This window comes from Oncorhynchus kisutch, linkage group LG14 (assembly GCF_002021735.2).
Source record: "Oncorhynchus kisutch isolate 150728-3 linkage group LG14, Okis_V2, whole genome shotgun sequence".
Lineage (NCBI taxonomy): Eukaryota > Metazoa > Chordata > Actinopteri > Salmoniformes > Salmonidae > Oncorhynchus > Oncorhynchus kisutch.
In genome coordinates, this window is record NC_034187.2 from 18,773,787 (window position 1) to 18,845,875 (window position 72,089).

The window sequence follows — 72,089 nt, forward strand, 5'->3', positions numbered from 1 at the left end:
TGGGTGGCCAGTAATAAACTGGTCCTGAACATCACTAAAACTAAGAGCAATGTATTTGGTACAAATCATTCCCTAAGTTCTAGACCTTAGATAAATCTGGTAATGAATGGTGTGGCTGTTGAACAAGTTGAGGAGACTAAATTACTTGGTGTTAACTTAGATTTAAGCTGTTGTGGTCGAAATAAATTGACCATGACAGTTTAGATTCAATGGTTGTAAAGATGGGGAGAGATCTGTTCGTAATAAAGAGATGCTCTGCACCACACTGCACAAAGCAAGTCCCGCAGGCTCTAGTTTTATCTTATCTGGATTATTTTCCAGTTATATGGTCAAATGCTGCAAAGAAAGACCTAGTTCAGCTGCAGCTGGTCCAGAACAAAGCGACACGTCTTACTCTTCATTGTAATCAGAGGACTAGTAATAATACTATGCTTGCCAGTCTCTCTTGGCTAATAGTTGAGGGAAAACTGACTGCGTCACCTCTTGTTTTTATAAGAAACATTAATGTTTTGGAAATTCCAAGTTGTTTGCATAGTCAACTTACACACAGCACTGGCACACACTTACCCCTCGAGACATGCCAAAAGGGGTCTTTTCACTGTTCCCAGGTACAGATCAAATTCAAGGAAACGTACAGTATTATACAGAGCCATGAGTGCATGGAACTCCCTTCCATCTCATATAGCGCAAGTGAACTGCAAACCTGGTTTCAAAAACAAATAAAACAACACCTCTACCCCATGTGGCCTACTTGTTGTGTGCATGTACTGACATGTATGAGTAACTGATAGATCCATACACACACAAGATGTTAATGTTTTTAAATGTGTGTAAATTGTCAAGTCTTTTGTCTGTAATGTCTTTTTCGTTATATGTCGGACCCCAGTAAGACTAGCTGTCACCATAGACATTTACATTCCTGCTTAGCATTGAACCAGAGGTTTCAGTAATCAGCAGAAATATACTAATATATATCCTATTTACTATTATATAGACAGAGGTGATATTTACAGTTCTTACAGGACAGTTATGATTCACACATACAGTATATCTCTAGATGATATTTGGAATTCTTGAAATCACCATTGGTGAATGCTTAGCAGTGGAGGCAGATAAGAGGAGTATGGCTCACAATAATGGCTGGAATGGAGCCAATGGAATGGTATCAAATACATCAAAGATGTGGTTTCCATGTGGTTGATACCACTCCACTGACTCCATTCCAGCCATCATTTTTTTGGAAAATGGCACTGGAGAGGAGGGCTGCCGTTTTATCGGCTTTTAACCAACCATGCTATTTATTAACATTTTTTTAGTTTAGTTGTTTAGTTTAGTTGTTAACTTGTTTTGTACATAATGTTGCTTCTACCGTCTCTTATGACCGAAAAGAGCTTCTGGACATCAGAACTTGGATTACTCACCTCAAATTGGACGAAGAGTTCTTCTTCATTGATTCAGATGGGAGAGATATACTACTACAGACACCCAACCGGGCCCAGATCCCCGTGATATGCTGGAAAAGGAAACAAAGGTTCCGCGGAAAGAGATCAAGGTGCCTTGGAAGGATCAACAATTGTTTACAGACAGATTATTTCACTTATAATTCACTGTTTCACAATTCCAGTGGGTCAGAAGTTTACATACACTTGACTGTGACTTTAAACAGCTTGGAAAATTCCATAAAATGATGTCATGGCTTTACAAGCTTCGGATAGGCTAATTGACATCATTTGAGCCAATTGGAGGTGTACCTGTGGATGTATTTCAAGGCCTACTGTCAAACCCTGTGCCTCTTTGCTTGACATCATGGGGAAATCAAAAGAAATCAGCCAAGACCTCAGAAAATAAATTCTAGACCTCCACAAGTCTGGTTCATCTTTGCGAGGAATTTCCAAATGCCTGAAGGTACCACATTCATCTGTACAAGCAATAGTATGCAAGTATAAACACTATGGGACCACACATCCCTCATACCGCTCAGGAAGAAGACGCGTTCTGTCGCCTAGAGATGAACGTACTTTGGTGCGTAAAGTGAAAATCAATTCCAGAACAACAACAAATGACCTTGTGAAGATGCTGGAGGAAACAGGTGCAAACGTATCTATATCCACAGTGAAACGAGTCCTATCTCGACATAACCTGAAAGGCCGCTCAGTAAGGAAGAAGCCACTGCTCCAAAACCGCCATAAAAAAGACAGACTACGGTTTGGAACTGCACATGGGGACAAAGATCATACTTTTTGGAGAAATTTCCTCTGGTCTGATGAAACAAAAATAGAACTCTTTGACCATAATGACCATCATTATGTTTGGAGGAAAAAGGGGGGGGGGGGCTTGCAAGCCGAAGAACACCATTCCAACTGTGAAGCAATTGGGTGGCAGCATCACGTTGTGGGGGTGCTTTGCTGCAGGAGGGACTGGTGCACTTCACAAAATAGATGGCACCATGAGGGAGGAAAATGATGTGGATATATTGAAGCAACATCTCAAGACATCAGTCAGGAAGTTGAAGCTTGGTCGCAAATGGGTCTTCCAAACGGACAATGACCGCAAGCATACTTCTAAAGTTGTGGCAAAATGGCTTAAGGACAACAAAGTCAGGGTATTGGAGTGGCAATCACAAAGCCCTGACTTCAATCCTATAGAAAATGTGTGGGCAGAACTGAAAAGTGTGTGCGAGCAAGGAGGCCTACAAACCTGACTCAGTTACACCGGCTCTGTCAGGAGGAATGGGCCAAAATTCACCCAACTTATTGTGGGAAGCTTGTGGAAGGCTACCCGAAATGTTTGACCCAAATTAAACAATGTAAAGGCAATGCTACCAAACACTAATTGAGTGTATGTAAACTTCTGACCCACTGGGATTGTGATGAAAGAATTAAAAGCTTAAATAAATAATTCTCTCTACTATTATTCTGACATTTCACGTTCATCAAATAAAGTGGTGATCCTAACTGACCCAAGACAGGGAATTTTTACTAGGATTAAATGTCAGGAGTTTTGAAAAACTGAGTTTAAATGTATTTGGCTAAGGTGTATGTAAACTTCTGACTTCAACTGTATATCCTACGAATAGGACTTTAAAAACTGTAATATCTTATGTATCACCGAGTCGTGGCTGAAAGACGATGTTAAGAACATACAACTGGTGGGTGATACACTCTATTGGCAGGACAGAACATTAGCCTCTGGTAAGACACAGGGTGAGGGGCCTTTGCATATTTTTAAACCATAGCTGGTGCACGATAGCTAAGGAATTCTCAAGGGTTTGCTTGCCGGAGGTAGAGTATCTCATGATAAGCTTTAGACCACCATATCTACATAGGGAGTTTTCATCTGTATTTTTCATACCTGTCTACATACCACAACAGACCGGGCCTGGCACTAAATCCCAACTAATTGAGCTGTATTCTGCCATAAGCAAACAGGAAAACGCTAATCCAGAGGCGGCGCTCCTAGTGCCCGGGAACTTTAATGCAGGGAAACCTAAGCCTTTTACGGCTGCTGTCCCTGTACAGGGACCAAATCAGCGGAAATTTCAGAGCGCCAACTAATAGTACTCGATACAACTCAAACTTTCATTAAAACCCACATGCAGGGTACTCAATTAAAGCTACACTCGTTGTGAATCTAGCCAAGATGTCAGATTTGTAAAATGCTTTTCGGCGAAAGCATGAGAAGCTATTATCTGATAGCATGCAACCCCCGAAATACCCAAAGTGGACGTAAACAGAAATAATTAGCGTAGCCGGCGCTACACAAAACGCAGAAATAAAATATAAAACATTCATTACCTTTGACGAGCTTCTTTGTTGGCACTCCTATATGTCCCATAAACATCACAATTGGGTATTTTTTTTGATTAAATCCGTCCATGTATACCCAAAATGTCCATTTATGAAGCCCGTCTGATCCAGGAAAAAGCACCTTTCCAAAACGCAACAGCGTTTTTTTAAATTAAAAAAGTTGCCTATAAACTTTGACAAAACACTTCAAACTACCTTTGTAAACCAACTTTAGGTATTAATAAACGTTAATAATCGATCAAATTGATCACGGGGTGATCTGTATTCGATAGCAGCAAGTCTTGAAATCATCGTCCATATTCTCCCTTTCATAACTTCCTTCGGTGGACCCCAAGACAGGAAGTGCCTATTCCTCATCCCACCAAGGATAAACTACAACTGAATTGCCAGTACTGGCGACATCGTGTGGAAGCTGTAGGCATTGTAAACGGGGCTCTATCTATTTTCCCTTGCCATAGACAATACAGAGACTGGCGGATGGATATTTTTTGTGTGTTTTTGGTGAACAGTTTTCCTTGCGATTTTGCCTCCTAAACAGGTTCTGTTATAGCCACAGACATGATTTAACCAGTTTTAGAGACTTCAGAGTGTTTTCTATCCACACATACTAATCATATGCATTTACTATATTCCTGGCATGAGTAGCAGGACGTTGAAATTTGGCGCGATTTTTTACAAAAAGCTGCGAAAATTCGCAGCCTCCCTAACAGCCTGCCTACAGGACTGTTTTGCTAGCACAGACTGGAACATGTTCCGGGATTCTTCTGATGGCATTGAGGAGTACACCACATCAGTCACTGGCTTTATCAATGAGTGCGTCGAGGACGTCATCCCCACAGTGACTGTATGTACATACCCAAACCAGAAGCCATGGATTACAGACAACATTCACACTGAGCTAAAGGGTAGAACTGCCGCTTTCAAGAAGCGGGACTAAGATTGAATCATACTACACCGGCTCCGACACTCGTTGGAAGTGGCAGGGCTTGCAAACTATTATAGACTACAAAGGGGAGCACATCCGAGAGCTGACACGAGCCTACCAGATGAGCTAAATAACTTCTAAGTTCACTTCAAGGCAAGTAAAACTGAAACGTGCATGAGAGCATCAGCTGTTCCGGATGCCCAACTCCAACACCATCATTATGTTTGCTGCTTGACACAACAGTAGGAGGCCTGATCACCCACGATGATGAGACAGCCTATAGGGAGGAGGTCAGAGACTTGACTGTGTGGTGCAAGGACAACAACCTCTCGCTCAACGTGATCAAGACAAAGGAGATGATTGTGGACTACAGGAAAAGGAGGACCGAGCACTCCCCCATTCTCATCGACGGGGCTGAAGTGGAGCAGGTTGATAGCTTCAAGTTCCTTGGCATCCACATCAACAACAAACTAACATGGTCCAAGCACACCAAGACAGTCGACAAAACCTATTCCCCCTCAGGAGACTGAAAGGATTTGGCATGGGTCCTCAGATCCTCAAAAGGTTTTTGCCTGGTATGGCAACTGCTCGACCTCCGACCGCAAGGCACTACAGAGGGTAGTGCGTACGGCCCAGTACATCACTGGGCCAAGCTTCCTGCCATCCAGGACCTCTATACCAGGCGGTGTCAGAGGAAGGCCTTATAAAAATGTCAAAGACTCTAGCATGCTGCTACTCTCTGTTATTGTCTATGCATTGTCACTTTAATAACTCTATCTACATGTACATAGTACCTCAATTACCTCGACACCGGTGCCCCCGCACATTGACTCTGTACCGGTACCCCCTGTATATATTGCCCCGCTATTGTTATTTACTGCTGCTCTTTAATTTTTTGTTATTCTTCTCTTACTTTATTTTTAGGTATTTTAGGTATTAAGCATTTCACTGTAAGGTTTACACCTGTTGTATTTAGAGCTGTAATGCGATGCTACTGGCGGCAGAGAAGTCAGGCACAGGAGAGCGGAAACTGATTTACAACGATTGTGTTTAATAACCATAAACCACCGTCAACAGAATAATATAATAAATATATAATATAAATATATAAATATAATAAATGGGTCAAACAAAACCAAAAAAAGTCAATACCAGCATACCGTGCACAAGCACCACAACAAACAATTACGGACAAGGACATGGGGGGGAACAGAGGGTTAAATACACAACATGTAATTGATGGAATTGGAACCAGGTGTGATGGAAGAAAAGACAAAACCAATGGAAAATGAAAAGTGGATCGGCGATGGCTAGAATGTTGGTGACGTCGACCGCCGAACTCCTCCCGAACAAGGAGAGGGACCAACTTCGGCGGGAGTCGCGACAGGAGCATGTGACAAATAAGATAAGATTTGATTTATTATGAGCCCTCCTCCCCTCAGCAGCCTCCACTGATTCTTAGTCTACTCTACAGTATGTATAGTGCTATGCTGTTAAGGTAAAACATGTTTCTCCCATAGCCTTCCAGGTGTCTCTGTATGCTGTGTGTGGGCAGCATGTCTTTTGAGCCACGATATACAATGACTGATATTTGTCAATGTGGGTTTCGGTACAGCACCAATGCCGAAACCACATAGAACAATCTTATGGCACATACTATGTGGAACAAAACCCATTGTCCACACGCCATAGTGAACAAAGCTGAGATGAGATTCACGCTGGGCTGGGACTGGCTCTACTTAGTGCTTTGAGAAACACCTCTGCAACTTCTTGTGAAGAAGACTGTGAGGGAGACGATGGGGACAAACACACATTGTAATGGGGACATGTTGAACCAAATGTGCTAATTGGCCTAATGAAGTTATGGTAGGAATAAATATGTGAAAGTTGGCTCGTTCAGAAATCTCTCCCTTGCCAGAGCAGAACAGCATCCATCCACTCCTCCTGAGAGAGACATTTACAAACAACAACATTACCCTTCAATACAAATAGCAAGCCACGCTTTGTCCCTATTGCCAATTGTGTTTCAACAATGAATAAAATCCTCAAATTACCTTGGCATCTATACAGTAAATTTCACAATACAGTATGTATATGTTATTGTGGCAGTGTATATGTTAACATTTTCACCTCTAAGAAGGGTCATAAAGACTTGTTTGTTTAGTATGCAGCCGCACATACCTATTAGGGCAACCTCTATCACTTTGCTCATCTACATAGCCCTTTATCCATTGATTGACAAAGCTGCTCATCACCATTATTGGAGCTATAATTATGGGAGTTATAAGAGAGAGAAATTGAGTCAAGGGTTTCGTCCCAAATGACACACTATTCCCTATATAGTGCACTGCTTTTCACCAGAGCCATGTAGGTACTGGTCAAAAGTAGTAGATAATAGGCATTCACAGTGCCAATCTACTGCTACATTACCTAGCTACTGCCTGCCAGATCCCCCTGCATTCATTTGCAAATCAAGTCAACAGAAAGAGGAGAAAGAGCAAAACATGATTTAAAATTTTACCTGGAGGCCGAACCCATTTGACTGATGTGGGTGTTGGGGGAGGGGAGAGGAGGAAAGGAGAGAAGGAGGGGAGGAGAGGAGAGGAGGAAAAGAGAGGAGAAGGGGAGGGGAGGAGAGGAGGAAATGAGAGGAGAAGGGGAGGGGTGGAGGAAAGGAGAAGGGGAGGATTGGAGGAAAGGAGAGGAGAAAGGGAGAGGAGGAGTGGAGGAAAGGGGAGTGGGGAGGAAAGGAGGAGGGGAGGAGAGGCGGAAAGGAGAAGGGGGGAAGGAGAAGGGGAGGAGAGGAGGAAAGGTAAAGGGCAGGGGAGGTGAGGAGGAAAGGAGAGGAGAAGGGGAGGGCGAAAGCAGCATCTGATGCATATAGATGATGAATAAGCAAATGCATAAATGGATTAAATTATCCTCTCATTCCCTTTATGAAGTCTGTCGTAAAGCCATCATTTAGGATTTGTGTCGGCATAAACAACCTGTCTCTGCTTTTTTACTGCGGGCCAGGGTAACTGAGATGGAGAGTTAGAGCAAGAGCGAGTGAGAGAGAGAGAAAGAAAAAGAGAGAGCAGAAGCAGCGTTATGCAGAGGGTCCTCAGCCTGTCGTATCCCTCTCAGTGATCCTACACAACAGGACCAGGACTTACATCCAAACACAGACACTGTGGGGATAAGTGCACTGACTGAGAGAGGGAGAGAACCGTATTGCAGAGAGAGACGGAGGCGGTTTTGTGGGTGACCTTTAGTTTAGTGGCAGCCAATTTATCCCGAGGAGGAGAAAAAAAGTTAGTGCAAATGTACACTGACATGGCCAGTTCTCAGAGCAGCTCAGAATGTGTTTAGGTCATTTAGTTGAAGTAGCTGTTTCAGGCTATTACTGATAGACTGACCCCTTTCCACCTCCCCACGTAAAACTGCTGCTCTTCAGTACCGCATCACGACTCGACATCAGGTTGGCCAGGCTAAAACACTGAGGGTAGCTTGCAGCCAGACTGGAGGAGAAAAGACAGAAGGAAAATAATAGAACAACCCTGCAATGTTAAAGTATTCTCCTCCAGTCTGTCTGTAAAGTAAAATATGTTTTTTAGCTGACGGATGGAGGCGCCAGAAAATATTGGTTTTACAAGACCTGATTTCAACAGCTCCAGAAGCCGCACATCTCATAGGATACCTCCCAAATGGCACTATATTCTCTATACAGTGCAGTACTTTTTATGGGCCCTGGTAAAGAGTAATGAACTAAATAGGGAATAGGGTGCTATTTGGGACACAGTCATAGTTGTTGTGTGAGAGCACTGGACTGGTGGTGCATTAACTATATAGTTTATAAAAGTTAAACCAGGAAGGCTGGTCTGATGCTCGTTTAACTTAATCCAGTAAGCATACCATAATTCACTTTTGTTTCCTATTGTACGGGCAGAGTGGGAATGTATCCTCATCAGCAGTGTCTAGTTTATTCTCCTCTTTCCATGTGCGGAATGTCACCTATTACCTTATAGCCTATAACCACTGCACAATAATGCACATTCCCCAGTCTTGCTGTTTAACCTATGGGCTCACTTTTCCAACTGACAACCATCCACCTCCCCGCCACCACCAGCTATAACAACCTTAAAGTGGCAAGGGAGCGGTAGAAACCATAACAAAGCATTTCCCTGGCTCTGTTTCAGTAAAAGGCTGAGATAGGGCTTTAGAAATATAACCACTCTCAAATTCATAGACAGAGCTATGGATGCAAGGACTGACCATCCATGATAACAAAATTATAATCTGAACCATGTTTTGAGGCTATATAGCGTTTGTTTACATTTGCTTTGTTTACAAACAATTAGAGTAAAATAAGCTTATATTTTGAGTTCTGATGGGGTGCGACAGTTGAACTAAGCTCATGAGGCATTTAGAAGTTATATTTTTCCGGAATCAATGGGTACATATCATTCATTTATAAGTTTAAAAAAATGGATGCTGCAACTGCTGATTTCCCCTTTAAGACCCGTCATTGGAACTCCTTTCCCCAGCAGGAGTTGATGCCAGCAGCCCCACATAGGGCTACCTGCCATCACATCATCTGGCTCTGAGGATCTTCCCTCTGAGACAAGGCCATTCCACAAACTATTTAATAATATTTCATATTGTATTCTGTCTTTGTTTTTTATTCAGTTAAGCCTGTCCTCGATTGAAGTATGATTGGCTGCTTGTCCTGATAAAGCCTCCCTTCTCCATGGCTGACATTATGACTAGACAGACGGTTATAGAACCCGAGGTGGGTCACGGGGAGGATCTGGAGTTATGAAGGGCATAAAACAGGTCTTGTCAGAAGCAGGCGGAGCCAGACAGACCAAATGAACACTGGGTCCTTGAGGCTGAGAAATGACCAAGCAGAGTTGAAGAAATGTCAGGCCAGACTTATGACATGATCAAAGGGGGCTTTGCTTGTCTAACCAAGGTGTCTTTAGAACTTTAAGACTCAGCATCGTTGTTGTTTACTGATGGCTTAGATTAGAATGTCCTGTACACCTATGGATTGAAGACACCTTAGACCAGTGGTATTCAAACTTTTTCAGCAGAACACTCTAACCGCTAGGCTACCTGCCGCCCTTACACAGTAACTATCTGTAGTATGCGACTGTAATATAGCAATGATATCCGGTGATACCTCTCACGTAATTTCCGGTCACAACTTGTAGACTTGTTTACATGCTGCTGTGTGTTTTGTTGCTAAATTTATTTTGCTACCTGACAACTTTACATTTTTTACTTTTTAATTACATTTATATTTTTTGTTTTCCCTCGCTCAACTTTTTTTCATTCAACTTTTTCACTCCGGATGCTTTATCTGGACGTGGTTTGTCAGGACCTCGACCAGCCAAAGCTAAGTAGTAACATTAACATGATGCCTTCTAATTGCAGTTGCTGTACTCATAATATACAGGAGAATGATCGCCTTACAGACGCAATCGTTAGGCATGTGTAATTTGAGTGTAGGAAAGGATGAAACAGCGTCTGTGCCACAAGTAAGTACACATAGTGATATAAATCCCCTCGCACAGTCCCCACAGCCGGACAACTTTCTCATGGCTTCTGGAGGGAAACTCTGTAGGAATGCTGTTAGCCAGCCTGCCAGCTTAGTGGAGTCTGCCACTAGCACAGTTAGTGTAGTCAGCTCAGCTATCCCCATTGAGACCGTGTCTGTGCCTCGACCTAGGTTGGGCAAAACTAAACATAGCAGTGTTTGCCTTTGCAATCTCACTGGAATAAAGACCTCCTCCATTCCTGCCATTATTGAAAGAGATCAGTTATAGTCAATGAACTAATCACTGATCATAATCTTGATGTGATTGCCCTGACTGAAACATGGCTTAAGCCTGATTAATTTACTGTGTTAAACTAGTTCTCACCTCCTGGTTACACAAGTGACCATATCCCCCGCGCATCCCGCAAAGGCGGAGGTGTTGCTAACATTTATGAATGCAAATTTCAATTTACAAAAAAAAAACAGACGTTTTCGTCTTTTGAGTTTCTCATCTTGAAATCTATGCAGCCTACTAAATCACTTTTGGCCTCCTGGGCCACATACAGCATTTCTCACTGAGTTCCCTGAATTCCTATCGGACCTTGTAGTCATGGTGACTTTCACATTTTTGGTGACTTTAATATTCACATGGAAAAGTCCACAGATCCACTCCAAAAGGATTTCGGAGCCATGAACTTCTTTGAGGAAAATATCATGATCATTAGAAAGCAAATTACGGACTCCTCTTTAAATCTGCGTATTCCTCCAAAGCTCAGTTGTCCTGAGTCTGCACAACTCTGCCAGGACCTAGGATCAAGAGAGACACTCAAGTGTTTTAGTACTATGTCTCTTGACACAATGATGAAAATAATCATGGCCTCTAAACCTTCAAGCTGCATACTGGACCCTATTCCAACTAAACTACTGAAAGAGCTGCTTCCTGGGCTTGGCCCTCCTATGTTGAACATAATAAACAGCTCTTTATCCACCGGATGTGTACCAAACTCACTAAAAGTTGCAGTAATAAAGCCTCTCTTGAAAAAGCCAAACCTTGAACAAGAAAATATAAAAAAACTATCGGCCTATATCAAATCTTCCATTCCTCTCAAACATTTTAGAAAAAGCTGTTGCGCAGCAACTCACTGCCTTCCTGAAGACAAACAATGTATACGAAAGGCTTCAGTCTGGTTTTAGACCCCATTATAGCACTGAGACTGCACTTGTTAAATAAGGTGGTAAATTACCTTTTAATGGCGTCAGACCGAGGCTCTGTATCTGTCCTCGTGCTCCTAGACCTTAGTGCTGCTTTTGATACCATCGATCACCACATTCTTTTGGAGAGATTAGAAACACAAATTGGTCTACACGGACAAGTTCTGGCCTGGTTTAGATCTTATCTGTCAGGAAGATATCAGTTTGCCTCTGTGGATGGTTTGTCCTCTGACAAATCAACTGTAAATTTCGGTGTTCCTCAAGATTCTGTTTTAGGAACACTGTTGTTTTCACTATATATTTTACCTCTTGCTGAAGTCATTCTGAAAAATAATGTTAACTTTCACTGCTATGTGGATGACACACAGCAGTACATTTCGATGAAACATGGTGAAGCCCCAAGGCCTCCCGGGTTGAGCTTTGGTCTAAGACACTGCATCGTAGTGCTAGCTGTACCACCAGAGACTCTGGGTTTGAGCCCAGGCTCTGTCGCAGCTGGCCGCGACCGGGAGGTCCATGGGGTGACGCACATTTGGCCTTGGGTCGTCGTTCCGGTTTAGGGAGGGTTTGGCCGGTGTTGATATCCTTGTCTCATTGTGCACTAGTGACTCCTGTGGCGGGCCGGGTGCAGTGCACGCTGACCAGGTCGCTAGGTGTACGGCTGGCTTCTGGGTTGGATGCGCGCTGTGTTAACCTGTTTGGGGTAAGGGGCAGCATTTTCACTTTTGGATAAATAGCGTGCCCAAACTGAACTGCCTTCTACTCTGTCCCAGATCCTAATATATGCATATTATTAGTAGTATTCGATAGAAAACACTCTGAAGTTTCTAAAACTGTTTGAATCATGTCTGTGAGTATAACAGAACTTATTTAGCAGGCAAAACCCAGAGGACAAACCATTCAGATTTTTTCAGGTCACTGTCTTTTCAATATGTTTTCATGGGGGAATCCAGAATTCTAATCAACTTTCCAGGCAGTTCCTACTGCTTCCACTGGATGTCACCAGTTTGTAGACATTGGTTGAGGTTTTTCCTTTGTGTAATGAAGAAGTACCATAGCTCAGAACGAATGTCACTTCATGTGTACCTTTTGATAGAGGCGCGTAACCAGAGTCAGTTTGTTTTGCTCCTGTATTGAACACAGATCATCCCGTCTTCAATTTGTTCGATTATATACGTTTAGAAATACCTAAAGTTTTATTACAAAAGTAGTTTGAAATGTTTTGGCAAAGTTTACAGGTAACTTTTGAGATATTTTGTAGCGACGTTGCGTAAGTTGGAAGCGGTGTTTTTCTGGATCAAACGCGCCAAATAAATTGACATTTTGGATATATATTGACAGAATTAATTGAACAAAAGGACCATTTGTGATGTTTATGGGACATATAGGAGTGCCAACAAAAGAAGCTTGTCAAAGGTAAGGCATGATTTATATTTTATTTCTGCGTTTTGTGTTGCGCCTGCAGAGTTGAAATATGCTTTTCTCATTGTTTACTGTTGTGCTATCATAAGATAATAGCATCTTATGCTTTCGCCGAAAAGCCTTTTTGAAATCTGACATGTTGGCTGGATTCACAACGAGTGTTGCTATCTGGCATGTGTAATTTAATGAAAGTTAGATTTTTATAGAAATGTATTTGAATTTGGCGCTCTGCATTTTCCCTGGCTATTGGCCATGTGGGACGCAAGCGTCCCGCCTACCCCAGAGAGGTTAAGAAGCAGTGCGGCAGGGTTGGGTTGTGTTTCAGAGGAGGCATGGCTCCATAAAAAAAAACTTCTTTTTTTTTAAACATGGTGAAGCCCCAAAATTGCCCTCGCTGGAAGCCTATGTTTCAGACATAAGGAATTGGATGGCTGCAAATGTTCTACTTTTAAACTCGGACAAAACAGAGAAGCTTGTTCTAGTTCCCAAGAATCAAAGAGATCTTCTGTTGAATCTGACAATTAATCTTGATGTACACATTGTACACAATTAATCTTGATGTACAGTCGTCTTAAATAAAACTGTGAAGGACCTCTGCGTTACTCTGGACCCCGATCTGTCTTTTGACGAACATATCAAGACTGTTTCAAGGACAGCTTTTTTACATCTACGTAACATTGCAAAAATCTGAATCTTTCTGTCTAAAAATGATGCAGAAAAATTAGTCCATGCTTTTGTCACTTCTAGTTTAGACTACTGCAATGCTCTACTTTCAGGCTACCTGGATAAAGCACTAAATAAACTTGACTAGAACCAAAAACAATTATCATATTACTCCAGTGCTAGCCTCTCTACACTGGCTTCCTGTTAAGGCAAGGGCTGATTTCAAGGTTTTACTGCTAACCTACAAAGCATTACATGGGCTTGCTCCTACCTAACTTTCAGATTTGGTCCTGCCGTACATACCTACACGTATGCTATGATCACAAGACGCAGGCCTCCTAACTGTCCCTAGAGTTTCTAAGCAAACAGCTGGAAGCAGGGCTTTCTCCTATAGAGCTCCATTTTTATGGAATGGTCTGCCTACGCATGTGAGAGACGCAGACTCGGTCTCAACCTTTAAGTTTTTATTGAAGACTCATCTCTTCACTAGGTCCTATGATTGAGTGTAGTCTGGCCCAGGAGTGTGAAGGTGAACGGAAAGGCACTGGCGCAACAAACCGCCCTTGCTGTCTCTACCTGGCCGGTTCCCCTCTCTCCACTGGGATTCTCTGCCTCTAACCCTATTACAGGGCCTGAGTCACTGGCTTACTGGTGCTCTTCCATGCCGTCCCTCTTGAGTGGGTTTGAGTCACTGACGTGATCTTCCTGTCTGGGTTAGCGCCCCCCCTTGGGTTGTGCTGTGGCGGAGACCTTTGTGGGCTATACTCAACCCTGTCTCAGGATGGTAAGTTGGTGGTTGAAGATATCCCTCTAGTGGTGAGGTGGCTGTGCTTTGGCAAAGTGGGTGGGGTTATATCCTGCCTGTTTGGCCCTGCCCGGGGGTATCGTTGGATGGGGCCACAGTGTTTCCGACCCCTCCTGTCTCAGCCTCCAGTTTTTATGCTGCAGTAGTTTATGCGTTGGGGGCTAGGGTCAGTCTGTTATATCTGAGGTATTTCTCCTGTCTTATCCGGTGTCCTGTGTGAATTTAAGTATTCTTTCTTTCTTTCTCTCTCTCAGAGGACCTGATCCCTAGGACCATGCCTCAGGACTACCTGGCCTGATGATTCCTTGCTGTCCCCAGTCCACCTGGCCATGCTGCTGCTCCAGTTTCAACTGTTCTGCTTGCAGCTATGGGACCCTGAACTGTTGTTATGAATTTTATGAATAATGACTAAATTATTTAATGTAGAACTATAACTAACAGAATTCTACCCTGTCTCTGTATAATGATGAAGAATGTTTGTCCATAAGAGAAGAGGAACTGTGGCAGACAATTTGTGACCTCTGTGAAACTGATAACAGGGAAGGAAGTCTCCCCACACAAAGAGGTGAGAACTGTTGGGCCTGCAGTACATAGTGCCACATGTTGTAGGATGTGATAAGCAATGCATGCGTAGGAGAACTTGTAGACTATATTGTCATTGTCTGAGAAGAGGAGGGACATTTATGACGAAATGGGAGATAAATAAACCAATCTACATGATATGATTGGAAGAGCTCTCGTAAATAAACGTTGATGACTATTGTAGACTGGCCTCTGTCTGTTTCATTTCAATAAGAATCTTACAAATTCTTGGTAACAGGCCGAGTAGTTTAATTGAAGTTCAGTTTATGAACATTGAGAACATATTTCTCTCAACACCTGTTCACCGGACGTGCTACCTGTCCCAGACCTGCTGTTTTCAACTCTCTAGAGACAGCAGGAGCGGATCGGCTGAGATTTACTCCTGAGGTCCTGACCTGTTGCACCCTCGACAACCACTGTGATTATTATTATTTGACCCTGCTGTTCATCTATGAACATTTGAACATCTTGGCCATGTTCTGTTATAATCTCCACCCGGCCCAGCCAGAAGAGGACTGGCCACCCCTCATAGCCTGGCACCTCTCTAGGTTTCTTCCTAGGTTCTGGTCTTTCTAGGGCGTTTTTCCTAGCCACCGTGCTTCTACACCTGCATTACTTGCTGTTTGGGGTTTTAGGCTGGGTTCATGTACAGCACTTTGAGATATCAGCTGATGTAAGAAGAGCATTATAAATACATTTGATTTGATGTGATTTGATTTCTGGGGACCCCATTATTTTTGCATTAATTTCTCATGACTCCACCCCACTCCAAATATAGTGACACAACCTTAAAATCGGTTCATTTCGATTTATATCAACAAATCACTTTAAATTCAGTACATTTCATCTCTTATCAAAATGAAAAGAAACCAATAAATACATTTACTCAATGAAATTGTAGTTTTTTAATTATCTTTCTCAAAAACATTTGTCCCATACAATAATCTGTACTCCCCCTCAAATTTGTATATATATATATTTTTTAAAACATATTTTGGTGACCCCACTGCTGTTCCCTGGGGTTGTGACACCGACTTCAAAAACCACTGCCTTAGACTGTACAGTAGATATTCCTCACACTCTTTCAGTACATGAACAGTTGTCTTTAAAGGTCCAATGCAACCGTTTTCATGTCAATATCAAATAATTTCTGGATAACAAATATGTACCTTATTGTGATGGCTTTCAATTAAAATATAAAAACAGATACAAAAAATTGCTTCTGAGCAGAGAGAAATTTCTCAAGAAATGTTTTTGCTAGGACTGTCTGGGAGTGATCTGAGTGATGGGCCTAATTGGACTAGCCTAATAGCATACATTTGCAACCTGAAAACTAACTGTTATTGGTAGAGAGGTTTGAAATGCTCTTTGTTATTGGTTAATTAACTTATACCACCTAGTGTTATCACCAAGCAGGCCAAAACTCCATCACATCAAAACAGGCTGAAATTTCGGGCGGTCTTTTCAAACATCACTTAAATAAAAAACACAGGAAATCACATTTTTGACTGCACTGTGCCTTTAAAGAATTGTATTTTGGAGTCAAGCTGTGCATTGTTGAGATGAGAAGAGGGGTGTATTGTGTTTCTACAGTGGCTAGTTGGGGCCAAAAAGGCATTCATCTTTAACATTGCCCTTAGGAACATGACCATCAGGAAGCCCAATCATGCAGTTGGTGACTGTTTGACAGAGATAGTAGAAGCTTAGGGGCTAAACCTTGGGCAGAGTGTGTGTGTGCTTGTGTGTGTATCGATAGTGAGTTAAAGATACTTTTTTAACTACTGGTTGGAAGGCACTGAAGTCTTGGAGGAAAGGATGGGTTGTAAAATGCTGCTTGGGGACATGATAGAACTTTAGAGTTATGATTCTAACAGAACAACATTGCACTGATTGTGGCACTAACTGCAGTAGAATCAGACTGCTTGTTGATGAGAAATGTAGCAGACATTGCAATAGCTTGCCTCAGAGCTGATGCTTAACAAGATTAAAGGTTTTCGTGATCTGATCGGGAACAGAAAATACATTTCACCCTTTCATGTCCCTGATGGCGATGGTCATGATGATGGATAAATGGGGTTCCATTGAAGTAGGAAAAAGGCCCGGTTTTCTGTGTAATTGAAGTTTTAATCGTGCGCTTGTGAACTTTCACAAATACAGTAGATCAAGGTAAACTCAGGAGAGAGAGGAAACTGTAAGAGCTGGGTGATATCTCCAATACTGAGAGAGAGAGAGAGAGAGAGAGAGAGAGAGAGAGAGAGAGAGAGAGAGAGAGAGAGAGAGAGAGAGAGAGAGAGAGAGAGAGAGAGAGAGAGAGAGAGAGAGAGAGAGAGAGAGAGAGAGAGAGAGAGAGAACAGAAGGAATCATTAAACCATCCGTCTGTTGAGGGAAGAAACAACCTGCGTAAAAACATTTAACGCTCTCACAAACTAGCCATCGACCAGCCACCCTTTATGAATTATATCTGATTTAATGTTACCTTTAATTTCTAAGAGAGAACATGAACTACAAAGGCCATTGAGCCTTAGGTCATTTATTTTGTTTGGCCATATCTTTATTGATTTTCATTCTATTCATAGGGCATATTAGCCTGAAAACTCCATCCTGGCACGTTTTTGCAAAAAGGTAAAATGTCACAGTACAGCCCGTTCTCTGGTTTAGAAAATCTATACTAATTTGTTGCAATTCAATAAATCTCATGGATATTTTGTTTCCCTATCCTATTGTACTCCTTGCTCCGATTTATTGAGTTAAGTTACAATCTATGGTTTGTCCCTATGAACTTGTCAGATATAAATCAGAAACGTCACTTACACTGTAAAACTGCCCAGTTGTATGTGTCACTATATCAGTATTCAATTATTATACACAGCATGAAAAATCTGATCATGGAATTAAAAGATAAAGTCCTGGGATTTCAACGACTCACACAGGTAGGAGCATTGCAATTACAAAATAAGGAAAACATCTCAAAGTGAAGCACAGATAGAGAAAGTTTCATGTTTTTGTTTATGCCTTTATTCCCCTTGGAAAGTAAAATGGTACAAACATTGAAAGACAACAAAATTGGCAACATTTTGTAGTGCAAGAAAAGCTTTAATAGCTGAGAATATGTCTGAGCAGAGGAGCCTCCTTTGTGAGAGTAGAATAACATCAGAAAATGTATTGGTATGACAGAAGTGAAGGAGACAATCCTTAATGCCACAGATTCACAAGATTTGTTCACTGCAGGGATACTGTTGTATGAAAGCATTCCAGTCTTAAAAAGTTTGCATAGCAGCACTCTCAGTTCACTAGCTGTTTTTTCTTATATTACCGTTAGGCTAATCAGTGGTGGAAAAATGACTCTATTGTCATACGTAAAGGCCCAGTGCAGTCAAAATGTTGATTTTCCTGTGTTTTATATACAGTACATTTCCACACTATGAAGTTGGAATGATACTGTGAAACTGTGAAAATTATGATAATGGCCTTTTACTGTATGAGCTGATTGAAAAGACCGCCTGTAATTTCAGCCTGTTTTGGTTGGTGACAATAGTTAATAGACCAGTAAGAAAGACAGTTTCACAACTCTCTGCTAATAACAGCTAATTTTCAGTTTTCCCTTCCCCACTCAGACCACTCCCAGACAATCCTAGCAAAATTATTGCTTGAGAAATTGCTCTTTGCTAAGAAGCTATTTTTGTTTCTTCTTGACCATTTTTACTGAAAACAATCACAGTAAGGTACTTAAATTGTTACTCAGAAATTATTCAGATAATTACGGCTGCATTGGACCTTTACTTAAAGATACTTTAATATACTTTAAAAACACTGCATCCTTAGAGATTTACCCAAAAAGACTCTGTAATCGCTGCCAAAGGTGATTCTAACATGTATTGACTTAGGGGTGTGAATACTTATGTAAATGAGATACTTCTGTTTTTCTTTTTAAATAAATGTGCAACATTTTCTAAAAGCATGTTTTCCCTTTGTCATTGTGGGTTATTGTGTGTAGATGGGTGAGAAATGTTTTTTTAATACATTTTATTTTAAATGTAGGCAGTAACACAAAATGTGGAATAAGTATGAATACTTTCTGAAGGCACTGTAAATACTTAAGTGAAGTACAGATAACCCCCCAAAACACTTGAAAGTATTTTACTTATTTACTTTACACCACTGCTGTTACTGGTTACAGTTCAACTGATTGTGATCATGTTGTGTCTCTTTAAGATTGCAGTTGGTGGCTGGCAGTAGAGGATGATGATCTTTTGCTTTTCTTCCTGTCGTTTTGTATTCTGACAGGCCAACCATTATGAGTCTGGAGCTATAGTGGTGTTTCTCCACTACTCAGTAGGAATGTGTTGTCCCCTGACTTCTGACTAGACCCATTTGGTCTCTCCTCAGCTCCTCAGCTATTTCAGGACTCTCTGAACTGCTTATTAATTCAGCACCTGGAGCCATAGGAGAGAGAGCTGCCGGTCAGGGTTAGAGCACCCTTTCTTTCATCCATTTTGTGGATTGTCCCAATTTCAAAGGGAGGTTCATGGGCTTTAAAAATGTATACCATTCTTCTATTAGAAGAGAAGTGCATCCATCTTTCCACGAAAGAAAAAATAACAACAACAAAGCAGAAAGGGAAATGGCCCTTTGTTTCTAAAAACAGCATTCAAGAATTAAGGTAATCTCGCCCACTTTACCAGAAGGTTACACAATCAAGTAGAATGATCTGGTGCATACAATAAGACTGTGTCCCAAATGGCACCCTATTCCCTACATTGTGCACTACTTTTAAACTATGATCAATGTTTCCCAACTCCTGGACAAAAACAGCTGATTCAACTTGTCAAGGGCTCAATGATTAGTTGACAGGTAGAATAAGGTGTCCTTGTCCGGGGCCACAACAAAATTATGTACTGTTGGGGGTAGTCGAGGATCGAAGTTGGGAAACACTGATCAAATTCAAATCAAATCAAAATTGCTTCGTAAACAACAGGTGTAGACTAAAAGTGAAATGCTTACTTACGGGCCCTTCCCAACAACAGAGAAATAATAGAAATGTTAAACACGTAATAATACAAGTAATAACAAATACAAAATTAGTAACGATAACTTGGCAATATACACAGAGTACCAGTGCCAAGTTGAGGTGCAAGGGTATGAGGTAATTGAGGTAGATATGTACAGTTGAAGTCAGAAGTTTACATACACTTAGGTTGGAGTCAATTAAACTTGTTTTTCAACCTCCCACACATTTCTTGTTAACACACTAAAGTTTTAGCAAGTCACTGTCACGCCTTGGTCATTGTATTTTGTGTTTTCGTTATATATTTGGTCAGGCCATGGTGTGACAGGGGTTTATGTTATTGTATTTCGTATTGGGGTTTGTAGTATTTGGGATCGCGGCTGATTAGGGGTGTTGTATAGGCTTGGCTGCCTGAGGCGGTTCTCAATCAGCAGTCAGGTGATTCTCGTTGCCTCTGATTGGGAACCGTATTTAGGTAGCCTGAGTTTCGCTTTGTCTTTCGTGGGTGATTGTTCCTGTCTCTGTGTAGTTTCACCAGATAGGCTGTAATTAGGTTTCACGTTCCGTTTGTTGTTTTTGTATTTATTAAGTTATTTCATGTATCGTCACTTTTTCTTCATTAAAGAACATGAGTAACCACCACGCTGCATTTCGGTCCAACTCTCTTTCTACAAACGAAGAACGACGTTACAGTCACTTAGGACATCTACTTTGTGCATGACACAAGACATTTTTCCAACAATTGTTTACAGACAGATTATGTAACTTATAATTCACTGTATCACAATTCCAGTGGGTCAGAAGTTTACATACACTAAGTTGACTGTGCCTTTAACAGCTTGGAAAATTCCAGAAAATTACGTCATGGCTTTAGAAGCTTCTGATAGGCTAATTGACATCATTTGAGTCAATTGGAGGTGTACATGTGGATGTATTTCAAGGCCTACCTTCAAACTCAGTGCCTCTATGCTTGACATCATGGGAAAATCAAAATAAATCAGCCAAGACCTCAAAAAATAAGTTGTAGACCTCCACAAGTCGGGTTCATCCTTGGGAGCAATTTCCAAACACCTGAAGGTACCACGTTCATCTGTACAAACAACAGTACGCAAGTATAAACACCGTGGGACCACGCAGCCATCATACCGCTCAGGAAGGAGATGCGTTCCGTCTCCTAGAGATGAACATACTTTGGTGCGAAAAGTGCAAATCAATCCCAGAACAACAGTAATGGACCTTGAAAAGGTGCTCAAGGAAACAGGTAGAAAGTGTCCATATCCACAATAAAACGAGTCCTATATCGACATAACCTGAAAGGCCGCTCAGCAAGGAAGAAGCCACTGCTCCAAAATCGCCATAAAAAAGACAGACTACGGTTTGGAACTGCACATGGGGACAAAGATCATACTTTTTGGAGAAATGTTCTCTGGTCTGATTCAACAAAAATGGCCATAATGACCATTGTTATGTTTGGAGGAAAAAGGGGGGCGCTTGCAAGCTGAAGAACACCATCCCAGCCGTGAAGCACGGGGGTGGCAGCATGATGTTGTGGGGTGCTTTGCTGCAGGAGGGACTGGTGCACTTCACAAAATAGATGGCGTCATGAGGGAGGAAAAGTATTTGGATGTATTGAAGCAACATCTCAAGACATCAGTCAGGAAGTTAAAGCTTGGTTGTAAATAGGTCTTTCAAATCAACAATGACCCCAAGCATACTCCCAAAGTTTTGGAAAAATGGCTTAAGGACAACAAAGTCAAGGTATTGGAGTGGCCATGACAAATCCCTGACCTTAATCCTATAGAAAATGTGTGATCAGAACTGTAAAAGCGTGTGCGAGCAAGGAGGACAACAAACCTGACTCAGTTACACCAGCTCTGTCAGGAGGAATGGGACAAAATCCACCCAACTTATTGTGGGAAGCTTGTGGAAGGTCCCATGGTGTTTATGCTTGCGTACTATTGCTTGTACAGATGAACGTGGTACCTTCAGGCGTTTGGAAATTGCTCCGAAGAATGAACCCGACTTGTGGAGGTCTATACTTTCTTTCTGAAGTATTGACTGATTTCTTTTGATTTTCCAATGAGGTCATGCAAGGAGGCACTGAGTTTGAAGGTAGGCCTTGAAATACATCCACAGGTACACCTACAATAGACTCAAATGATGTCAATTAGTCTATCAGAAGCTTCTAATGCAATGACATCATTTTCTGTCATTTTCCAAGCTGTTTAAAGGCACAGTCAACTTAGTGTATGTATACTTCCGACCAACTCTAACTGTGATACAGTGTGTTATAAGTGAAATAATCTCTCTGTAAACAATTGTTGGAAAAATGATTTGTGTCATGCACAAAGTAGATGTCCTTACCGACATGCCAAAACTCTAGTTTGTTAACAAGAAATTTGTGGAGTGATTTACAAAACGAGTTTTAATGACTCCAACCTAAGTGTATGTAAACTTCCGACTTCAACTGTAACTAGGACTAAAGTGACTAAATATTTAACTAACTTTTAAAACGTTTATAGCTTGCGGGTATAACCTTTTCAGTGTCCTATTGGTTCCAGACTTGGTACGTCGGTATTACAGTACTTTTGTATTTTCTCTTTTCTTGCAAATCCCAAAATATAGACTTTCTGATATGGTTGAATAATAAGTGAAGCAATTCCTTTCTCTGTCTGGCATTGAGGCTGGAGCAGCTTGCCTTTGACACATACCTTTTTAGAACTTGCCTCACATTCATGTGGGCTGGTAATTGTGGTCAAGGAAAGAGATATATTTTTCTCTATCACTTCAGGGTGTTGTGGAGAGGAGTGGAGGATGTTGCCTGTGGAGCAGAGCTACCCATCCAGCACAGCTACTAGCCCTAGCCCTAGCCCTAGCCCTAGCACCAGCTCCAAACCCTCAATACCACCCAGCCTAGCACCAGCTCCAACCTCTCAACTCTGTCCCGTACTGGGCCGTAGCCTGCCTGCACAAATGGCACTGTCCTCTGGACCTCAGAAGGATAACTACTGTACTTGCTCTGTACTTGCTCAGCCTAGTTATGAATTTATACTAAAAAATAACTGAAATTTGGAGGCCAGAGCTAGGCATGGAAGCATCATGAAAATGAAAGCTTCAGAACAGCAAGTGTGCTAATTCTGTGTTTTGTTCATTATCACCAGGAAGTGCTACTCACTCATGTAGCATACAACCCCACAGCAACATACTTGCACTGCCTGTACAGTCATTCCCATCTACTATGTGACAGGTTCAAATTATTGTCAAAACAAACAGAAAAACAGCCTAAAAAAATCAACTCCACTTCTCCATGAAAAGTGTTCTTCTGATTTATGACAGTTTGTTGAGTGACTTAACCGGCCCCAAACAACTCCTACATTCATCACGCCTGCTAGATTTATTCCTCAATCCACACGCAGGTCTGGTCTGGGGGGGGGGGGGGGGGGGGCTGGCTGCATTGATTTGTCTGTGTGTCCACACAATACTAGCCTATTGATCCCAGCCATGGAGCCTGTGATATAGGACTGGTGTGTTTCGCTTTGTAGCGGGACAAATAAAAGCTGCAGCAGTACATGAGGAGTAAATGCTGTGTCCAGAGGAGTCTGGTCCTTTATACAATGAGAGAGAGAGATGGAAACAAAGATAGAATGCACTGACCTTTGATTTGTTCCGAGAAAAAAAAGAGTGTGTTATTGAGTATTATTGCTGTGAAGTGCAATATAAGGGCCTCAGGTCCATCTGCAAAAACCCAGATTTCTAGCAAGGCAATGGTTTTGCTGTAGTGGCCTGTGAGTGTTAGGAAGAATCATAACCACAATACAGTAGGATGTGCAAATGAATACAGAAATGCAGATGTATCATTATAATACGGAAAAACATTCAACATGATAGTGTTGTCTAGTAAAAGGCATAAACTGACGCACACCCAGATTGTTTTTATAGAGTTGCTGAATAACGAGAGTAAACTGTAAAAAGAAAGAAAGCTGCACACTAATTATTCTACAAAACATTTCATGGGTGTAGACAGTGGAATCTATAAGGGATCTCCCTCAAACTAGGACTCTGTTTGTTGTCAGCTTTTATTCATGTTAAGACATAATCCTTCAGAGGAAATGAGAAGAAGAAGTAGTTTACGTGAGACAAGAGACATCGATTGCATTTAATTGAAGTGAAGGGATTGCATCAGGTCAGGCTGCAGCTAACGGAACGCACCACTAAATATTTACAGAGCGGCTTTAAGCTAGTTTCCTAAACCATGCATTATTCATGCCGATGCGAAAGCAAACATTGATTCAAGATGAAAATAGGGGAAAAGCAAAGCACTACACTCAGAGAGAGAGAGACAGAGAGCGAGAGAGCTCCTCTCCTTTCAATTTTTTTATTATTTGTTGTTACCCCAAATGAGTTGAGAATACTTTGTTACCCCAAATGAGTTGAGAATACTTTGTTACCCCAAATGAGTTGAGAATACTTTGTTACCCCAAATGAGTTGAGAATACTTTGTTACCCCAAATGACTTGAGAATACTTTGTTACCCCAAATGAGTTGAGAATACTTTGTTACCCCAAATGACTTGAGAATACTTTGTTACCCCAAATGACTTGAGAATACTTTGTTACCCCAAATGAGTTGAGAATACTTTGTTACCCCAAATGAGTTGAGAATACTTTGTTACCCCAAATGAGTTGAGAATACTTTGTTACCCCAAATGAGTTGAGAATACTTTGTTACCCCAAATGACTTGAGAATACTTTGTTACCCCAAATGACTTGAGAATACTTTGTTACCCCAAATGAGTTGAGAATACTTTGTTACCCCAAATGACTTGAGAATACTTTGTTACCCCAAATGAGTTGAGAATACTTTGTTACCCCAAATGACTTGAGAATACTTTGTTACCCCAAATGACTTGAGAATACTTTGTTACCCCAAATGACTTGAGAATACTTTGTTACCCCAAATGACTTGAGAATACTTTGTTACCCCAAATGACTTGAGAATACTTTGTTACCCCAAATGAGTTGAGAATACTTTGTTACCCCAAATGAGTTGAGAATACTTTGTTACCCCAAATGACTTGAGAATACTTTGTTACCCCAAATGACTTGAGAATACTTTGTTACCCCAAATGACTTGAGAATACTTTGTTACCCCAAATGACTTGAGAATACTTTGTTACCCCAAATGACTTGAGAATACTTTGTTACCCCAAATGACTTGAGAATACTTTGTTACCCCAAATGAGTTGGTGATCATTCTAACACCTTTAGAGCTCGGGCCTGGAGAGGTAAATTACTTTTGCCATGGTGCAAAATGACACGTTTTTTTCACTATAATTTGGTGCCTCTGATCTTTGGTGGTTTTGCTTTTCTGTGGTCAGTCTGTATTGCTAAAGTAATTTTCACTCTAAAGGTTCTGTTATTGAATTTGAATGCCATTGTCAGCTGAACCAGGGTGCTGCGCCTGGAGTGTTTTACTCCAGTTTTGGGTCCCTGATACTGCACGTTTTGGGTTGTAATCTTCAAGTCTCAAATGCTTCTAAAATGCCTCGACTCTCAAAGCTGTTTTATAGTTACTGTTGGGGATTCTCTTACATCAGTCTTGTGTAACTAGAGTGATTCTCTGACGTGAAAATCACAGAGATAGAGAGACTGCAGTCAGTTATAGCCTCATAAGGGACTGTAGTAATTTCTCTGAGGGTTTTAGCATTTATTTGGGGGTCTATAGAGTGGTCTTGATGTAGGAAGAGAAAGTTTAATGTTTGTCTTTGGGTTGAGTCTTCAACTGACACTTTGTGAGAGAAGATTGAGGGACAAATCATCAACTGAGAAAATACACATTTGAGATATTATTTTGTTCCTTATCACCAGAAAGTGCTACTCACTCATGTAGCATACGACCCCACAGCAACACATGTACTGCCTGTACAGTCATTCCTATCTACTATGAGACAGGCTCAAGTTACTGTCAAAACAAACAGAAGAACAGACAGATAACAAATAAACTCCACTTCTCCATGAAACGTGATCTTCTTATATATGACAGAGTTTGTTGAGTGACTTAACCGGCCCTGAACAGCTTGTCAGTTAAGACTCTTAGCTCTGCTTTCGATTTTTCCTTTCTTATCTTGTCTCTGGAGACTTTGCAGGGTTTGTCTCTATTACATCCATCACAGAAAAATAATACTGCATGTTTTTCATACATAAAACAACAGATTACACAAGTGAAGGAGAGAGGAAGCTATAAAATGTTCCTTTGAAATAGTGTACAGGGATTTGTGCTAGTAAAGAATATCTCACATTTAGCCTTGGTCTGCATTTCCTAACGCTGACTCTCCATTATGGATTTAGGACAGATCTCATTGCAGCATTGAATGTAAGGGATGCGTTTCATGGATTCATTCATCAATTAAATATTCTCAGACCACAGAAAGCAGTTTATCCGTAAATCTGCTAAATACTCACCACAAGAACAGTTTATACAAATGAGTTACAATGGTTCACACTTCACACAGACACACTAAGCTCTAACTTTTTATGGCTGCAGGGGCAGTATTGAGTAGCTTGGATGAAAGGTGCCCAGAGATGCCCAGAGTAAACGGCCCTCTCCTCAGTCCCAGTTGCTAATGTATGCATATTATTATTAATATTGTATAGAACACACAGAAGTTTCTAAAACAGTTTGAATGATGTCTGTGAGTATAACCAAACTCATATGGCAGGCAAAAACCTGAGAAGAAATCCAAACAGGTAGTGGGAAATCAGAGGTTGGTCGATTTTCAACCCAGCCCCTATTGAATACACAGTGGGATATTGGTTATGTTGCACTTCCTAAGGCTTCCACTAGATGTCAATCGTCTTTAGAAACTTGAACTAGGCTTCTACTGTATTGTGGGGCCGGATGAGAGCTCTTTGAGTCAGTGGTCTGGCAGAGAGCCAGGTCCTGGTCACGCGCATTTCACATGCGTTTCATGGCATTTCTACAAACAATGGAATTCTCCGGTTGGAACGTTATTGAAGATTTATGATAACAACATCCTAAAGATTGATTCTATATTTAGTTTGACAAGTTTCTTTGACCTGTAATATAACTTTTTGAAGTTTTCGTCCAACGTTCGGCTGGACCTGCACAAGCGTTTGGATTTGTGTACTAAACGCGCTACCAAAAGTAGCTACTTGGACATAAATAATGGACAAAAAAACTAACAATTATTGTGGAACTAGGATTCCTGGGAGTGCATTCTGATGAAGATCATCAAAGGTAAGGGAATATTTAAAATGTTATTTCTGATTTCTGTTGACTCCAACATGGCGGATATTTTTTTTTCTGATTGCCGTCCCAGATTATTGCATGGTTTGCTTTTTCCATAAAGTTACAAAAAAATCTGACACAGCGGTTACATTAAGGAGAGGTATATATATATTTCCATGTCTAACAATTGTATTTATCGACATTTATAATGAGTATTTCTGTAAAATGATGTGGCTCTCTGCAATATCACTGGATGTTTTTGGAACAAGTGAACGTAACACGCCAATCTATACTTATATATAAATATGAACTTTATCAAACAAAACATATATGTATTGTGTAACATGAAGTCCTATGAGTGTCATCTGATGAAGATCATCAAAGGTTAGAGATAAATTTTGATCTCTATTTGTGCTTTTTGTGACTCTTCTCTTTGGCTGGAAAAATGGCAGAATTTTTCTGTGAGTTGGTGGTGACCTAACATAATCGTTTGTGGTGCTTTCGCTGTAAAGCCTATTTGAAATCGGACACTGTGGTGGGAGATTACCTTTAAAACGGTATAAGATACATGTATGTTTGAGAAATTTTTATTATAACATTCCTGTTGTTTTGAATTTGGCGCCCTGCACTTTCACTGGCTGTTGTCATATCGATCCCGTTAACGGGATTGCAGCCCTAATGCAGCCCTAATTAAGACAATTGACCTCTCAAGTTTCAAGGATTCAAATTCAAATAGCTTTACTTCTACAGCATAGAGGTTTCTAGTTTCCATCCAATGCTCACTTTTAATATATAAGTAGTGTCTTCTCAACCTCAGGCAATGACAGGGGCTTAAATAACTACCCCACAAGGGAGAGTGTATAAGTTAGTACGTGTACATACAAGCATGTTTTGTGCGTGTTTCTGGTTTTTGGGGTCAGCAGTTGAAGAAGATGATTTGCAGAAGCTCCTTTAGGAGACTAAGAGAGACAGAATGATAGAGGGCAGAGGCAATAACCCAGAAAATAATGTTGGGCAAAATACACAGATGGCAACCTTGCTCTTTAAAAAACATCAGTCTGGCTTTCAGAGAGAGAGAGGGAGAGAGCGAGAGAACATTACATTCTCTGACTAAAACTAAAACAGGGCAGTCAGTTCTGTTGTTCAGCGATAGACAGAATACTCTCAAACACTAATGTGTATCCATTATTTTCTTCCCTGCTACACAAATTGTTTGCTTATGTAAAGTAGCCGACAGTTCAAATACTGTTTATGTGTGTGTTTACACACCATTATCTGGTTTACCATGATCTGTTGACTCAATCTGGGGTCTCATGGAAACAATTAACACCATTTCCATCCACACAAATGCTAGCCTAGCGATTAAGAGTATTGGGCCAGCAACCGAAAGATTGCTGGTTCAAATCCTGAGCCGGCAAGATGGAAAAAGCTGCCGTTCTGCTCTTAAGCAACCCCCAACAACTGTTCCCTGGGCGATGATTACCCTCGCGCCTCTCTGATTCACAGCGGTTTGGTTGAATGCATTCAACTGACTAGGTATCCCCTTTGTCTTTGCTCTCTGCCAGGTTTTTCCGCTGTAGAACCAAAAGTTTACTAAGGTCTCTCCTCCCCCCTTCCATTGATTGCCAATCGGAGCCCTCTGTTTTCCTAGTTATAGATGCCCTAAAGACTTGGTAATTATTATTTTTTTAACCTTTATTTAACCAGGCAAGTCAGTTAAGAACAAATTCTTATTTTCAATGACGGCCTAGGAACAGTGGGTTAACTGCCTGTTCAGGGGCAGAACGACAGATTTGTACCTTGTCAGCTCGGGGGTTTGAACTTGCAACCTTCCGGTTACTAGTCCAACGCTCTAACCACTAGGCTACCCTGCCAATCAATACTCACATAGATAGATACTCATCACAATCATTCTGAATGGGAGTGTCTGAGACATACTACTTTCACTATAATGTGGAGAGATGAGAACATCTGAATATCTGCTGAATATCTGGCTGAAAAAGGGCTAGCACCAGTTTGTGAGTATGAAGCAGTGGTACCTCCAGCCTGGGGAATCCATTTTTTAAATATATGTATTTATTTCACCTTGATTTATCCAGGTATGCTAGTTGAGAACAAGTTCTCATTTACAACTGCGACCTGACCAAGATAAAGCAAAACAGTGTGACACAAACAACAACACATAGTTTCACATGGAATAAACAAACATACAGTCAATGACACAAAAGAAAAATAAGTATTTATACAGTGTGTGCAAATGAGGTAAGATAAGGGGGGCAAGGCAATAAATAGGCCATAGTGGCGAAATAATTACAATTTAGCAATTAAACACCGGAGTGATAGATGTGATGAAGATGAATGTGCAAGTAGAGATACTGGGGTGCAAAGGAGCAAAAAAAAGAACAGTATGTGGATGAGGTAGTTGGATGGGCTATTTACAGATGGGATATTTACAGATGGGCTATTTACAGATGGGCTATGTACAGGTGCAGTGATCTGTGAGCTGCTCTGACAGCTGGTGCTTAAATTTAGTGAGGGAGATATGAGTCTCCAGCTTCAGTGATTTTTGCAATTTGTTCCAGTCATTAGCAGCAGAGAACTGGAAGGAAAGGCGGCCAAAAGAGGAATTGGCTTTGGGGGTGACCAGTGAAATATACCTGCTGGAGCGCGTGCTGCTATGGCGATCAGTGAGCTGAGATAAGGCAGGGCTTTACCTAGCACTGCTTACCTACCTTTACCATTAACCTGGTATGACCACGAAGGAGCTCCTCAGTGGGACCTCTCCTCCTCTTCCATCTCTCCTCCTCTACCCCCCTCTCTGATCCTATCCTTCTCTCCCCTTCTCTGCCTGGGTCCCCTGGGAAACAGAAGTTCATTATGCCTGAAAAATGAAGGGGTTTTGAGGCACCCTCCGTTGGTTTTCTGTGCTTATGTAGACCATGCAGTGAGGAAATAGGGGAGATGATTTGTCATCCTCAGCAGAGCAGACCACTAGATTCAGGCTTAGTTGTTGTTGTTGTTATCTCTCTTGTGTTAACACAGTGGAGTAGTAACTGCAGGCAGGGAAGTCAGACCATTCTGCATTGTTTCTCTAGCTAGCTGCTAGCTGTATTGACTGCAGCTGTGTAATGGTCTGTGTCCTTCCTCAGATGTATTTTCTTATATTTTTCTACCCCAAAGTTTCCAGCTGCTCCCTTTCACCAACTCAATCAAATTGATAGCGTTTGGATAGGAGAACTGTTTTTGCTACTCCTGTATCATGGTGATATGTAGAGTATGAGGACCTAAAAAGGTAAGGGAGGGTCGTCGGGACACTGAAAACAATTCCAAATAATTATAAGACGGGGGAATATCAAATGATTGCATATTCACTTTTAGTCCAAATGGCTGCTTCTCCCACGGTATTAAAGATATATCCCTTGATTAGACTGGAAACTTGTCACGCCCCCTGTATTCAGACAGCCAGACAGGTAACCTCCTTTTTGACGAAGATTAAGATGTGTTTTCTGATTTGTGAAAAGGATCGAGTGAGTGAGTTGCTGCATGCATGTGCCCGGCCCACGCCAGTCATAGCAGCTCCTGGGAACATCTGCCAGGCACTGATAAATGAACACTCACTCCGAAACGCATGGCCAGATTCGTCTCAAGTTTCTCATGTGTCTTTATGCAAGCAGACACCCTGCTCTCACAGCAGAGTTGAAAATGAATGGGAGCGTCAGCCAGTTCACCCGCTATCCCCTTTATTTGCTGTAAATAATATCTCATGGTGGCAGGATATACATGTACATATGGGCCGATCCCACAGGGGAAACATGATAGACATGTAATTCATAATTATATGAAAACCTATTCTAGGGGAAACAAATCATGATGAGTGTTGTAATGACGGTCAAGTGTTTGCCATGTGTAGGAATGTCTGGCCTCATGCGTCTTCCATGACTAGATAAAACTCTTCATCTATGAGACAATCGCCTAGTGAACATCACATCCATGCACTTGAGAACCTTTCCTTTTTTTCTGACTAACGATATAGTATGTTGGTCTGCTAGTAAATACATCCTCAGTTCAATATGCAAGGGTATTTTAAATTGAAGGAGGCATTAATATTCATTATTTAAATAGATAGGTTAATCTAAAATGCACTCTGTGTTTTTAGTGAAATGGACATCGATGAGACCTGCAAAACAAAACATTTGTCCTGAAAATAATAAACGTTACTTTTTCCCACTGAAAATATCTAAGAGCGGACCTTACCCATATCCTTCTTTAGTGAGATTAGCAACATAGCTGAAAGAGCTGCAAAACCTGGACCTGTACAAATCAGCTGGGCTTGATAATCTGGACCCTCTATTTCTGAAACTATCTGCCACCATTGTCGCAACCCCTATTACCAGCCTGTTCAACCTCTCTTTCATATCGTCTGAGATCCCCAAGGATTGGAAAGCTGCCGCAGTCATCCCCCTCTTCAAAGGGGGAGACACCCTGGACCCAAACTGTTACAGACCTATATCCATCCTGCCCTGCCTATCTAAGGTCTTCGAAAGCCAAGTCAACAAACAGGTCACTGACCATCTCGAATCCCACCGCACCTTCTCCGCTGTGCAATCTGGTTTCCGAGCCGGTCATGGGTGCACCTCAGCCACACTCAAGGTACTCAACGATATCATAACCGCCATCGATAAAAGACAGTACTGTGCAGCCGTCTTCATCGACCTTGCCAAGGCTTTCGACTCTGGCAATCACCATATTCTTATCGGCAGACTCAGGAGCCTCGGTTTTTCGGATGACTGCCTTGCCTGGTTCACCAATTACTTTGCAGACAGAGTTCAGTGCGTCAAATCGGAGGGCATGCTGTCTGGTCCTCTGGCAGTCTCTATGGGGGTGCCACAGGGTTCAATTCTCGGGCCGACTCTTTTCTCTGTGTATATCAATGATGTTGCTCTTGCTGCGGGCGATTCCCTGATCCACCTCTACGCAGACGACACCATTCTATATACCTTCGGCCCGTCTTTGGACACTGTGCTATCTAACCTCCAAACAAGCTTCAATGCCATACAACACTCCTTCCGTGGCCTCCAACTGCTCTTAAACGCTAGTAAAACCAAATGCATGCTTTTCAACCGGTCGCTGCCTGCACCCGCATGCCCGAATTGCATCACCACCCTGGATGGTTCCGACCTAGAATATGTGGACGTCTATAAGTACCTAGGTGTCTGGCTAGACTGCAAACTCTCCTTCCAGACTCATATCAAACATCTCCAATCGAAAATCAAATCAAGAGTCGGCTTTCTATTCCGCAACAAAGCCTCCTTCACTCACGCCGCCAAGCTTACCCTTGTAAAACTGACTATCCTACCGATCCTCGACTTCGGCGATGTCATCTACAAAATGGCTTCCAACACTCTACTCAGCAAACTGGATGCAGTCTATCACAGTGCCATCCGTTTCGTCACTAAAGCACCTTATACCACCCACCACTGCGACTTGTACGCTCTAGTCGGCTGGCCCTCGCTACATATTCGTCGCCAGACCCACTGGCTCCAGGTCATCTACAAGTCCATGCTAGGTAAAGCTCCGCCTTATCTCAGCTCACTGGTCACGATGGCAACACCCATCCGTAGCACGCGCTCCAGCAGGTGTATCTCACTGATCATCCCTAAAGCCAACACCTCATTTGGCCGCCTTTCGTTCCAGTACTCTGCTGCCTGTGACTGGAACGAATTGCAAAAATCGCTGAAGTTGGAGACTTTTATCTCCCTCACCAACTTCAAACATCAGCTATCTGAGCAGCTAACCGATCGCTGCAGCTGTACATAGTCTATTGGTAAATAGCCCACCCTTTTTCACCTACCTCATCCCCATACTGTTTTTATTTATTTACTTTTCTGCTCTTTTGCACACCAATATCTCTACCTGTACATGACCATCTGATCATTCATCACTCCAGTGTTAATCTGCAAAATTGTAATTATTTGCCTACCTCCTCATGCCTTTTGCACACGTTGTATATAGACTCCCCCTTTGGTTTCTACTGTGTTATTGACTTGTTAATTGTTTACTCCATGTGTAACTCTTTGTTGTCTGCTCACACTGCTATGCTTTATCTTGGCCAGGTCGCAGTTGCAAATGAGAACTTGTTCTCAACTAGCCTACCTGGTTAAATAAAGGTGTTCTCAACTAGCCTACCTGGTTAAATAAAGGTGTTCTCAACTAGCCTACCTGGTTAAATAAAGGTGTTCTCAACTAGCCTACCTGGTTAAATAAAGGTGTTCTCAACTAGCCTACCTGGTTAAATAAAGGTGTTCTCAACTAGCCTACCTGGTTAAATAAAGGTGTTCTCAACTAGCCTACCTGGTTAAATAAAGGTGTTCTCAACTAGCCTACCTGGTTAAATAAAGGTGTTCTCAACTAGCCTACCTGGTTAAATAAAGGTGTTCTCAACTAGCCTACCTGGTTAAATAAAGGTGTTCTCAACTAGCCTACCTGGTTAAATAAAGGTGTTCTCAACTAGCCTACCTGGTTAAATAAAGGTGAAATAAAACAAACAAAAAAAATTAAAAAAAGCTAAGTAATCGAATAGACTGTGTTCGTCTTTCATGACTCATGGACTTAGTGTCACATTGCAGAACTTCAGGTTGTAACAGTGAAGAAGGACAGACAGGCCGTCTAGTCTCTGTGCCAGAAAGACAGAGAGGCCATCTCTGTGCCAGGTCTGTTGTGTCTGTATACTATACACAATGTTCTGACTCTGAACAGATGATTGCAGTAACTGGGCTGTGATCACTCTTCACAGAAAAAGACTAGGCCTAGTTCTATCAGCAACAATAGAGAGAGTGGGTGGAGGGCCCACCTCATCCATCCCAGATGTAATAAGCCAGATAATAAAGCAGAGCAAAGTGATTGATAAATAAGAAAGATAGAGGAGGTGGAGAAGAGAAACATCAACGCTAGTGTTGTATCAGGGAAGGTGCTGTCTATGGAACGCCATTTGAGTCTTTGGTGTCAAATAAGATACAGGTCAAACAGCATTATTCCTATTAGGGCCGATTCTGATTGAGTAAATTAGGCCTTTCCTATGCACTTCTCAGTAGTTGGTATTCAGACTTACCTAATGAAGGTGTGCAACGGGCTTTGCAAAGTGGTTCCCTTGCGCACGCTACATAAATGTAATTCAACCAATGAAAGCCCCCCTCCCTTACTGGCTAACAGATTTTCTGGTGGAGTTTTCATTCAAAACAACATAAGACAATTCCAATGGAAGCTATGGAAGAGCAGGGGGGGAGGGGGGGCTGAATTCTGATATTACACAGGTACTTAAGGAGTGGGGAAAGGAGTTTACTAATTTGTTCTCAGGTAACGAAAATGTGACATATTTTGAGCAATAATTTTATAAAGACATATGTTCACTGAGAACTAAACTGGAAAATACAATGTTAGAACCCTCTTATACGTATATGTGGCCCATATTTACAGTAAATTATGAGCTGTCTATGGCAGAAGTTAAGAAGGTGATTGGCGCTGCAAAAAATGGGAAACCTTTTGGTATTGATGAATTGCCTAATGAGATTTGAAAATCCCCTAAATTATTTGACATCCTATATAATTTGCTCCAAATGTGTTTTGAGTACAGTATACTGCCATCCACTTGGTATTAGTCTATAGTGAATCCCATTCCCAAATCTTTACAAAATGACCCGAAAGTGCCACTGAACTATAGAGGCATACGTTTATTAAGTATGGTTTATAGATTATATTCATCCATCCTCATCAATAGGCTAATTACATTTTTTGGAGGACCAAAACATTCTGGTGGAAGAACAAAATGGTTTTCGTAAATCAAGAGCTTGTATAGATCATATCTTCTCGGTCTGTACAATAATCAGAAAAAGATTATATGAAGAGAAGCCTACTTTTGAATGTTTCATTGATTTCCAGAAAGCTTTTGATTTTGTAAATAGGGATCTTTTAGCCTATCAGATGCCTTATCACCGGCTTTGTTTGCTTTGTTTATAAATTATTTGGCAAAAGAAATTAAACAGTTAAATGTTTGAGTAAGATATGATGATGACATGCTAAGAATCTTTTTACATGCTGATGATATTCCTTTGATGGCAGAAACTGAACAAGACCTGCAGAACATGTTATTATGTGCAGTCAATTGGTGTAAAAGATGGAGACTCGATTAACCAGACAAAAACACAGATAATGCATTTTAGAAAACCAGCTACTAAGAGAAGTGTTTTTCAGTTTTGTTTTGGTGAAGACATTCTGGAGTTTACTAGCATTGATAAATATTTGGGTAATTTCTTGACAAACATATTGTCACGACTTCCACCTTGTTCGGGTGATGTTCGGCGGTCGGCGTCACCGGTCTTCTAGCCACCGTCGATCCATTTTTCATTCTCCATTTGTTTTGTCTTGTTTTCTTACACACCTGGTTTCCATTTACCATCATTAATTGTTGTGTATTTAACCCTCTGTTCCCCCCATGTCCTTGTGTGGAATTGTTTATTTGTGAGTGCTTGTACGCTATGTTACTGTTGCGCGTCGGGTTTTGTACCCATGTTGGTTCTTTTTGTATTGGGGTTTTGGTAATTAAACTGCTCCGGCTATTACCTATCTCTGCTCTCCTGCGTCTGACACCAGTTCCGCAACCCTTACACATAATACCTTTCTATACTCAACATCTGCCCTGGCCAACTCAGCAAATAGAGTTCTTGGGGGAGTTATAGGAAGAACCAAAACACTCAAAAATCTTGGTTATGCCACGTATTCCAAACTGTATAAGACATGAGTGTGCCCTGTTATGGACTATTCAGCAGGAGTGTGGGTTAAAAACAAACATGTTCATAACAGAGCAGTACGTTACTTTTTGTCTGACCTTTTTCAACAGTCTGACTGTGAACATCTCTATGAAAACCAAATTAAGGGAGACATAGTTATGATTAAAAACAACTGTTGATGCAATATGAAAAATGAAAAAAAAAATGGGTGGAGGAGATTAATCATAAACCCAAATAGAGAACCTTTTGTCTGATTAAGGATGAATTCATGTATGAGAGATATATATCATCGGATGGGGCCACAGTGTCTCCTGACCCCTCCTGTCTCAGCCTCCAGTATTTATGCTGCAGTAGTTTATGTGTCGGGGGGCTAGGGTCAGTGTGTTATATCTGGAGTACTTCTCCTGTCTTATCCGGTGTCCTGTGTGAATTTAAGTATGCTCTTTCTAATTCTCTCTCTCTTTCTCTCTTTCTTTCTCTCTCTCGGGGGACCTGAGCCCTAGGACCATGCCTCAGGACTACCTGGCATGATGACTCCTTGCTGCCCCCAGTCCACCTGGCCGTGCTGCTGCTCCAGTTTCAACTGTTCTGCCTGCGGCTATGGAACCCTGACCTGTTCACAGGACATGCTACCTGTCCCAGAGCGGTAGAGATACTCTTAATGATCGGCTATGAAAAGCCAACTGACATTTTCTCCTGAGGTGCTGACTTGCAGCACCCTCGACAACTACTGTGATTATTACTATTTGACCATGCTGGTAATTTAGGAACATTTGAACATCTTGGTCATGTTCTGTTATAATCTCCACCCGGCACAGCCAGAAGTGGACTGGCCACCCCTCATAGCCTGGTTCCTCTCTAGGTTTCTTCCTAGGTTTTGGCCTTTCTAGGGAGTTTTTCCTAGCCACCGTGCTTCTACACCTGCATTGCTTACTGTTTGGGGTTTTAGGCTGGTTTTCTGTACAGCACTTTGAGATATCAGCTGATGTAAGAAGGGCTATATAAATACGTTTGATTTGATTTGATTGCCCCTGTGTATTAAAGATCAGGGATATTGCTTCTGCTTATTGAAACAGGTTGGTATTGTGGTGAAATGGAAGAGGAAACATGTCATTATTATTGTGACCTTGAAGAAATAGAGAATGAAACTCATTTTATCCTCTATTGCCCTTTCTACCATGATATACATTAATTCTAGAAAGCACACCAGATATACCGTGGCATTATGTGGCTGAGTGATGAGGAGACAGACCACCAGATATACCGTGGCATTATGTGGCTGAGTGATGAGGAGACAGACCACCAGATATACCCTGGCATTATGTGGCTGAGTGATGAGGAGACAGACCACCTGATATACCCTGGCATTATGTGGCTGAGTGATGAGGAGACAGACCACCAGATATACCCTGGCATTATGTGGCTGAGTGATGAGGACAAATTGAAATGTTTTTTGTCCATTGTGTATTTCCGTTTTCAGAATATTTACTGAAGCATGGAATAAAAGAAAAAGGGCTACCTATAATTAAATTGTACAAATATTTATCTTCTATGTGGTTAATGGTGTGTGTGTTTAGATTTTGTATAGGCTTGTCTACCATATGAATTTTCTCTGTGTGTCAGACTGTGTTCAAGTGACTTCTGTTAATTCTTTTCCTGTATTTATTTATCTGTTTATGGCATTATGTAAGTATGCATTGTCACATGAGTGTGATATGAATGGGCATTCTATGTTGTATGTCTAGTTTGTCTGTTTCGATGTGTTTGGCCTGATATGGTTCTCAATCAGAGGCAGGTGTTAGTCGTTGTCTCTGATTGGGAACCATATTTAGGTAGCCTGTTTTGTATTATGGGTTGTGGGTGATTGTTCCTGTTTCCTGTGTGTGTGTTCACGTTACGGGACTGTTTCGTCTTCGTTCATTTTGTCCGTTTATTGTTTTTGTTCATTGTTAAAGTATTCTATTAAAATGGATAATCATCACGCTGCATTTTGGTCCTCCTTTCTTTCGCCTGACGAAGAACGTTACATGTATGTACAGTATGTACTGTATGTATGTGTATTTATTCAGTGTGTATGTATGTTTGTATGTATGTATGTGTATATATGCAGTGTGTATGTACTGTATGTATATACAGTTGAAGTCGGAAGTTTACTTACACATTAGCCAAATACATTTCAACTAAATTTTTCACAATTCCTGACATTTAATCCTAGTAAAAATTCCCTGTCTAAGGTCAGTTAACATCACCACCTTATCTTAAGAATGTGAAATGCCAGAATAATAGTAGAGAGAATAATTTATTTCCGCTTTTATTTCTTTCATCACATTCCCAGTGGGTCAGAGGTTGACATACTCAATTAGTATTTGGTAGCGTTGCCTTTAAATTGTTTAACTTGGGTCAAACGTTTCGGGTAGCCTTCCACAAGTTTCCTACAATAAGTTGGGTAAATTTTGGCCCATTCCTCCTGACAGAGCTGGTGTAACTGAATCACGTTTGTAAACCTCCTTGCTCACACACACTTTTTCAGTTCTGCCCACAAATTTTCTATAGTTTTAAGATCAGGGCTTTGTGATGACCACTTCAATACCTTGACTTTGTTGTCCTTAAACCATTTTGCCACAACTTTGGAAGTATGCTTGGGGTCGTTGTCCATTTGGAAGATCCATTTGCGACCAAGCTTTAACTTCCTGACTGATGTCTTGAGATGTTGCTTCAATATATCCACATCATTTTCCTCTCTCATGATGCCATCTATTTTGTGAGGTGCACCAGTCCCTCTTGCAGCAAAGCACCCCCACAACATGATGCTGCCACCCCCGTGCTTCACGGCTGGGATGGTGTTCTTCGGCTTGCAAGCCTCCCCCTTTTTCCTCCAAACATTACGATGGTCATTATCGCCAAACAGTTCTATTTTTGTTACATCAGACCAAAGGACATTTCTCCAAAAAGTACAATATTTGTCCCCATGTGCAGTTTCAAACCGTAGTCTGGCTTTTTTATGGCAGTTTGGAGCAGTGTCTTCTACCTTGCTGAGCGGCCTTTCAGGTTATGTCGATATTGGACTCTTTTTTACTGTGGATATAGATACTTTTGTACTTGTTTCCTTCAGCATCTTCACAATGTCCTTTGCTGTTGTTCTAGGATTGATTCACACTTTTTGCACCAAAGTATGTTCATCTCTAGGAGACAGAACACATCTCCTTCCTCAGCGGTATGATGGCTGCGTGGTCCCATAGTGTTTATACTTGCGTACTATTGTTTGTACAGATGAAAAATGACTTGTGTCATGCACAATTTAGATGTCCTAACCGACTTGCCAAAACTATAGTTTGTTAACAAGAAATTTGTGGAGTGGTTGAAAATCGAGTTTAAATGACTCCAACCTAAGTGTATGTAAACTTCCGACTTCAACTTTATGTGTGTATATTATTGTACTGCTCTAGGGATGTAATTATTGTCTGGATAACCTTATTGACTATTATATTTTTTTCACTCTACAAGATACTCAATGCAGAGAACGCCGGAAGAAAATTATAAATTAATTACCATAGTGAATTATTGTAATGTTTGTTAATGTGTCAATTAATCCCATTAGAGATAGGTTGCCAATAGGCGATTTCGACACGAAAATAAAATGTAATTCATTCATTCATTGAGAGAACGGATTCCGAAAATAGGGATCAATTAAAGAATGCCATCTATGCATCTTAATCTCTGTTTCAGCACCAACTGGTAGATTTAAAAATACTTGGATTTTGTAGATTATTTAGGCACACTTTAGGATTAGGAAAGTATGTATGAATCATTTAAAAAATAGGTTAGGGGAGCATTTACTCACAAAATGTATTGATGAATAAAAAACACAGTGGTTTGATCCATCTTGAAAGTTCAATCCATTAAATATTGGAAGATGAAAAAAAGTGTACTATAGGGGTTGAACAATAGTCCCAAAAATCCACCCAAATTCTTACTAATCATGGAACTGTATGACAACAGTCCAGTCGTCATGAACAGTGCGCCAGTGTCCAGGTTTAAAATAGAGTAGCTATAGCTTGGAATTCTGATTAATGGCACAGCTATTTATAGCCTATTTCACTATGGTAAAGGGGCCACAATACATGTCAGGTTGATATGATTTTCAGGTTATTTCCTTATGGCTGGTTTCACATTCATCTCTAGGGATAATAAGTAAAAATAATCGAAATAATCCCCTTCTTCAAATATTTTACTCATTAACCTCGCTCTTATCAATAGCTCTTATCCATTTATAAATTACAGTGCATGGAGAATTCTTCATCCACTTGGAACCGGAAGGTTCTGTAAGGACCGACGCCGGGGATGAGAAGCAGGTATGGGGAGTCAAACATTTAATCAGGAACAGACATAAAACAAGACAGGAATGCGTCAGCACACGGGTATACAAGGACATAAGACAATCAATGCAGAAGCAGGGAACAGAGTGGGGAACCAGACAGATATAGGGAAGGTAATGACAGAGGTGATTGAGTCCAGGTGAGTCCAATAATCATTGATGCGGGTGACAGGGGGAAGGCAGGTGTGCATAATGATGATGGCTGGAGTGCACAATACTGGGGAGCCTGGCGCCCTCGAGCCCCAGGGGGAAAGTGTGGGAGCAGGCGTGACAGGTTCGCTCAACCTTTTTCATGGTTTATCACGCATCAAGGTAGTGGAATTATGAGGGAATTAAGTCAAGGTCAGAATATGGCTTATCTGTAGACACACCTCTGACACACCTTCATTTCTTAGATCTCCACCCCGAACAAATAGCTATTATCACATTTAAGTTCAAGGTCAGAATACACATAGAGAGAAAAGTGCATAAAAATGTAATTATGTTCAATGTACACACTCTTAACTTGGGTTGGAATCAGGACCTTTAGAATATTGTCTGAGTTGAATTTGAATGAGCAAGCCAAGGGCCACCACTACAGTCAGCAGCACTGTCAAAGCAGTATAAAAACTAAGTATTCAAACAAGCACACACACCGGCCACAATGTGTCTACAGTACCGAGTTGGCACTATTTGTTCAACCGAATGGGTAAACGTTCACCCCGAAAAATGCATAAGCATTTGAAATAAGATCCGGATCAAACGAGCAGGATCAAAAATGTTAGCTAGGTCGTCCAACATTCTCCCCTACTAGCTTGGGTACCTAACTAGCACCAATGCAACCAGCCTGAAAACAATGAACAGAAATTATTTTCAATATTCTTAATAATGATTTAGGAATCCATGTATTAGTATTAACTAGACAGCCACTTGTTGTTTTCTTATTTAGTTCATGAAAATAACAAGCTACCTACCCCTGTTGCCCCAAGCTAACGCTATAAGTAGCTAGCTTCATTTGGCTTGTGTGGCTTGACCGGACCGGGTCTTACCTTCATCAAGTAAATACAAATATTGTCTTATAAATGAAGGGTATTTTAGATGATGACACCGAGCTAAATAGTTAGCTAGCTAATCAACACAGTTGTTTGTTCCCTAAAGCTTGGGGAAATGTGTGTCTGTCTCTCACTCCAGATGCAGGTGTGCGAGACAAAATTTTACCAGCATCATAGCATACATATTGGTGAATCGCTGTGAAAAATGAAATACGAACGATAGTGTAATCAATGTGTAATAATGAATATGTTCATTTATTATGTGACATGTGGTCATAGTCAGGTCCTGATTGGTCAACAAACTTGTGTGTTGACCAATCATGTTATTTTATGTGTATCTTTTTTAACTTGCAATAACCCAAACAGTGTTCCATAGCTGCCTGCTTTTTTCACCATAGGAAACCGTTCCAAGATCCTTGGTGAACAGAGCGATTCTCCGCCTTTGTGTGTCTTTATAACTATGGGAAACATAAAAGTATCAAGAACAAAGTCAGGTTCTCACATCAAACGCTCCCCTTTTAGATTTTCCTGATTAAGTTCTTAGTGGCATTTGTTTTTTTCTTTCTTCTCCCTTTCAATCACTTCAATCGTTCCGCTGTGAGGAGGTGAGGGGAGGAGGACAAGAGAGGGATGAAGAACAGTAACAGATGCATGACCTACTGGGACCTCCCTCTTTTGTATCAATCAGTCTAATTGGTCAAAGGATTATGGAACCAGTTAACGCACCTCCAAAAATGTATCATTTCCTTTTTCTGCACAATTATGAAGCCAACGACTCAATTAGTGACACCGGAGTACCCACTAATTGCTAGTCAGAGGACTTTCATAAAAACAAATGTTCTTCTTATTTCCTTTTCATCTTACAGTATTTCAGAGATAGAATTTGAAATTCAAAGAGCTTCAAATCTCCACAAACATGCCTTCCCCAAAACCAAAACGTAGTGATTAGAAACAGGGTGTGTTCAGAAGGAAAGGAAACTTAATGGAAAAATCGAAGCATACAAACTGCAGACCACAGAAAGCCTAGGAGGATGAGGGAGGGTTCTTTCTGCATTATCAAAGCCTTCCTGTCCTCCTGTGTTTAGCCAATCACATCACAGAGGACCATTGTGGGAAATTGTAAAACCTTTTTGTGTTATCTTTAATGATTTTAATGCAGTGTGGCCACTTGTGTGGCTGAATTGTGTTTTAAATAGACAAATAAACACAATAAAATCAAATCAAACTGCCGTTTCCCTCTCACCTACTCTCTCTCTCTCTCTCTTTCTCTCTCTCCCCCTCACTCAGTTTCCCTCTTTCTCTATTTGTTTCCCTCACTCACTCCGCTTCCCTCTCTCTCTCTTGCTCCGCTTTCCCTCTCCCTTCTCTCTCTCGCTCTCTCTCCCTCGCTCTCTCGCTCCGTTTCCCTCTCCCTTTCCCCCTCTTCTCTCTCGCTCCGTTACCCTCTCTCTCTCTCTCTCTCTCTCTCTCTCTCTCTCGCTCTCTCCCTCTTCCTCTCTCTCTCTGCCCCCCCCTCTCTCGCTCTCTCTCTCATATTGTATACACGAGATACTGTATATCTGAGTGGAAAATCATTTTCACATTTGCAAGGGGGCATTCACAGTGGTGTCTAACTCCCACAAATTCCTTTACATCATAATGCCCTCAATGTACTATTTAATTCATACAGATATCCAAAACAAAAATAACATGTGAACGTATAGTACACACAGAACAGATTGAATTCTCACAGTTAAGCCTTAGTTAAGCCGGTCATCCTACAATCTAAATTTGATGCCCTCAATCTCACACAAATTATCAATGAACCTACCAGATCAACCCCAAATCCGTAAACACTGGCACCCTCATAGATATCATCCTAACCAACTTGCCCTCCAAATACACCTCTGCTGTCTTCAACCAAGATCTCAGCGATCACTGCCTCATTGCCTGCATCCGTAATGGGTCTGCAGTCAAACGACCACCCCTCATCACTGTCAAACACTCCCTAAAACACTTCAGCGAGCAGGCCTTTCTAATCGACCTGGCTCGGGTATCCTGGAAGGATATTGACCTCATCCCGTCAGTAGAGGATGCCTGGTTATTCTTTAAAAGTGCCTTCCTCACCATCTTAAATAAGCATGCCCCATTCAAAAAATGTAGAACCAGGAACAGAAATTGCCCATGGTTCTCTCCAGACCTGACTGCCCTTGATCAGCCCAAAATCATCCTGTGGCGTTCTGCATTAGCAGTGAATAGCCCCCGTGATATGCAACTTTTCAGGGAAGTTAGGAACCAATATACACAGGCAGTTAGGAAAGCTACCGCTAGCTTCTTCAAGCAGAAATTTGCATCCTGTAGTACAAACTCAAAAAAGTTCTGGGACACAGTAAAGTCCATGGAGACTAAGAGCACCTCCTCCCAGCTGCCCACTGCACTGAGGATAGGAAGCACTGTCACCACCAATAAATCCACGATAATTGAGAATTTCAATAAGAATTTTTCTATGGGCATGCTTTCTACCTGGCTACCCCTACCCTGGTCAACAGCCCTGCACCCCCCACAGCAACTCGCCCAAGCCTCCCCCATTTCTCCTTCACCCAAATCCAGATGGCAGATGTTCTGAAAGAGCTGCAAAATCTGGACACCTACAAATCAGTCGGGCTAGACAATCTGGACCCTCTCTTTGTAAAATTATCTGCTGCAATTGTTGCAACCCTATTACTAGCCTGTTCAACCTCTCTTTTGTATCGTCTGAGATCACCAAAGATTGGAAAGCTCCTCAAAGGGGGAGACACTCTAGACCCAAACTGCTACAGACCTATATCTATCCTACCCTGCCTTTCTAAGGTTTTCGAAAGTCAAGTTAACAAACAGATCACCGACCATTTCGAATCCCACCGTACCTTCTCCGCTATGCAATCTGGTTTCCGAGCTGGTCATGGGTGCACCTCAGCCATGCTCAAGGTCCTAAACGATATCATAACCGCCATCGATAAGAGACAATACTGTGCAGCTGTATTCATCGACCTGGCCAAGCCTTTTGACTCTGTCAATCACCACATTCTTATCGGCAGACTCAACAGCCTTGGTTTCTCTAATGACTGCCCCCCTGGTTCACCAACTACTTCTCTGATAGAGTTCAGAGGGCCTGTTGTCCGGACAACTGGCAGTCTCTATGGGGGTGCCACAGGGTTCAATTCTCGGGCCGACTCTCTTCTCTGTATACATCAATGATGTCACTCTTGCTGCTGGTTATTCTCTGATCCACCTCAACGCAGACGACACCATTCTGTCTACTTCTGGCCCTTCTTTGGACACTGTGTTAACTAACCTCCAGACGAGCTTCAATGCCATACAACTCTCCTTCCGTGGCCTCCAACTGCTTTTAAATGCAAGTAAAACTAAGTGCATGCTCTTCAACAGATCGCTGCCCGCACCTGTCCGCCCGTCCAGCATCATTACTCTGGACGGTTCTGACTTAGAATATGTGGACAACTACAAATTCCTAGGTGCCTGGTTAGACTGTAAACTCTCCTTCCAGACTCACATTAAGCATCTCCAATCCAAAATTAAATCTAGAATTGTTTTCCTATTTCGCAACAAAGCATCCTTCACTCATGCTGCCAAACATACCCTCGTAAAACTGACTATCCTACCGATCCTCGACTTCGGCGATGTCATTTACAATGTCATGACGTTGGCCTCTTTGGGTATAGCAAGCCCATCCCTCTCTCCCTGCCTCCCCCTTGCCTCTTTCAACTAGGTTGCTGTGGTCAGAGAGTCGTCGTAAATTCCTGAGAAGACCCTGCCACATGGCCACACAGTATAGAGAGAGTAGATTTCCATGGAGAACAAAGGAAATCCTTCCACCTCACAGAACTTGAGGTACGAACAAATGTCATGTTCCGGAGAAAGTATAAAAGATCGGCGAAGAATCCAGCTACGAACTGGTCTGTTTGTCACAACTTGGGGAAGCTCATGGGAGACGGTGTGGCCACATTACCATACACTGTTTATATAATAGCCTCAGATATGAGGTTTACATCTAATTGTTGTATAAGATGAATGAGTATGATACTGTTTGCACAATTGTACAATGTGATTTTGGACTGTTTAATGAAGGAAAACTCAAAAAGGGGATTGGAGTTAACTAAATCAGAGGACCGCCTCTGAGCCCAGTTAGTTTCAGACATCCTGGGACAGCCCTTTTCTGCCATTTGGAATAAATACCTCACTCGGGTTTTCCATCAGCAGACCGAGCTTACCTCAATTACGGGATGGCTAAAGGTTGCAGACCATGTTTTTCTCCATTAGGAGGACAAAGGTTGTAGACCATTGCTGAATATTTTAACCATACCACGTGGTTAAACTCTTAGACTATCGATACCGGCAGAATAAGAACAAGTCTTTGATATGAATTACTAGTGTGCAGCTAGGAATTCGGTTTCATTGAACGCGAAGAACGACAACTGCCGAAACATCCATCCTATAACCAATGTCACTCTGAACAATCCCCTCTAACTACAACCGAGAGAGAGAGAGGGAGAGAGAAGGACAATTCTACAAAAGAAACAAACTTTTCACCAGCGATCAAGACGACACACTGAGCGTATATATATATATATATATATACGCGCGTATATATATATATATATATATATATATATACATACGCTGAGCGTATATATATATATATATATATATATATATATATATATATATATATATATATTGATTGCAATTGTTCCCGAATGTAGTGACTTTTAGTCAACCCCCACTGCCCCTTTTGTCTAACAAGTCGCCATGCTGGTTTAGCCCACTAGGGCACATTCTCCTATCATTTCATGTAACCACATTTACCTTGTTTGTTTATGCATTTCTGTGAATTACTTAGTTAGTAATAAATAAATGATTTAAGACAATTGATGTATGGATGACTCATAGTGAAGACTGGGTTCGTGCAGATAAACAACTATTTACGACGTTTGGAATGAGACGAACGTGAGGTAAAGTAAATAATTCATTAATTCGAAGACTAACTAAAGTTATTTTAGGATATGATAACTTGGTAATCTGAATATTTTTCCTTGGTGCCCCGACTTCCAAGTAATTACGGTTACATGATTAATCAGTCTAATCGTGTAATAACTAATTACAGAGAATCGTTGATAAAAAACTATCAGTCTTCAGTTAATGATAGTAAAGACACGACAACAAAATAGCCTCTAACATTCTACTCAACAAATTGGATGGAGTCTATCACAGTGCCATCCGTTTTGTCACCAAAACCCCATATACTACCCACCACTGCGACCTGTACGCTCTTGTTGGCTGGCCCTCGCTTCATACTTGTCGCCAAACCCACTGGCTCCAGGTCATCTACAAGTCTTTGCTAGGTAAAGCCCCGCCTTATCTCAGGTCACTGGTCACCATAGCAGCACCCAGCCGTAGCACCCGCTCTAGCAGGTATATTTCCCTGGTCACCCCCAAAGCCAATTCCTCATTTGGCCGCCTTTCCTTACAGTTCTCTGCTGCCAATGACTGGAACGAACTGCAAAAATCACTGAAGCTGGAGACTCATATCTCCTTCACTAACTTTAAGCATCAGCTGTCAGAGCAGCTCACAGATCACTGCACCTGTACATAGCCCATCTGTAAATAGCCTAACCAACTACCTCATCCCCATACAGTATTTTTATATTTTGCTCCTTTGCACCCCAGTATCTCTCTTGCACATTCATCTTCTGCACATCTATCACTCCGGTGTTTAATTGCTAAATTGTAATTACTTCACCACTATGGCCTATTTATTGCCATACCTCCCTTAACTTACCTCATTTGCACACACTGTATATATACTTTTTTCCCCTTCCACTGTATTATTGACTGTATGTTTGTTTAAAATTAATTAATCCATGTGTAACTCTGTGTTGTTGTTTTTGTTGCACTGCTTTGCTTTATCTTGGCCAGGTCGCAGTTTTAAATGAGAACTTGTTCTCAACTAGCCTACCTGGTTAAATAAAGGTGAAATAAATCAAATAAACAAAAAATAAAAGTAGACGGCCTAGTATGGCATAACTAGATTTAATGTATGTTTTGGTTGTATCACTGTGTGTGTGTTATGTGTGTGTGTGTGTGTGCAAGTGCGTGTAATGCAAATGTGTGTGCGCGTGAGTGTGTGCACAAGTCCTGCAGAATTAGTTTTCATCCCAAACGGGACACTGCAATTTTAAGGCTGAAGGCTTAGTTGTCAACACTGTGGTGGTGTGGAAATGGCTTCCCAATGGAGAGGAGATGGAGACTTACAGCATAAAGCTGTATGCTCTCTCTTTATGTCTGCCACCACACAGCCAAAGGTACCATTTAAAAATGATTTAAATTAATATTTGACTAGATTTAGTGGAAGTGTCACGTTCTGACCTTTATTTCCTTTGTTTTGTATTTATTTAGTATGGTCAGGGCGTGAGTTGGGTGAGCAGTCTATGTTTGTTTTTCTATAATTTGGGTATTTCTATGTTTCGGCCTAGTATGGTTCTCAATCAGAGGCAGGTGTCATTAGTTGTCTCTGATTGAGAATCATACTTAGGTAGCCTGGGTTTCACTGTGTGTTTGTGGGTGATTGTTCCTGTCTCTGTGTGTTGCACCAGATAGGGCTGTTTAGGGTTTCACACGTTTCTTGTTTTTTTGTAATCAGTTGTTCATGTGTACGTTTACATATTAAAAGAACCATGGACACTTACCACGCCGCATATTGGTCCTCTGATCCTTTTCGCCTCTCCTCTTCAGATGAAGAGGAGGAAATCCTTGACAGGAAGACAAAAAGTGAAAGGGGACTCAATGGATAGTTAGGTCTATATCGTATTGTTAAGACGCTCAAAGAGATTGAGTGAGGCAGATTGAACTACATTTCTATCAGAACAGTCATTACTTTGTCAGTTCTAGAAGTCCTCCTCCATAAAGCTAGGCAGTCGGCATACCATGGTTGAATTATTTTTATGTGACACAAGTAGGAAGAACTTGGTTTTAATCCTGCATTCAAGTCCTGTCCCATTCCATTTTACCAGTCAATGAACTGTCACAGTTGAACAGAGCTGCTCAATGAATCCTCTTCAGCCCAAGCTGAGCACAAGAGTTCATATTTTTTTTATATATTTTTAATCTATGATGGAGACTCAAAAAGGAATTGCCCCACTCCCATAAACCCTTTCAAACATTCTGCCTAGCTGAAGAAAATTATGACTGGAATATTGATTTAGACTTCAGAATATCACAGTAACGAATAGTTTTCAAAAGTAAAGCCTTACCTTTAACTTTTTAGGTAGTGAAAAAGGAACTAATAATTGTTTAGGCTTTGGAGAGGATTCACTGTACAACGTGAAGCTCCTATCTGACAGCAAAATGTGGCTGTTCTAACATGTGTCCAAGTGCTGGATCATACTGATGTTGGCACAATGAGACTCAGTTATTGATAATTTGTCGAAAACAGAAGCTCTTTGTCTCCCTCACATGGCTCCTTGACACCAGAAATAATGAGAGAGAGAAAAAGAAAGAGGATAAAGAACCCATTATTTATTCCAGAATGAACAAGAATCATTCCTTTAGTTCCAGAATAAATTGAATAGTATCTCGGTTGATAACTTATGATACAGTGGATTCCCACTATACAGACTTCCACCATAGCCTGAAAATGAGATTTCCTCTTTTCTCTAACTATGAAGGCCTCAGAGACACACCATGTATTTTCAGCAGCTGCCAGGGTGGCCATATTACCTACAGGAGAGGAGAGGGGGGAAAACGTATTATGAAATCACACAGAAGCCTAAAGATGGATGAAATGGAAGAATGAATGTGATTTTCCCTTCCCTCTTAGGCACTTGGGAACATAGACTCTCACACACATATTGCAGTTATCAATGTCTGGTGGAGAATTCCATCTCTTCATCTTTCTGAGAAATCTCTCTCCCAGCTCTATTAAAGTAATCATTTACTTCGTTCCCCCCCTCTGCCTGCCTACTCCATATTTCTACCCACAAGCCTCTCCTCTCATACCTCCTGTTCTGTCTCATACCTCTAAAGACACTGTTAAACCTGTCCTGCTCTCAGGGGAAAGTGGCAATCCCAATGTAGTTTCAACATTGGCACAACAACATGTTTTTCCCTGATACTGTTTGTGCCCTTAGCATGTACTGTATAGACACCGTAGCTGCTTATATGAATATATAGGTTAGCGTAGCCTCGTTGCAAGCACTTAAATGGTATATAATGTGATTCTCTGTACATTAAGGATGAATGGAATGAGAAAAAACTCTGCACATTCCATTAGAAAAGTGTTTCCCAGCTGCTCCAGTGCACTCAACAGCACACATTGTTGTTGTAGCCCCAGACAAATTCACCTAATTCAACTCATTGAGGGCTTGATAATAAAGTCCGGGGCTACAACAACACTGCATTAGAACGTAGACGTATCAAGAAACCCAGAGAGTGCTGAGCTGTGGTAGCATCACTTGAAGGTGAGAGTCAGAGAATATCCCACCTTTCCATTTCATCCGACCGACTAAAAACATGGTTTCAGTATGGAAGAGATACTAGATTAGTATGGTTGCAATTGGACACTGCAAAGGGGAACTAGGCTTGTTTTTTTATCTAGCCTTGGGGATTGAGATGTGTCACTCATAACCTGATTGGACACTCTGTTATGGTCATGATTCATTCATGGAACTTGCATGGCTCATGAATCTCTCCTTTCCTTTGAATGATGCATGGACCTAGAGATCGGACACATCCCCACTAAGGTCAGGCTTAGATGGGATAACTGGATAAACATTGGGAAAGAGAGGGGTGGGGTGGGGGGAGGAGCAAAAGATATAAGAGGATTGGAAAAAGAGTGAGAGGGTGGGAGGAAGGAAGAGGAGGGGGAGAGAGAGGGATGGAGAGGGGGTGGGATGGGAGAGAGAGAGAGAGAGAGAGAGAGAGAGAGAGAGAGAGAGAGAGAGAAAGTGTGGGAGGAAGGAAGAGGAGGGGGATAGAGAGGGATAGAGAGGGGGTGGGATGGGAGAGAGAGAGACAGAGAGAGACAGAGAGAGAGTTAGAGGTTATTGTTTCTCAGTCTTGTGATCTCATCCCTGCAGTCTCAGTAGGCCATGCAGTATGTATGCATGTCATAATGTCACATACTGTTCAATCCCTTTGACAGCCAATGAGACACATCTTAGAAACCAGCTGACACATACAGTTCATGTTTATCCATCATGGCTTGTTGGCCTATGTGCTGTATTTGGACTAGGATGTTAAATATATAGTATTACATTGTTAGACAGAGCTAGTTGTCAAGTGGTGTTTCTATGTAGCTTGAAATATCCACATAATATAAAACATTTCTGGACAGACTATTTCCAAGCCAAGCTGTTTATTGTTTGTCTCACAGTCTGTCACACAGGTTTATGTTTTTAATATGAGGAGAAAGGGCAGAAGTGTTTTGGTCAAATCAACAACCCGGGAAAAAATAAATGCTTCTTGCCCTGAAGCATTAGTGGTTGTTGACCAACTGTCGTAGTTAATGCAACCCTCTACAGCCCCCTACAGTGCTTTATGCCACTCTATTGGTTTAGGAGGTGACACGGCGTAGTGTGTAGGATCACATTGTGTTGTTTTCTATGTAGTTAAAATGTCAGACATAGCATGTCGCATTAGCCTTTTGACCTTCTTATTTGTATTTGCTTGTCTCTTTCCTTTGGTGTTTATTATTGTTTTATAAACATGTCACAGAACACAGAAACACACACACACACACACACACACACACACACACACACACACACACATACACACACACACACACACACACACACACACACACACACACATGCACACACACACACACACACACACACACACACACACACACACACACACACACACACACACACACACACACACACACACACACACACACACACACACACACACACACACACACACACACACACACACACACACACACACAGACACAAGGTGCTCTGGAAGGGGTCAGAGATTTAAATGGGAGCAAATTAAGATCTTGATATCTTATGGTTGGTTATTGAAATAGCTTATTGAAGTTCAAGTGTTTTCTGGTAGCACCCAGCAAACAAGGGAAGATAAAAGTATATAAAAAAAGGGGAAAGCGAAGAAAGAGCAAGGGCAAGAGGTATACAGGGAAGTTGTCTTGTCCCCTTTATTGTAATCAGATTTGACGCCTTTGGCTGCGACCTAGCGACCGTTACCCCAGGCTGGTCTGACACATCATTTAAAGGCCAATAACAATCAGTAAGAGCAGCAGATGCACCCTGCAGGACAGTTTGGCTTTAATGGAATTAAAATGTCAATTTCCAGGCCAGAGATCATTGCTGTAACTCGCCACCACAGACTGAGCACCTGCAGAAAGCAGAAGGCAGAGACCGGAATCCCATTTCGTGGACCACGTTTCCCATCATCCTTAGCAGTGCAGTCACATTAACAGACACCAAGATTTGTGGCCAGATTGGATTTCCTCCTCCTCAGCAAGCGAGGCAGCTAGCGACTTGGATCTGATCACAGTTGACTTTAATCTGGAGCTTCGGTGAATAAGATGTTGATACATTAGAGCAGGAAAGCTAATATCATGACATGTAAAACTGTAACACCGTAAGGCTCAGGGAACATGGCCAAAATGCAAGGTTCAATGTGTATTTTTCTTGGAATGAATTCATTTGGTTACATTTAATTTAATTAGTTGAAAATGCTGCTTTTTGTGTGATGCAAACCTGGTGAACAAATAACGTAATGTTCACAAAAAAATCTGTTGCAGTCATGTAGTTAAGAAATGCATTCATTCATACCCAGTACATTGTGTTACAATGAAATATGTGACCCGTTTCAGGAAACTAGGCGTATGTCGCAAATCATAACTTCACAGGAGAGCCATTTGACGTTATATACGTTTTTGGCAGAAATGCCTTCTGGAACATGTGAACTTTCACGTGCCTTAATAACAAACTTGTATGCCATCTGTAAATACGAATACAATTGTTAAATTACAAGCCTTGTTGGTTAAGCCACAGTAAAAGCCAGCAACCGTCCCACTAGCCATGATTGGCTGAGATAATGAGTGGGCTGGACATGCTGAGAGAGGAGAAAGGATTGGTCTGCCATATAGCAGGCTTCTGTCTATTTGAGCTGGTCAGTCTGTGTTGGTAATCTTGTCGAACGTGGCTTTTTTAAATGTATCGTATCGTGTAGTGGAGCTGCATAAGTGTTGTTCTACACTTTCTGGAGGATCAAGTTTTGAAATCAGTGGAATTAGAGTATGATAGCTAAAGAAATGGAGAAAACACCGGATTACATGTTCAAACTAAGGGCAACCGTGGAATGGCATCCATGACAGGGAGACGCGTCCATCATGCATGATGATGTATACAGGTAAGAAAGCCTAGCTAGCTACATTTTTTTGATATTACACATTTCAAATTTGAACAGAAAGTGGTTTCATTTCAAGCTAATGTGTACTGCTAGCTAGCTAGCTAACGTTAGCTGGCTGGCTCCCTATCTAATGTTACGTGTATGATGTTATTATTCGTATCCTGTAACCATTTGCTTTGCTAGTTAGAGCCTAATGTTAGCTAGCTAACAGCAGATTCTGCAGATTCATGCAGGGTAGTAATGACATGATTTGGCACTATGTTCATTGTTGTTTAACTAGCTAACGTTGGCTGGCTGGCTCATTAGCTAGTGTTAAGTGACATGTGTGATCTTGCACACTGTTTACCTAGCTAGGTTCATTGTTTACCTAGCTAGCTACATGTCTTAAGCTAAAGTGTACAGCACCTGTTGAATATAGCCATGTCAGTAAACGTCGGCAAAATGCGTAATTGTTGCCAGCAGAGCTGGTTAGACTGTTTTCGTGTTATCCAGAGGTAAACAAATCATCAGCCAGAGTGTCAAGTGTGCGCTCTGAATGCTCCGAGAGCGAAATGAGATGGGTGGGGCTATCAGGATAAGGTAAGACCCAGATGCAGACCGTGTTGAAGTAACAATGTTAATTACAGCAGGGGTAAAGGTACAGGACGGCAGGCGGGCTCAGGGTCAGGTCAGGCAGAGGTCGGTTATCCAGAGACGGGTCAAAGGTACAGGATGGCAGGCAGGGGCAGGCAGAGTGATCAGGCGGTCGGGCTCAGGGTCAGGACAGGCAAGGGTCAAAACCAGGAGGACGAGAAAAGAGAGACTGGGGAAAAGCAGGAGCTGATACAAAAACGCTGGTTGACTTGACAAACAACACAAACTGGCAACAGACAGACAGAAAACACAGGTATAAGTACCCAGGGGATAATGGGGAAGATGGGTGACACCTGGAGGGGGGTGGAGACAAGCACAGGTGAAACAGATCAGGGCGTGACAGGGGCTAAAGCTTAAGAGGGTGTGAATGATGCTGAATGGGTGTAGACAAAGAAGAGCATTTCACTAGATACCAAAACATTCCATTTTCTCAAAGTGTGTTTACAAGTTTATCAACTTTCATAGCAGAATTACTTTCCCATTGTCCTCAAAAATGCAGTGTATGATATAACATTTAGTAGTTCTCAGTCTCCACTTTCAGACAATGTAAAAAACACAATTAGAAATTTTGCTACATAAGACCAAATCCAGGTGGTGAGTCACATAAGTACAATGATTTTTCACCAGTATACACTTTGCAGTGCATTCAAACTTTTTTGCAAACCTTAATTCATGATTTATGCAGAACTTCAAGCTATGTTTGTGTTTTTTTAAGGATTAAGTCAATAATGTGCTTTAATATTTAAACTATTAATCATTCCACATACAGTATATCTAACCTTTAGATTTCAGCAGTGAGTTGAAACAAATTACTTGTCTGATGTCTGAGGAATGGCTATGCTGTGCTGTGTGGGAATCAATGAGTCTGCTCCAGTTTCTGTGGTCACAAGGGCAGCCTGCAGTGTTTACTGTAATATCAGCCTGTGGCAGAGCCATCGCTCCAGGGCCAAGACCCCGACAATTTACTGTAATATCATAGCTGAGCCAGTCAAACTCCCTGATGCAGCCCAATGCCACTGACAACCGAAATAGGAGACACTGTCTCAGTCTCTCTGTGTGTGTGGATATCAATCCTGTGGTCATCAGACCCTCAGTGTCACATAGGCAGAGATGGGGATGGGAAATAGAGAGAGGGAGAGAGAGGACAGGAGAGAGCGAGGGCGAGAGAGGGAGAGAGAGAGAGAGAGAGAGAGAGAGGGCAGGAGAGAGAGAGAGAGAGAGAGAGAGAGAGAGAGAGAGAGAGAGGGAGAAGGAGAAGGAGAGAGAGAGAAGGAGAGAGAGTGCAATCAGAAGAAGTTCCAGCTGGATTGTGGAATGAGGAGACCTCAGAGCTTCAATTTGTCCAGACTTTGGAGGTTAATCGCTTTCTGGCAACATCACTCTCTCCTACCTGTCTGATTGCCCCTGAGAAGGTGAAGAGTCAGACGTGCCAAACTCAGACTGAGACTCCTCTTCCTGGCTACAGTACAGACAGACAGCAGCCACATGACAGACGGACAGATGGAAGGCTTCAGTTACACAACATTGCTAAGACGCTCTCCCGGATGTTGACTTCTTGTCCATATTGCCCACTTTGTGTTCTGTATCCTCAACACAACTTTGGAAGCAACAAACAATGAACACAAGGAAATGGGTTTACAGTATGGTACTCATACACATGTTGCCATGAACAAGTACCTGAATGGATATCATTGTGTAGCTGGTTGTGTAAGAAGTTTGAGTTTGAGTTTATTTTTATTTTTACAGGGACAGTGCACATTAATCAACATTTCAGTAAAAGTGCGGGTTTTAGCCAACCGGCTAATTTTCAACCGCAGTCCCTGGGCAGGTTATTAAAAACAATTACAATATAGACAATAGCAACATAGAACAAGCAAGACATAGCATACAGACAGAGCAACATAGGACAAGCAAGACGTAGCATACAGACAGAGCAGCATGCGGGTGTAAGTCATGATCTTGTCACGATAAAGAAGGAGTGTGAGTGGTGAATGTGTTTATGTGCAGTGTGTATGCACACGTCTTTGTGTGTGTGTATGTGCATGCATGCTTTTGTGTGGGTGCGTATGTATGCACAATTCTGTTTTTGGTGTGGGTGCGTATGAATGCACAGTTCTGTTTGTGGTGTGGGTGCGTATGTATGCACAGTTCTGTTTGTGGTGTGGGTGCGTATGAATGCACAGTTCTGTTTGTGGTGTGGGTGCGTATGTATGCACAGTTCTGTTTGTGGTGTGGGGGCGTATGAATGCACAGTTCTGTTTGTGGTGTGGGTGCGTATGTATGCACAGTTCTGTTTGTGGTGTGTGTGGGGGTGAATGCACAGTTCTGTTTGGGGTGTGGGTGCGTATGAATGCACAGTTCTGTTTGTGGTGTGGGTGCTTATGAATGCACAATTCTGTTTGTGGTGTGGGTGCGTATGCACAGTTCTGTTTGTGGTGTGGGTGCGTATGCGTATGCACAGTTCTGTTTGTGGTGTGGGTGCGTACGTCTGCACAGTTCTGTTTGTGGTGTGGGTGCATATGTATGCACAATTCTGTTTGGGGTGTGGGTGCGTATGCACAGTTCTGTTTGTGGTGTGGGTGCGTATGCGTATGCACAGTTCTGTTTGTGGTGTGGGTGCGTACGTCTGCACAGTTCTGTTTGTGGTGTGGGTGCTTATGTATGCACAATTCTGTTTGTGGTGTGGGTGCGTATGCACAGTTCTGTTTGTGGTGTGGGTGCGTATGCGTATGCACAGTTCTGTTTGTGGTGTGGGTGCGTATGTATGAATAGTTCTGTTTGTGGTGTGGGTGCATATGTATGCACAGTTCTGTTTGGGGTGTGGGTGCGTATGTATGCACAGTTCTGTTTGTGATGTGGGTGGGGGTGTGTGTCATAGGGTGGACTTCTGCTCTTCTATTAATTTCATTCTCACTGTTCTTTGCATGTTCTCACAAATGATTGCCCTTAATTGATTGCCTGTGACTTGGAGATTTGCTGTGCTTAATTGTATAAACTTTTTAACCACCCATCCTGTGATTGGAGCATCCCCTAACTACGCTCTCTGTTTCATTGCAGTTTACGCCCTATGCCCCCTTTATAACCGTGTTTGGGGTCGAGCACCGATAGCAAGAGCGTGTCCGTTGCGTTGGTGTACAGGATGCAAGTTGTCGGTCCAAACTACAAAGGTCAAAGGTCTGAGGTGCGGAGCTCTGGTTGGAGCTAGCTCATAGTGCTGTTAGTTCTTAACATGGTTCGCCCTGCATTCAGGGTTGTCGGCTCTCGTTTATTTTTTTGTACACCCCGTGCTCCCCCATGCTCTCAGTAATGGTGGCTTCACCAGGTAGATTGTTATGATGATGATGAAATTATGTATGAAATTATGTATTGTTATTAAAGTGACAGTAACATGATTGTAGTCCTAGGTGTTATAATTGTCTTGAGTAGTGTGCAAGTCACCATCTGGGTATGCAATGATCGTTGCTGGTAAAGCTAAACAGAAATTTCCAGTTGGTTTAATCTTGTAACTGAAAATATCTTTGCAATAAACATTTATATTTTTGATAAAGCCTTGTCTGGTCCATTGTGTTGCTCATGACCCAGCTTAATAGGCGGTCTGTCACTAACCTGTGTTTCTAATGTACTGGTTGAGGTGTTCCCCTCATTTAAGAGAAACAGCCGTACTCTGGTATTCCAGCCATTTTAGTCACAGCCTCTCTCGGCCAGGGTGTGACATGTGCACGTGTACATGGCATTGACTTCCGGCGCCGACAGAGATGGCCGCCTCGCTTCGCGTTCCTAGGAAACTATGCAGTTTTTAGTTTTTTTTACGTGTTATTTCTTACATTAGTACCCCAGGTCATCTTAGGTTTCATTACATACAGTCGAGAAGAATTACTGAACATAAGATTAGCGTCAACTCACCATCAGTACGACCAAGAATATGTTTTTCGCGACGCGGATTCTGTGTTCTGCCTTACAAACAGGACAACGGAGTGGATTCCATGCAGCGACCCAAAAAAACTACTCCGAAAAAGAGGGAAACGAGGCGGTCTTCTGGTCAGACTCCGGAGACGGGCACACCATGCACCACTCCCTAGCATTCTTCTTGCCAATGTCCAGTCTCTTGACAACAAGGTTGATGAAATCCGAGCAAGGGTAGCATTCCAGAGGGACATCAGAGACTGCAACGTTCTTTGCTTCACGGAAACATGGCTCACTGGAGAGACGCTATCCGAGGCGGTGCAGCCAACGGGTTTCTCCACGCATCGCGCCGACAGAAACAAACATCTTTCTGGTAAGAAGAGGGGCGGGGGCGTAAGCCTTATGGCTAACGTGACATGGTGTGATGAAAGAAATATACAGGAACTCAAATCCTTCTGTTCACCTGATTTAGAATTCCTCACAATCAAATGTAGACCGCATTATCTACGAGAATTCTCTTCGATTACAATCACAGCCGTATATATCCCCCCCCAAGGAGACACATCGATGGCTCTGAACGAACTTTATTTAACTCTCTGCAAACTGGAAACGATTTATCCGGAGGCTGCATTCATTGTAGCTGGGGATTTTAACAAGGCTAATCTGAAAATTTTATCAGCATATCGATTGCGCAACCAGGGGTGGAAAGACCTTGGATCATTGTTACTCTAACTTCCGCGAGGCATATAAGGCCCTGCCCCGCCCCCCTTTCGGAAAAGCTGACCACGACTCCATTTTGTTGATCCCTGCCTACAGACAGAAACTAAAACAAGAGGCTCCCACGCTGAGGTCTGTCCAACGCTGGTCCGACCAAGCTGACTCTACACTCCAAGACTGCTTCCATCACGTGGACTGGGACATGTTTCGTATTGCGTCAGATAACAATATTGACGAATACGCTGATTTGGTGTGCGAGTTCATTGGAACGTGCGTTGAAGATGTCGTTCCCATAGCAACGATTAAAACATTCCCTAACCAGAAACCGTGGATTGATGGCAGCATTCGTGTGGAACTGCTTTTAATCAGGGCAAGGTGTCTGGTAACATGACCGAATACAAACAGTGCAGCTATTCCCTCCGCAAGGCTATCAAACAAGCTAAGCGTCAGTACAGAGACAAAGTAGAATCTCAATTCAACGGCTCAGACACAAGAGGCATGTGGCAGGGTCTACAGTCAATCACGGACTACAGGAAGAAATCCAGCCCAGTCACGGACCAGGATGTCTTGCTCCCAGGCAGACTAAATAACTTTTTTGCCTGCTTTGAGGACAATACAGTGCCACTGACACGGCCTGCAACGAAAACATGCGGTCTCTCCTTCACTGCAGCCGAGGTGAGTAAGACATTTAAACGTGTTAACCCTCGCAAGGCTGCAGGCCCAGACGGCATCCCCAGCCGCGCCCTCAGAGCATGCGCAGACCAGCTGGCCGGTGTGTTTACGGACATATTCAATCAATCCCTATACCAGTCTGCTGGTCCCACATGCTTCAAGAGGGCCACCATTGTTCCTGTTCCCAAGAAAGCTAAGGTAACTGAGCTAAACGACTACCGCCCCGTAGCACTCACATCCGTCATCATGAAGTGCTTTGAGAGACTAGTCAAGGACCATATCACCTCCACCCTACCTGACACCCTAGACCCACTCCAATTTGCTTACCGCCCAAATAGGTCCACAGACGATGCAATCTCAACCACACTGCACACTGCCCTAACCCATCTGGACAAGAGGAATACCTATGTGAGAATGCTGTTCATCGACTACAGCTCGGCATTCAACACCATAGTACCCTCCAAGCTCGTCATCAAGCTCGAGACCCTGGGTCTCGACCCCGCCCTGTGCAACTGGGTACTGGACTTCCTGACTTCCTCCTCAACACTGGGGCCCCACAAGGGTGCGTTCTGAGCCCTCTCCTGTACTCCCTGTTCACCCACGACTGCGTGGCCATGCACGCCTCCAACTCAATCATCAAGTTTGCGGACGACACAACAGTGGTAGGCTTGATTACCAACAACGACGAGACGGCCTACAGGGAGGAGGTGAGGGCCCTCGGAGTGTGGTGTCAGGAAAATAACCTCACACTCAACGTCAACAAAACTAAGGAGATGATTGTGGACTTCAGGAAACAGGGAACACCCCCTTATCCACATCGATGGAACAGTAGTGGAGAGGGTAGCAAGTTTTAAGTTCCTCGGCATACACATCACAGACAAACTGAATTGGTCCACTCACACAGACAGCATCGTGAAGAAGGCGCAGCAGCGCCTCTTCAACCTCAGGAGGCTGAAGAAATTCGGCTTGTCACCAAAAGCACTCACAAACTTCTACAGATGCACAATCGAGAGCATCCTGGCGGGCTGTATCACCGCCTGGTACGGCAACTGCTCCGCCCTCAACCGTAAGGCTCTCCAGAGGGTAGTGAGGTCTGCACAACGCATCACCGGGGGCAAACTACCTGCCCTCCAGGACACCTACACCACCCGATGTTACAGGAAGGCCATAAAGATCATCAAGGACATCAACCACCCGAGCCACTGCCTGTTCACCCCGCTATCATCCAGAAGGCGAGGTCAGTACAGGTGCATCAAAGCTGGGACCGAGAGACTGAAAAACAGCTTCTATCTCAAGGCCATCAGACTGTTAAACAGCCACCACCTAACATTGAGTGGCTGCTGCCAACACACTGACAATGACACTGACTCAATTCCAGCCACTTTAATAATGGGAATTGATGGGAAATGATGTAAATATATCACTAGCCACTTTAAACAATGCTACCTTATATAATGTTACTTACCCTACATTATTCATCTCATATGCATACGTATTGTACTCTATATCATCGACTGCATCCTTATGTAATACATGTATCACTAGCCACTTTAACTATGCCACTTTGTTTACATACTCATCTCATATGTATATACTGTACTCGATATCATCTACTGTATCTTGCCTATGCTGCTCTGTACCATCACTCATTCATATATCTTTATGTACATATTCTTTATCCCCTTACACTGTGTATAAGACAGTAGTTTTGGAATTGTTAGTTAGATTACTTGTTGGTTATTACTGCATTGTCGGAACTAGAAGCACAAGCATTTCGCTACACTCGCATTAACATCTGCTAACCATGTGTATGTGACAAATAAAATTTGATTTGATTTAATCACTATACACTGCGTCATCATGGCTCAGGTTCACAGAGACTGTGGATGAGGTGTTAACAGAATAGACAGGAGGCACCATATATGCCATCCCGCCCATCGCTATGATGGATCTCTGATGCTGAGATGAGTTGAGGCTCAACAGGGAATGGGGTTGGTGGAGAAAACATGCAGGTGGATGGAAACAGGTAAACATAGATGGGTTAACACTTAACATTGCCTGCCACCGGCACTCGGTGGAGCCAAGGGGGCTGCCAATTGTTTCAAAGGGAGTCAGGAGCCACGGGCATCAGGCCCTACTTGTGTCAGGGCCCCCCTGGTCCCTCTACCCCCTCCCCTCCTCAGGCCCTGGCTGCCCCCTTCCCTGGGCCTTTGCATGTCAGAGGCTCCAGCTGGACCGAGGAACCGGGAGCTGCTTTCAATGGGCGCCAGTCCCATCAGCACCTGGAGCTACATGAAACCCTCTGCAGCAGGAAGAGAGGAATAGAGGGATGGATGGAGTCATAATCACAGAGTGGACAGTAATGTATTCTCCCAGGCTGTGCTACTGTAGTGTTGTGTGTGTGTGTGTGTGTGTACAGTATACACTGCCGTTCAAAAGTTTGGGGTCACTTAGAAATGTCCTTGTTTTTGAAAGAAAAGCAAATCTTTGGGCGATTAAAATAACATCAAATTGATCAGAAATACAGTGTAGACATTGTTAATGATGTAAATGACTATTGTAGCTAGAAACATCAGATTTATTATGGAATATCTATATAGGCGTACAGAGGCCCATTATCAGCAACCATCACTCCTGTGTTCCAATGGCACGTTGTGTTATCTAATCCAAGTTTATCATTTTAAAAGGCTAATTTATCATTAGAAAACCCTTTCGCAATTATGTTAGCACAGCTGAAAACTGTTGTCTGATTAAAGAAGCAATAAAACTGGCCTTCTTTAGACTAGTTGAGTATCTGGAGCATGAGCATTTGTGGGTTTGATTACAGGCTCAAAATGGCCAGAAACAAAGCACTTTCTTCTGAATATCGTAAGTCTATTCTTATTCTGAGAAATGAAGGCTATTCCATGTGAGAAATTGCCATGAAACTGAAGGTCTCATACAGCGCTGTGTACTACTCCCTTCACAGAACAACACAAACTGTCTCTAACCAGAATTGAAAGAGGAGTGGAAAAAGAAAGAAAAGCCATATCTCAGACTGAACAATAAAAATAAAAGATAAAGATGGGCAAAAGAACACAGACCCTGGACAGAGGAACTCTGCCTCGAATACCAGCATCCCGGAGTCGCCTCTTCACTGTTTACATTGAGACTGGTGTTTTGCTTGTGCTATTTAACTTCTTATGGCTGGGGGCAGTATTGAGAAGCTTGGCTGAATAAGGTACCCAGAGGTGCCCAGAGTAAACTTCCTGCTACTCAGTCCCAGTTGCTAATATATGCATATTATTAGTATATTTGGATAGAAAACACTCTGAAGTTTCTGAAGCTGTTTGAATGATGGCAGTGGGTATTAGCTAAGTTAGCCACGTTAAGTATGAATGATGGCAGTGGGTATTAGCTAAGTTAGCCACGTTAACTCTGCTCAACTTCTTTTCTGCTGTGCTGATGTTGGCTGTTCAGATGCCTTCATTTTTGTTTGTAGTTTGCACATCCAGGTGTTGAGCATCACACATGACTAAACTTTACAGTTGTCAACAAAAACGAGTGAACGAGTGGTCAAGTGAGTAACGTTAGCTACCTGTTGACGACCATTCTCAACTGGATCCACCTCGACAGGGGCGGTACTACGTCCTGAAATCACTATGAATTCTGGATATTGTGGTTGGCTTACAACTAGGAAATGTAGATGGCCTGTTTCTACTGGTGAGATGCAGAAGAACTCATTTGCGCATAGAGTAAATTCTCAATTTTTATGACACATATTACATGTTAATAACATATTAATGGACATATACAGTGAAATAGCAGCAGTGAAATTTCCCTTTAATTATCTCACCTAGTCAAGCAAATGTTCTTTATTTTTCTTTCTCTCTTTCTCCTTCTCCCTTTCTCACCCTTTGTCACATCCCTTCCCTTTCTTTGTCTCTCTCCCCCTCTCTCCATCTCTGTCTCTTCCTCTCCTTCTCCTTCTCTATCTCAGTGAGGACTGAGGATGCTGTGTGACCGACAGTACAGAGATACACACACTGTTAATACTGCCATGCAACACAGCAATAAGAATTGTGACTGGCTTCCTTTCGCATTAAAACCCAAATTATTGTGAATAGTTTCTGTCAGACATGTTAAGCCATGGTATCTATTTGCTTTCTCCGTGATGACAAGCAGCACATCATTTCATTTAAAATAATAACATCCTGCCATGTCTGTATTTCCAGAGTGTTTTTTTATCGGCACAGCTAAAAATAGAGCCAGGAAGGAAGCTGTAGTCTGTGTAAGGGCTCTTGGCTAGGTACAATAGCGCTTCCTTCTTCTCACCATTAATAACCACATTATGAAGATGTCACAACAGACCCACTGGTGCTAGAGGAGCCTGTCAATGGGACTGTAGGGCTGCCCAGCCCCCAAAGTGAATCTTCTTATCTGTCACGCCCTGGTCAAAGTATTTTGTGTTTATCTTCATGTATTTGGTCAGGCCAGGGTGTGGCATGGGTTTTTGTATGTGGTGTGTATGTTTTGGGATTGTAGCTAGAGGGGTGTTCTAGTTAAGTCTATGGCTGTCTGAAGTGGTTCTCAATCAGAGGCAGGTGTTTATCGTTGTCTCTGATTGGGAACCATATTTAGGCAGCCATATTCTTTGAGTTTGTCGTGGGTGATATTCCTTAGTGTCCTTGTTCCTGTCTCTGTGTTAGTTTACACTAGTATAGGCTGTTTCGGTTTTCGTTACGTTTATTGTTTGTAGTGTTTGTATTTAGATTCGTGTTACGTTTGTTCATTAAACATGGATCGCAATCTACACGCTGCATTTTGGTCCGACTCTCCTTCACACCAAGAGAACCGTTACATTATCAAATGTATGCAAGAAGATCCTCTATGTTGTCTTAGGAATTCAGCATTCTCTGTGTTGATCTTGCCAGCCCCCATTGTCACACCTCTGAGAAGCAGAGGTTCTGTTATGGTTACATCCTGTAGGTCTGATATCTGATTGGAGGTTAACTTTACATTAATAATATTGGTCAATAACTCTGTTTTTGAACCCAAACAGCTCAGATAAAAGTTATTAGATTCATTGTTTTTTCTCTTATCTGTTCCTGAACAAACCATGGTTTCTTTGTCTCTCTTTCTCTCTCTGATCATACATATAATAATGCCTTCTAATAATTGGTAATGCTTTGTAACTTAGCTTTATGTAGCTTTATGCCTTGTATGTGAATCCATTCATTTCACAAAAAAATTAATTATGTTTGTATTTAGAATTCAATCTCTCAGACATTTCTTGATTGCCTATTACTTTAACTCAACTATAGTGTTCTATTACTATAAATGCTCTCCATCCAACCTCACTGAGCTCGAGCTGTTTTGCAAGGAGGAATGGGAAAAAATGTCAGTCTCTCGATGTGCAAAACTGATAGAGACATACCCCAAGCGACTTACAGCTGTAATTGCAGCAAAAGGTGGCGCTACAAAGTATTAACTTAAGGGTGCCGAATAATTTTGCACGCCCAATTTTTCAGTTTTTGATTTGTTAAAAAAGTTTGAAATATCCAATAAATGTCGTTCCACTTCATGATTGTGTCCCACTTGTTGTTGATTCTTCACAAAAAAATACAGTTTTATATCTGTATGTTTGAAGCCTGAAATGTGGCAAAAGGTCGTAAAGTTCAAGGGGGCCGAATACTTTCGCAAGGCACTGTATAATATACTATATATACACATATCAAATATTAATGGCTACTACAGGACTACGATCCATAGCATAGCATTTTTTCACTATGTAGGAACACACACACATGCAGTATAGGTGCACACGTACATACACACAGAAATACACAGTACACATGCGTACACACTCATACACACAAACATGAACCTACACATGTTAAAAATATTCACACACACACACATTATCACACCTCAGTGAATTCCCCACCTGTCCCTGGCGGGGGACTGTGCTGTCATGGCTGTAGCAGTGGGTAAACTAAAGGGGATAGTGCTGAGATTATAAGTCTTTATGAACAGCCCAGGAGGAAAAACAGAGACTTCATTATAAATGAGCTCATTGTTCTAAATACCCCCTGCGGAACACTCTCCTCTGCTGCTGTGTAGCTCACTATAAACACACGTTCTTATGCACTATATGCTTGACAAGCTCTGAGAATCCTCTGTCTCTGTGTTCACAATAGGAATACAAAACATACAGTATATTTCCATACGGTTTATGGAAGGGATGGCCAAAAGGGATGCCCAAACCATTAACACAATAATATATTTACTCAATAGGAACAGCTGCTGTCAACCTGTCTCCATGTGTACTGAACATGTAATGCATGTGTAATGTAGCTGAAAAGATGACCAACTTTAAATTGAAAGGTCTTTGATCCCCAATACATTTCCAAACTTGTTGCACATATTTAAAATAGTTGCATAATGCTACTGTACTATGTGATGTGAAGCTCTTGATCCCCTGCTTGTCTTTGATGTGAGTCTGAGTGACATCCCCTTGAATGTACACTGGTGTGCGGAGAGCTGCTCAACCCCCTGCTATCTCCCAGCCTTTAGAAGAAGAAAGAAGAAGAGGGATGTATTGTTTTCTGCTGAGTTTTGACGAGGGGACTGAAGTAGTGTGTGTACTAGGAGAAACTGTCCCCTATGGTCTGGGAGACCTGCAGTATAAGTAACGTTGGGTAGGTTACTTTCTAAATATAATCTGTTACAGTTTCTAGTAACCTGTCCAGAATTGGAATCAGTAATGTAACTTTTGGATTACCCAAACTCAGTAACGTAATCTGATTACTTTCCCCTTGCGAGGTGCAGGTTAGTGTTTTTCCACCATGAACCTTGTTTTGGAGGTAGCTCTGCAGTGTGGTCTCCTGGTCTCCCTCCTGGTCTCTCTCCTGGTCTCTCCTCTGGTCTCCCACCGGGTCTTTTTATTGGTCTCTACTCTGGTCTCTCCACTGGTTGACCTTTAGGTCTCTTTACTGGTCTCACTCTAGGTCTCTCCTCTGGTCTCCCTCCAGGTCTCTTTACTGGTATCTCTCCTGATCTCTCCTCTGGTCTCCCTCTGGGTCTCTTTACTGGTCTCTCTAATGGTCTTTCCTCTGGTCTCACTCGACGTCTCTTTATTGGTCTCTCTCCTGGTCTCTCTGCATCTCTTTACTGGTCTCTCTCCTGGTCTCTCCTCTGGTCTCCCTCCGAGTCTCTATACGGGTCTCTCTCCTGGTCTATTCTCTGTTTTCTCTCCTGGTCTCCCTCTGGGTCTCACCCCTGGTCTATTCTCTGGTCTCTCTCCTGGTCTTCCCTCTGGTCTCCCTCTGGGTCTCTTTCCTGAACTACCTCCTGCAACTGTGTTATCTTGTTGACACATCCAGCAGACCCTGACAGCACCTGCATTGGAAAGGCTTATCATACACTAGTGGTGTGTAGCAGTCCAGCATCCCCACAACACTCAAGAGGTCAGTCTCTCTCTCTATTCCTCTCCTTCTGTCCTTATCTCCTTCCTTTCTGTTTCTTTTTTCTTCTTTCTCTTTTACTCTCTTTATTTCCTTATTTTCACTCTCTCTCTCTTTATTCTCTCTCTTCTTTCTCTTGCATACACCCACACACATAAACACACAAACAGTTGGAGTGAGGAACCTATCGCCCCATAAAACAGAATGAATCTAATACAAGTGCCACAGAATCACAGTGATGGAGATCAATTCAAACCTCAGAGGGTTTTTCTCTGCAAATTAAATCCGGAACACATATCAAGTTAAAACGTTACAGAGAGAGTTTTCCACCATTCCTCGTAGAATAAGGTTTGCTGCTGCAGAGAAATAACAGCTCATTTCTATGGTAGACTGATAACATCTGCACTCTCTGAAATCTATAGATAACTTTGACACTTTTCAAGTTTTTGCTTCAACGAGCAGTTATACTGAGGAGGAATAATCTGTACGCTTATCAAGTTCACATCACTGCACTTCCAGTCACCTTGTCTTATTCTCTTGCTGGTCCATGTCCTCATGACTGAAGATAATCCACATTGATTTACCACTACGCTTGATGTTCTAAGGCTATATACTGGCTGCCTGCATCCATCTCTGTCACTATCCACTGTCTGCTTTATGGAATCATATTTTTTCTAGAGTCTATGAGTTATTTGACCAAGAGGTGACATGTGTTAAATGAAATGGCAGGACTTTCAAACACGTGAAAAATCAATTAAGTGTCCCCTTTTCACATTTGTGTTCAGTGTTGATATTCATTTCAATACAGATTAACATGAATATTTGCACACAGAGCTTAGAGAAAACACAGAAAATGTGCAGGTAAGAACATCTTACAGCTAATCATTCATTAATAATACACATGCTGAATATGTGAGGTGGGAATGTAACAAATAAGGTGAGAACTGAGAATAAAATAAATTCACTGTCTGTATTTCAGTTCCATTACTAATTATTGTTATTCTCACCTCATTCTCACCTTCCACAAAATAAGTGGGGAAGAACGAGAGAGACATAGCATGTTACCCTCACATCAGTACATGTACCTAAGAGTCAGATAGGGGAGAGGCGTTCTGCTGTGAGGTTGTTTTATTTTGGGGGTTTTAAAGCAAATTTTGCTGTTTGCTTGAGTAATTTCAGATGAGAGTTCCATGCAATCATGGCTCTATATAATATTGTATGTTGCAATGGAGTTTGTTCTGGATTTGGGGACTGTGAAGAGACCCCTGGTGGCATGTCTGTCAGAGCTATACTGTATGTAAGTTGATTGTACAGGCAATCTTGAAATTCCAACACAATAATATTTCTCACAAAAAAATGATTGATGCAGTCAGTATCTCTTCTACTTTGAGCCTTGAGAGACTGACATGCATACTGTTGACATTAGCCCTCTGTGTGCATTGAAGGGCAAGACGTGCCACTCTGTTCTGAGCCAGCTGCAGCTTTTCTAAGTCTTTCTTTGCAGCACTTGTGTGTTTGTGTTGAAGGGGGGTGAGGGGGTCTGAATGTGTACATTTGTGTGTGGGGCGAGTACTCTTTGATCTCAGGGCTTAGCTGTGCCTGACTCTGATCCTTCCTTCACTCACATGCGCGTACACACACACTGAGTCTTCCTACGCTCTGACAGAACGGCCTTCAAAGCCCCTTTCATAATGGGCCCAGTAGGACCCTGGACATTTTTCCGGCTGGGCGATCTAAAAAATACAGGACAGAGCCGAGTTAAAAGGCCAACTGTCACTGTGGATTCTGTGTCTAAGAGCTGAGACGCACTGGCATCTCTACACAAAGTCTGACAAAAGAAAGTCTTTAATTTTATTCAGCATCACAAAGAGAAAGAACATCAATGCGGGAATAATAATTACCTCATATACTCAATTCTTAATTTAATTAGGTGCTGATTGCTGCCCTAGCTTATACAACGTTCGGCTGAAGGCTTGTCAATAGCAGAAATGAGTAGGAACATTATATTTCCCACTGCTAATAGCCTGAGCATGATCTGCCAGAATTTAACATTTGCCTTATAAAACATATAAAACACCAAAAAGTTGCCAAGTGCTGAGCTGGAGAAAAAATGGTTATAGGCAAATGTGGAGAGCAATCATTGCCAAGTTATTAATGGCCGTTTATTGCTCCGGCTCTCTCGTTTTCAAAGCGGTGAGGGGGGAGGGGGTTCTTGCATGCTGCTTTCTTACAATAAAAGCTATAATTATAATGCATTTATTCTGGCCTTTCTTTCGCTGAACTATAATCACATTAAAATCTGTATCAGAAGCCGTTTGCACAAAATCATTTTTTAAAAGTAATTAATGTTGTTTCTATCTTGATCATCCATCTGAGCAACTTCAAATGAGTTTATACATTTTGTTGCTGTAAACCTGTTTGTATCACTTCCAATGTCAGTGGTGTAGTTATGTAATCGGATTTCCTTCTCCAAAGTGGTACTTAGTTAACGTGACTGTGTTCCGCATGTTCCCAATCAGACTAGTAAGGGATGGAGAATCCGTCAGAGGCAACAGATGGACAGACACATCTGGATGAGAGCGATGGGGACAGGTTAGATAGAGGAGAGTCCCTAGCCAACTGTGCAGGCTAGTTTACCCCTTAGTGATGCTACTGTAGGCACATCTACACACGCACGCACACACACACACACACAATGCTTCAAGCATTTTCTCTAGTCTACTGGACTGCCAGATGGGTGATGTGTGCAATTTTGATAGTATTCAATTGCTCTATTAAGCCAGGCACACAAGCACAAATTAAATGCAAGTAAAACATTTTTTTGAAAAAAAAGTGTTTCCTGATCTTTCTTATCTTTGTCAGATATAGGACAGACACTTCAGAACAAACTTCCTTTAGATTTTGGGGGGGATTATCTGTTGTTCCATGCAGTGAATTGGTTTAACTTTTTAGGGATAGGGGGCAGCATTTTCACTTTGGATGAATTGTGTGCCCATAGTGAACTGCCTCCTACTATGTCCCAGATGGTAATACATGCATATTATTATTACTATTGGATAGCAAACACTCTGAAGTTTCTAAAACTGTTTGAATTATGTCTCTGAGTATAACAGAACTCATATGGCAGGCAAACTTCCAAACAGGAAGTGGAAATTCTGGGGCTGGTTGATTTTCAACTCATTGCCTATTCACATCCCAGTAAGATATGGATCTGTTTCGCACTTCCTACGCTTCCACTAGATGTCAACAGTCAGTAGAATGTGGAATGAAGCCTCTAAAGTGATGTGGGACCGGATGCCAGCTATTTGAGTCAGTAGTCTGGCAGAATGCCAGTTTCTGGTCAGGTGCATTTCTCATGATATCGCCTTGCGTTCCATTACTCTGTAGACAAAAACGAATGCTCCGGTTGGAACGTTATTGGATATATATGATAATAACATCATGAAGATCGATTCTCTACTTAGTTTGACCAGTTTATTTGACCTGGAATATAACTTTTTGAAGTTTTCGTCTGAGTTCGCCTGGACCCGCGCCAGCTTTTGGACATGCGAACTAAACGTGCTAGCAAAGTAGCTAATTGGACACTAGTAATGGACATTATCGAACAAAACAATGATTTATTGCGGAACTAGGATTCCTGGCACTGCATTCTGATGAAAGATCATCAAAGGTAAGGAAATATTTATGATGTAATTTCGTATTTCTGTTGACTCCAACATGGCGGAGAAATGTTGTGTATTTCTGAGTGCGTCTCAGATTATTGCATGGTATGCTTTTTTCGTAAAGTTGAAAATAAATTTGACACAGCAGTTGCATTAAGAACAAGTGTATCTTTAATTATATGTAAAACATGTATCTTTCATCAAAGTGTATGATGAGTATTTCTGTTATATGATGTGGCTCTCTGTAATTACTCTGGATATTTTGGAGGCATTTCTGAACATGGCGCCAATGTAATCCGAGATTTGTGGATATAAATATGCATATTATCGAACAAAACATAAATGTATTGTGTAACATGATGTCCTATGAGTGTCATCTGATGAAGATTATCAAAGGTTAGTGATTAATTGTATCTCTATTTCTGCTTTTGTGTTGCACCTGCCTGGTTGAAAAATTATTTTCATGTATTTGTATGCGGGGCTCTTAATCGCACGGTCTTTGGCTGGGAAAAATGTCTGTGTGTTTTTTTGGATTTGGTGGTGATCTAACATAAATATATGTTGTGATGTTGTGTTTTCGCTGTAAAACATTTAAAAAATCAGACACGATGGGTAGATTAACAAGATGTTTATCTTTCATCTGCTCTATTGAACTTAATGTGTGAAAGTTAAATATATATTTTTGAATTTACCACGCTGCCTTTTCAGCGCAATGTTGGGGGGGGGGGCTCAAATGGCCCCAACAACACACGCAGGCAAGGGGATTTGGTGTCCTCTGCCTAAACTAAAGGGCAAATGATAAATTGATAAAGTCGTGTTTACGCTACCCAGTTTTGGCCCTGAACCTATTGAGATCGTAGACAAAATCCCCATGTTGTTGCCTACACGTCACCGGCGCTCATTTAATGTGAGCTGGTCAGAAATGCAATATGAGAGCTACAGATCCCGTCTTTGAGCCATCACAATATTTTCCAACTATTTGATTTTATTGGCACAAAATAATGTAATGGTCTTGTACTGTAAGATGTGCAACTCCAAGTTTTGAGAACGGTGATCAGCAATGGAAAATGAGAGCTCAACAGTGATGTGAGAGGATGACGTTGTTTAGCATCCCCCAGAATGTGTTGAGTCTTGTGGAGGAGCGATGACAACTACTAGTATGCGTTTGTACTTGCCTTTAACCAAAGTCAAATCGTTACAGCTCTGAAGATCGCAAGCAATGTTATTCCAAGATGGCGTAGCAGTAAGTCGTCCTGTCGTGTCGTGTCCCTGTGTCCCTGTATATTTTGTTTATATTTTGTTTATTTTTCGTTTTTTTACATATTTTTCGTTTTTTACATAGCTATCCCTTTAAAAACATTTTGCTAAACCTAAGCTTCCAAATACGCTGGATCTTCACAACTAGCTATCCAGCTAAACCGCAACCCTGGACGATTACCCCTGGCTAGCGTTTCCACCCACTTAGCTTGAAGCTAGCCCGGCCTGCGCTACCACCGTAGCATACTCCTGAGCTACAATACCCGGGCCCACGACCGGTCTATCGATGTCACCGCATGAAGAGGAATAAACAGACTCACCCCATCGCGACGTCCCCCAAAGGCTAACTCTCTAGCCCTCGCTATCTCCCTGCTTGCTAATTCGGCCTGCTAACTGCTAGCTTGTCCAGCTCCGGTCCGCTAACTGCTACCTTGTCTAGCCCGGGCCTACAAACTGTTAGCTTGTTAGCACAGGCCTGCTAACCGCCTGAATCCCTGCGTCCCAAACGCCCTCCGGACCCATATTTACTTTCTATCTCTTTTGACTTTTAATTTGTTTATACCTTCCGGAAACCTGCCTCACCCAATGTGATACGGAATCGCTATTATTTTTTATTTATTTTTAGAACACACTCAAGAACCTCCAGAAGCTAACCAGCTAACTAGCTACAAGCTATTTAGTCATTGTTCGTTTTTTTAACCTGGATAACACTCGCCAGTCCAGCTTCCCTTCCCCATCCACCGCTGCCCCCTGGACACTGATCTCTTGGCTACATAGCTGATGCACGCTGGACTGTCCATAAATCACGGTACTCCATTCTGCTTGTTTGTTTTATCTGTTGGCCCCGTTGCCTAGTCTACGCCATTTTACCTGCTGTTGTTGTGCTAGCTGATTAGCTGTTGTCTCACCTACTGTTTTAGCTAGCTTTCCCAATTCAACACCTGTGATTACTGTATGCCTCGCTGTATGTCTCTCTCAAATGTCAATATGCCTTGTATACTGT